Here is a 54437-nt window from a genome sequence, read left to right as displayed (position 1 = left end):
AACATTTCCTATTCACTCTTCGAGTACCGGGTATAAAGATACAGTAAAACTGTAATTCTCTGCGATAGTCAAGGCGCCTTAAAGGCTCTGAAGAGAAATGAATCAAATTCATTTAAAATTTAAAGATCTTAAGGGGCTGTTGCTCACAAAGGAGCCTCTTTTTTTAGTGAATTGGCCAAGCTTATTAATGATAAATACCTAACAATAACTAATTTGGAGTTGTGAGGCGAAACATACTGGATTTTATTCAGGTCGGGTTAACTCGGTGCCAACGGAAGTCACCTTGAGGAGCAACCTTCTGTTGTTCCTACTTTCTGAGGCAACCTTCGGTTACAATACACACCTACACATACATGTTAAACTCTCACACACGACCACACCTTAAACAAAGCATCATATTGTTTAAATTATAAGAACATACCAATGCAACATCATGCATGATCTCATTAATAACCATCGATAGTCAAGAAAATATCGACAGCCCCAGCATCGGACTAAATACCAAAAAAATTGAAAGAAAAATATTAAATATATCAAAGTTGTTTATTTTACTGCGACTGTCACATCGAAATTTCAGTTTAAAGGGTTCTGTTCAAAGCAGTTTAATATATTCAAGGACCATGCATCGCTGGTTTTTTGCCAATGAGCGCGAGGAGTGTGACGAGGAGGTGGCAAAAGCCCGGGAGAAGGACAAACTGGTGGAAGTAGAAGACAAGGAGCTGGTGGCACCACCACCCGTACGCACCACAGAGTGGCCTTTCTGTGTGCTGTATCCCCGACCACTGCAGGGCAATGAGGATGTGGCCATCACCGGCAATTGTGAATCTCTCGGCGACTGGGATCCCCAGAAGGTGTTTTTGATGGACAAGCAGAACTGCAGCTGCAGCAAGAAGATTTGCAACTGTCACCGCAGGTTTGAGGCAAGTGTAATCATTCCACGGAATATCGACATCCACTACCGCTTCTGTGTGGTCGTGAACAATCCGGAGACGGACGAGATTTACATTCGTTTCTGGGAGTCCCGTCTGGAGCCGCGTGTCATCCGCACCTGCCAGAACATGCTGAAGACCTGCGATAGGTTTGGCCATCGCGACGACTTTGACACCGAGTGTCGGGTGGATCGGGGATGGGCCACCAGCGAGACCTACATCCACTTCATGATCTTCAATGCGCCGTTCCACTGGCAGCAGCAGTCCGCGCGTCTGCTCTACGTCCACATCCAGCCGATGTTCGGAAAAGAACCGATCTGCCCGGATGCGCTCAAGGTTCCTACCCGAATGCTCAATCGTCTGACACTTAGCGGCCGCCTATCTGAGCCCCTTGCTGCCGAGGACAGCAGCCAGAAGCTCCGTCTGGCCTACACAGAGGTGGCCAACCTGCGCGACTCGAAGCAGCTCCGCTTCCAGCCGTACTTTGGAGTCTGCTGCGGCCCGGAGGATATGCAGCTCTACCACTGCTCCATTGGGAGTCCACAGGAGACACACTACCGTCTCGACCTGTACACCTTTGCCCACAAGTCGGGTAGCGACGAGCCTCCCTTCCACTATGGCTATGGCTTCGTGAAGGCGGATCAGCTGATGTACAGCGAGGGCCATGTACTCGTCGCCATCATGTGTGCCTCCACCCACCGACCCCTGATCGAGCTGTGCCTCCGCTACCTGATAATCCGTCCACTATGGAACTTCAAGTGCGACATGCGGAGAACATACGAGCGCTACTGGCGCCGCAGTCGCCTGCCGATGGACATTGGCCATCGTGGATCGGGCACAACCTACTACTTCGGGGAGAACCTGGTGCGGGAGAACACTCTCTATGGCTTTAAGCAGGCCGCTGCGGCCAATGCCGATATGGTGGAGTTCGATGTGCAGCTGACAAAGGACGGCCAAGTGGTTGTCTACCACGACTTTGTGATGAAGTTCCTCCTGAAGCAAAGTGCAAACTACGAGGAGCTGCTCAACAGCTCCGACTTGCTGGTCTTTCCCTTCGAGAGGATCAACCGCCTGGTGCTCCTGATGATGGGGGGACTAAGACTGACCAGCCGCATTGACGTGCCCTTAGAGGCGTTCACCTACGACCAGCTGAACCTGGTGCGGGTCCTGCGGTTTGCGGCCAACAAGGGGCACGAGGTGCCATGCGATCGTATGCTGCACGAGCAGCGGCCCTTCCCTCTGCTGCTGGAAATGTTCGAGGAGGAGGACCTGCTGCCGCAGTCTCTTGGTTTTAATATCGAAATAAAGTTCCCGCAGCTGGACAACTCTCGGCGCTGGGAGAAGGAGAGCTCCAAGCCCAGCTTTGACCGAAACGTGTACGTGGACACCATTCTGGAGCTAGTCCTGCAGCATGCCGGCAACAGGCGCATCTTATTCTCAAGCTTCGATGCGGACATCTGCACGATGGTGCGCCTCAAGCAGAACATCTATCCCGTGGTGCTGCTCACCGAGGATCCCGAGTTCGCTGTCCAGTATTTGGACAAGCGAGTCAGTGTCCTGGACCATGCTGTCCACCTGGCCCATTGCCTGGAGTTCTTCGGCCTGGCCATGCACACCAACACGGTGCTGCAGCAACCGGCCATTGTGACGCGGCTCCAACAGCTGCAGCTCGAGGCCATCGTCTGGGGCAGCATCAACGTGGATATTCTGGTGCGCAACAAAATGAAAAAGCATGGGGTAGTGGGCATCATCTACGATCGCCTCAATCAGCTGGATCAGATGGGGATGGAGCTTCCAGACGGCAATCTGTGCATCATAAATGAAGACGCTAACCGTCAGAAGCTGAAAGAGATTGAGGAGCAGGAGTGGCGCACTAAGTGCGGCTACAATCCCGAACAATAATTCCATTGGTGTTGTGTTCATATATTATTGACAAATAAAAGATACCACTTGCTGGTATTCTCAAGTTATTCGCTTGCTTTTTGCCTTTATGCGTGAAGGAATCAAAGTAATGGCCTTCAACGTGTGTCCAATATCGTGGCTTAGTAATTTACGCGCCCCACGCTCCCTGCGAATCCCATAAAGACAGAGGATATTACACGACTAAGCCGTGAATATCCCACCAGTTTAAGCCACAGAAAAAGTTACGACAATTGTCAATATAGAGAGCGAGTGTCCTTACCCCTTTGAAGGACTCGCCAACACCCCCCGTGCAATTGGCAAACTTTTTTGCGCAAACATTCCAGCGAAAGGATGTGCGTCAAAGGAGATAAGCTCATGTGAACTATTGCCAGGAAGATAAACACAAAGGCATAGAGGATGCTGAGAGAAGGGGTTAGGGTTAGGGTCCAGGAGTCCTTTAGTCCTTTAGTCGTTTAGTCCGGTCAAACGACACACAGCCTCGTAAATGATATCCCATGGCGAATGGGTCTTGTCTTCCCTTTATGGCCCGTTGCACACTTTAGCAACAGTCACTCGACGCGACGCTGGTCGCTGGATTGTCTTTGGGCTCAACCTGAACCTCAACCCCATTCCGAGACGGGTCCCCTGCACGGGTATTAATATCCTTTTGCATATCCTAAGACTCTCCTCTCTCTTTCTCTCTCTCTCTCTCTCTCTCTCTCTCTGTGGGATGTTTTCTAGGTTGTTGTGCAACTTCCATCCATCCCATTATACTATTTATCATAATTTTTCAATTTAGCACTGCTTCGTACACATGGGACAGATACACAGATACACCTCAGCATGTATGTCCAGGACATCCTTCTTCCTGGCTCTATCCTGAAACTATATACTCTCAATGTTTACTTGCGCAAACATCCTTTGACGAACTTTGCCCATTGTCCAGGAGTCCACTTTGATGGCGGCTTAGCCGTACTTTCGTTTTTGCATTCTCATCGATTTCCTCCAGTCTGTTTGCTTTGCCCACTCCACGGATATCCTGGCGGGTATCCCTATCTTCAGGGACACACTCACGTGGCCGTTAAGGATGACGTTATTAATGAGCATTTTGACACTTACGCCTTGACATTTGCACAGCTGGTCGTTTGTCTTAAGACTTTTGGCCATTGCAACTCGATTGGAAAAGGTCAACTACTGTCTGGATCCCCCCCCAGATATCGTAGATTGTTTTTTTCTTTCTTACTTTCTTATAGCCGTAGCCGATGCCCGATATTTGAATAAAAATATAATTGTGTTTGCATTGTGCAAAAGGTGAGGATTCAACGGGGGTGGAATTTGGTTGCAAGAAATGTGTGAAAGAAAGTTAACCTTTGGGTAAACTTGTAGAAAATCAAGATTTGCTTTTGCATTTTGAATAGAGAAGTGATTGAAATGTGCAATTTTGGTGGATTAAAAGATACCCTTTATTAGTGGCAGATACAGTGGGTTTTCAATAGTTAGCTGCAGTCAGTTCAATCTTCAGACTAACATACAATAAACTCTCTCCAGACTCCAATCAAATTAAAACATTAATTCATATAGCAAAAACAAACTTTCCATGAAGGCACAGAGCCGAAACGGAACCCTTTCTGAAACACACATAGTCAACACCATCAAATTCCCTGACCAACGTCCAGTTCCAGCATTAGCACGGAGCCAGCTGTCTTCAGGGTTATCAAATGACCAACCCCACTCCAGTCTCAACTCCCTTTCCAACCCATTGCATTCCCTTAGTGCAGGGATCCTGTAGTTGTCTGCGGGGATTGTTTGCCTTCAATTTGACTACAAACCATAATTTATCTTTTCAGACGTGTTGGTTCCTTCGGTCAGCGCGACAATGGGCGATGGGCCAGCGCTGGTCGTCAGCGTCGAGGATTATTGATTATGCAAAGTGCCTTTGCAGGACACAATGCCGAGAAAAACAAAGGGCTTAAGCAAAGAGAAGAAAGGATTCTCGCCAAGAAATCTCAAGCTGAGCGAAGGGGTTGCTCAAAAACTGGACATTGGTCAGTGGAAATTATGAAATATTCTGACGAGCCAGGAAAAGTATCCCCTTACAGGATACTCGTACAACGCGTGTGTTTTCGCTTATTAGAGAGATAATGGACTGTTCTTCGGGACACTGTCTCAATGCTAATGGTCAGCTTCGCTATTTTGGTATGGTTAATTAATATCCTGGCTCCTGCCGAGTGTGAGAAAGTTACTGCCTCCTCCGAATAGGGCGGCAAAGGTGAGACACCGAAAGGCTTTGGCTGCTGACGGATGCTGATGGATTAGGGCGATAATTAATGATGCATCGGACACTGTCCATTGGCAAATGTGGCTGTATCTGGTTTTGCCATTATCACAAATTGACCAAGTAAATGAGGATGACCTTCGGTTCTCACCCAAAGGATCTTTGTGAACCGTTGAACTGTTGTAACTAATTTGAAACCTGATCTCTACTCTTAAAAACATTTTCTGATTGATCTTTCGATGAATTCCGAAACTCTTCTCGACTAAATTCTGTACTTTTAGTAAATTGCAGAACTGATCAAAAAATCGTTCCTTCTTTCCCCTTTATTTCTGGATTACAAAATCATCCCTTTATCAACTTGAAAGAAAACACGACCAACTCTTTTTTTTTAGTTTGAAAATGAAAGCAGAAATCACCATTTGCAGGCAAGAAAAACAATATTTTTCAGTTCGTTTCAGAAATATCAATTCCTACAAAAAATCGGGAGGAATGGTATCATCTGCATCTGTTCCGCTTCAGAAGCTTTTTTCATCTCTTCACTCTCGGTTATGGTATGTACATACATATACATAAACTTTATATATATAGACACAGTGTTGTTGCAGACAGTCGGTTGATAAGAAGCATTTTGTTTCTTTGAATGAAGCTGATAAGCGCCATTTAAAGCAGAGCCACAGCAAGGGTCCAGAGACGAGGTCAATTGACCTGCTTTTAGGCAGAGAATTGTGTAAGTATGTGTATACGAATGTCCGTTCATCAGAACATCAGACTCGGAGAGTGCTTTCTAGAGAGTTCCCCTCCATAAACAGCGGCAGCAGTCCAGCAGTCACCGCTAATCTGTCAGTCGAGTGTCTGTTTGCTTGCTGTCAATTTTCAAGCCAAAAATGTAAACAAAAATGGGAATAGAAAAAATACTAAAAAGAAATATGCCACACGCTTATAATTAACGAATAAATAGCACTTATTATTCTTCTGTATAAATATACGTACATATATGTATGTACACATATACCAGCATTTTTGTATATAATAGATGTTGACAATAAAACTGACGTCTGTCTGTTGCTGTTCTTATCAACCAAAAGAGTAGGCAAAATTGTTATTTAAATAATGTCTTATGTGGAAAGAGAAAGAGTAAGAGTGGGAGAGAGAGAGAGAGAGCTTTGAGATTATAATTTGTTATAACTGAACTTTTGTCCTGTAACAGAGGGAAGAACATCAGCAGAGCATGAGACAGAGCATTCCCTGATCTCTGGCGACATCAATTTTTAGGGTGAACAATTTCAATTAGGTTCACGTTGAACCGCGTTTGAGATTAACACACTCCAACACTTCCATTTCCATTGCCAGAGACCTCTAGATCGATCCCCAAGCACAAAGTAGTAGTTTCCGATAATGCAATTGTTGTGCAATCTATGGGCATATATATTTTACATACTGTGGTTAATCAGTGCTTACTATCCCACGCTACTATCCACCAAGACAATGCTGTTCATTGGAGGAACAGTAGATGGATATTCATGCGGTTGTGTCTTACACCATTAGAAGCACATTAGGGTGCCCCCCACTCAGACTCGCACTCACAGGAGCAGCGGAGGCGACACACATGCAAGCTGCAAGATACTCGTACTTCAACCGATGACGATGACAACGGCTGCTGTTGAGGATCCAAACAAAGGCGCCTTTTGTTGCTATGGATGGATGGTTGGCTGGATGGTTGGATGGATGGGTTCATGTCGTATCTCTTTCTTTCTCCTGGCCCCTGGCCGCAACCGCAAATGACGCAAAATTGTCGCCAGCACACACCCTCTCACACACACACACACACACACAGAAATCTCTTGACAAGATAACAAGATGCATCTTTCAGATACGATGGGCCACAAAAATACCGTTTAATGAGGCTGCCCCGACACGACACGCAGCTTGACTATTTCTTAGATCTTGTCTCTAGAGAGGGAGTCGGTCACTCAAAGGATATTAGCCGGCTGCCTATTCTCATTGAAATCCATTCCATTCTCTTTCCCTTTTCGGTTTTCTGTGGCCATAACTCTTGGGACTTTATGTTCGTTCTTCCGTTCATTGTTTGACCACAAAACGGTCCGAAAATCCAGTCAATTTCGGGGATTGTAAGTGCTTGCTTCCGCCTTAGCTGTCGGACATAAAGTTCAAATCTTTAGGGCCTCAAATGTGCAGCGTAAACAGAAAGGATTGATTGGATTGGTTAGGCTCCAAAAATCACTGGAAGTAGGGTACAAATTGATGTCGCTGCGCTCCCACAAGTAAATCCTGAAAGGATAATGCAAATGAGGCACTTGAGACCCATCACAAAAAAGCCTCACTTCATATGAATATGTAATTTCTGCCCAGCCATGAATAGAATCCTGTAACAAAGACACTCAACACTCAAGTGGCCTTTGAGAGGCTTTTCTGTAGTATGGGAAAATATGTGTAAGTGTATGAAAAGAATCAAAATTAAGTGGAAAGTTTTCAGCTCTCAATCTGACTTGTGTCAAAGCTGCTGCTTACTCTGAGAAAAACCTAATTCAAACGCGCTATAAGCCTTTTTTTGTGTGCCATGGCAACATATTAAATGAGTCTTAAGCCCTAAACAATGTGGTTTACACTCAGATTGCCTCCCCATTTTTCGTTCGTTGGAAAGTTTAAGCGATTAGTGCAATTTAGCGAATATAATATGCGAAATTGCATGCTTCGACGCGTTCTCAATGGCACTCAGTGCACTGCACCGCACACACAGCGACACCACGACACCACGACACCACGACACCACGACACTACGATACATGCACATAGATAGTGCGAAAAGGGGAATCCCCGCTGAGCCACTTAATGTGGGAAAATTCTCGTCTCTCGTCACTTGTCAGCACACGCCCACGGCTAGAACTACCCTCGGAATCTACTCATAGGATAAAAGTGTTAAAGTACAATGGACTCTTGGCAATTGTTGCAGATCGAGAGGCAGAGAGATCCTTTCGAATGCGTAAAACTCAATGAACATTCAAGTGCCATATACGGACAATGGGAAGGTGGCATATAAACAGGAGCAAAAAGAAGCTGCTGACAAACACAGAGGAGATACAGATACAGAGATCGTGGAACTCATAATCCTTTCAATACGCCACTTAAGCCGATCAGGCGTGGCAACAAACGAAGAATGAAAAGAGGAAACAGAAACAGAAACATAAACCCTTGCCCCGAAAACAGGACCCTACGCGTGCAGCCTCTGCTGGCATCCCATTGTGGACCATTTAGTGAGTGCGGTTCGTCGGATGTTTAACCCATTTGTGTTAGGGTTTGCTCTGGTTCTCGGCGCAAAGATGCAACTGAAACTCCGACAAATTAGGGCACTCCGCATCCATTGGCCTTTGTTCGGAGCCTCAGGTCGGTGGATGGATGCTTTGTTTGCCCTTTTTACCTCTCTCTTCCCTTTCTTAATGCGGAAGATCATAATGTTTGCATCGAAGGGTTGATCTTGTTGATCTTGTTTTTTAAGATCCCCTCTTCGCTGTGATATGATTTATATATTTGTATAGGCAGTGGCTATCTTGATTTGGGATATCCGAATGCTGCTTAAGGACTGCTCCTTATTAAGGTTTGACTTTTGCACTCTCATCTTCGGTCTTTCACACACGTGCCGCTGATAACTGATGCTGATAATTGAGAGCGCTACATACATATGTACATATGTGAAGGCAATTAAATTGGACTTTTTTTTATGAAAAATGTTTTCCTTCTTATCAATTACAAATAAATAAAATCATAATTTCAACTTTCGCTGCTACGCAAATTGTCCATTAGGCTAATTGCGCAAACATCTACAGTATTTGTGTGTTTACTTTTCTGAAAGATCGAAATGCAAACCTTTTGTCGAACACCAGACTTTTGTTGATTGATGGCCCCATTGTTCGGGTTTGTCAGTCTTGCTTGGAGTTATGCAAAAACCAATTGTCTGGGGCGCACATCACATCTCAGCTGACTCGGATTACACCTGGTCTCTGGACCAAGGGTCCAAAGACTGACAGAGCAAACAGATTATTTTCATAAATTAGACTTTATTAATCATTAAGACGACAGCAGCGGCAGCAGCAGCAGCAGCAGCGGGCTCATGAGGTAGTTTTCAAGACGGGATTCGGGAAAAGACAGGGCGCAACTCTTGTTGAAGGACAACGGGTGCTGGCGAAAGGGGTGGGAAAGGATGTGCGGTCTGGGGCTTACAAACTGGACAGTGGTCAGCGCATTGGTCAGTCACGCACGTAATTCTGGCATTACTCCCATCGGGACAGCGACGTAGAGCAGCGACCAACGGGATAGGCAGAGTTCAGAGGTCACCACCGTACATTTTCTTGTTTCTTCTCACAGTCTCACATAGACTGGACTCCGAAAGCGAACAGCAGGAAACTTAAGACGTTTTCACGATGAATTTTAATGATTTTTATATTCAAATGAGTTTTGCGCTGTGCTCCAACTCGTTTTCCCGGTTTCCCCTGGACCCAGGGGAGTGTCTCAGTTGCAGGACAGTGTCCCGATTTCAAATCCTGCTGACGGCTGGATTGGTCCGGTCAAGCTCTGTGCGAATCTCTTCAAAAATGGCCAATGTCCTATGTTACTGTGACCCCTTCCTCCTGCCCAACTCTTTGTTGTGTGGCTTCCAACAAAGGGTCAATTTGAAAGGGCAACAGTTGATGTTTAGAGCGCATGTGTTGGGCACTGGCATGGGTGGCCATTTTGTGCCAAGGACCTCTACACATTAACCAACCGAATGGAATGAAACAACATTTTGTGGCAGAATTTAATAAATCAAATTTGTGGCAGTACCACACAAAAAGATAAATAATTTTCCACTTTTACGAGTATTTAAAAGTATTCTTCGCTTATGAAAATATATTTGTGAGTCCTTTTTGTGGATATTATGCTAAAGCATTTTTTGAATCAATCTTAAGACTTTTTATTGGATTAGTGAGTGCCAAAGACCAAATTGTTTGTAGATTTTTCACATCTTTGCAGTTTCCCAAAAAAGAAATGATGATATCCGGTGGAGAAATAAACATTTCCTCACCCATAAAGTGCTCATCTGAACTTTGTCGCCGCCTCGTGTGCCCTATAAAAAGTGTAATTCATAACTTAATTTAAACGGTATTTCGTTGGGCTTACAAGCGAAATTTTGTTTAGTTTTTTTATGGCTTTTTAACTGCCGGCCCAACGCTCTTTTTATGGCCACCACTTGACCAACAGCAACGAAATCGCATTTGTGCCACCTGCAGCTCTTTTTTTGGGGGTTCAGATCTTAAGATCTCGGTGAAGTTGTCACCGACTACTCCAGATACACACTTCTGATCTTAGCCGACTTCTTATCTAGGGACTCTACGCTCCTCCTATCTCTATTTACAGGTAGTGGTGCACTTCCGGAAGAAGTGTTGCTCGTTAAAAGAGAACCCCCCTTTTAATGAAGATAAATCGTAGTGGATATTTACGGCAGAGAGTCAAAGAACAATCTCAGAGATTGAGCAACTGTTTGGGTTTGGAATTTCACCTTTTGACATCATCGCTGTGTAAACTACAGGATCTGCATACAGCCAAAGCATCCTGAACGGTGACATTTAAATTAATAAACTCCAGGCGCGTAACTGCAGTCAATTATTCGGCCGAAAATATCCTGTTTCCAGCATCCAGCATCCAGTTTCGGCATCATCATCATCATTATTAACACTTTCCACGGATACTTGAACTTCGTTTGGCAGTTGCTCGGGGCAGGAACGGCACTGTGGGTCCTCGCCACTGGGTCCTGGCTGGTCCTCTTCTTGTGTTTTTGTAATGCTATATAATTATACCATCAAGTTGACTGATGACACGGAATGAATCTTTGTCGCTTCCCTTACACAACACGCACACGAATCTGCATAAATTCATAATTTTTCTTCGCCACCCCGGAGTACGGACTACAACCCTTGCCCGGTTATGGGACATCCGCGCACTAGAATTTGGTATTCCCTTTGGATTAGAGAACTCTTCTTGCTGAATCGAAGAAATGTTATCTATGCAGGAAAGTAAGAGAGTCCTAAATTAATGAAATAAATATATGAAAATATGAATATAATGCTTCAAATACAACGTTAAAGTCGAATGATTCCTCTATTTCTGCAGACTTCTGGCAGCAAAAACAATCGAACTGTGAGTGGCGACCATTGACTGGTCTCTGATCGGATCCATCCTGGCCATATGCTGGCTGCTAATGCGCTTTCAGCCTCGATCTGTCATGTGGGACAATCGGAGGTGTCAAAATTTTTGACACTTCAATTTCTTCGTCGCAGAAACACGGAGACAAATGAGCAGCGCGTGTGTTTCCTTATTGCATTACGGATACATGCGAATATCCTGCAGGATGAGGCCCTCACTCCACAACTGTGTGTAGGTGCAGCCGTCGTCTGTCAGACGCGTCTTGTCATGCATCAAACAAAAAATAAGGCAAAAAGAAATGAAGAAAGGAAAATGGAAATGGAAATGGGAATGAATGAAAGCCAGAAAGGGAACCAAGTCAAAGCAAACAGAATGAAATGGCAGCGGAGAAAATTAAATTGAAAATTTCAACACTGAGCAACAGAAGGAGAAAGGCAGGGGCAGGAGCTGTGGCAAGAGGATAGCAGCCACCAGGTTGCCACAGTTGACTCTTTTGATAAACAAACAGACAGCGGACAGACGGACGGTCGGACGGATTGCAAAAATGTTGATTACAGCCAAGCGAAGGAAAAGCCAGCCAAAGGAAAAGCCAGCAACAACCACAAACAGTGGAACCAACGGCACACGGCGACACATGAGACCGCTGCTTCCTTCCGCCTTTGAGTCGCAGCCGCAAAAGAACATGCGCCAAAAAAAACCACGAGCTGAAGGGAAGGTTAGCGGAGGTCGCAGCTTTGCATACCCTTACCGACTCTTCGTTCCTGTTTCAGATACATTCATGATTAGGCATCCAATCAACCTTTTTTTATGCAGATGAATACTTTTTTGAGAAGGAGTTATCGAAGCAGATATAGAAAGCTTTAGTCTAGTACAAATTACTTTTAAAGCGGCTAAGGATCTTCTTTTTTGTGCGTTGCAAACACCCTCTCACAGCTAAGAGATCCTCACCAACAAGAGCATAGCGAGGCAAAAAAGGAGCACAGGAAATGAGAGGAGCAGCAAAAAATGAAATATAAAATCCATTCGCGAGTCGCAACTTTTATGTGTACCAGCGGATCCATGTCAGTGCTTGGCTTTTGTGATATCTGGAACGAGTTGTCAAATAAAAGGCGGCAGGAAAAAAGCCACCAGGAGCTGGATCATTGACTTGGCTGACTGCCATCAAAATGGCGTCTCGCCGGGGCGGGACTTTTACAGCAAAGCTGCACGAAAATCGATGTGGAAAAGTCAGCTGCGGGTGCTGCTGTTGCTGCTGCCGCTGGTGTTCATGCCTCACCTGTCGCCAGGACATTTTCCAGCTAAAACAAACACAAAATTTTAATCAGAAAATGAGAGCAGAAGAGAGCAGAAACTACAAATCACATTTCCTGTGGTAACGTCAACTTCCTGTTTGGCATGGAAATCTCCTAGTCACTGTTTCACACGGTGCCAGAGCCAGACAGCGCTGCAACCACTTTGATGTTGCATGCAACGAACGCTGCGGTACGTCTATTTTCCGCTGTGTGTCAGTTAATTGTCAGTCAGTCAAGGCAGTCAGGCAGTCCTGCAGTCAAGTCAGTCAACAAGGTAGCCCCCGAGTCCGTCAACTTGGTCAGTCATGCACTCAATCAGTGGCAGGACACTCCGCTGTGGCAAGGATAACAAACTTCACCCTATCTGCCGCTGCACACCCCCTCAATGACGGGCTACAACCTCCACGGAAGTCGTACTTCCTAAGCGGAACTCCCTGCATTATCCTTCCATGGGAATGCACTCCCTATCGCCAGGACCAAACTTTGTGTTCAGCTGTGGTTGTAGTTCCTAGTGGTTTATGGTCGCAGCTCCTAATTGCTTCAGTTAGCTGCGTGCTGTGACTGGAACTCTTTAATAATTATTTCGGAAACATTTTGGGAACAGATTGGCACTGGCGTGATAAGAACTTGGTTTTCGTCGTTGTTCAGCGGAACAACATTGTCGGGGTACCGAAAGTGAAGCTGGGGGATAAACATAGGGTTCTGTTAAGCGCAATCCATTCAGGTTGGTTGATGAATTGCTGTGAAAGGTAGTTACCATCCCCCTCACTAGTAATAAGATAGGATGCAGATACTTTGCTAAAGATTCTCCTGTTACATTGTTGCTTTACAAATTATAGTTTTAAAGGATCTTCAGGAGATCAGTGCTGCTACTTTACATGTTCTTTCCTTATCTTTTCTTCACTTTTCAAGCAGAAACATTGAACTGGCGAATATTATATATTTAAAAATGTCTACTTATTGCACTTTTAATCTGTTTCCACTGGTTTTCCTATAAGTTTAGCACCTCATCAGCGGTTAATTCCACTTAACACCTCAGAAACCGCACTGCACCTGCTCCCACACCACTCGCAATCCCACCCACACCACGCTCGATTCGTATCCCCTGCGGCCACACCAACTAAGAAGCTGCTTAGCAGAAATAAGTCTACCATAAAGATGCCTGACATTATTCAAAATACAGAATACCGAAACTACAGAATTCCTCAAATGCCTACAAAGAAGATGGACTGGAATTGGGGGATGGGTTGGGGCTGGGGCTGGAATTCGAGGATGGGTCTGGAGTTGGAACAGCAGCATTGGACAGCGGGATAATACCAAGGATGAGTATGGACAAAAAAGGCCATAAACTTGAATGTCAAACGTGGCAGAAGCAGTCGAGAGGCAGCCACGACGAGTGGATCGAGTGGAGCGTGCAGCGCGGAGGCATAAACGACTTCATTTTATCTTAATGTGCTAATAAATTTCCCAAAGACGAAATCTCTGCCAAAAACCAAATAAATTTACTAATACCAAAATTAACACACGCACAGAGGCATAGGGGACACAAGAGGCATGCCACCAAAAATGAAATGAAGCGCCAAGCAGTTGACTGAGTGGCATGTGTGGAATCGAAGAAATGCAATTAAGGCAGCCAAATCATCTGGAGAGGAGAACCAGTCGGGAGTTCTTCGACTGGAGTCGACACGGAGAGGGAGACCGACCCGCATGATGTCTTAAGTGTTTAAGTAGCTAAACGCCTGACAACCGGAGAAGTTATGGCCCGGCCTGCAGCTTGATGTTGGCGCGTGCTCCATTGGGTGCTCTCCCACAATCCACATCTAAAGTATTCTGTCAACACAGGGGGAAAGGATGGATACCGAAAAGATCTGCACTTGGTTCTGGCTGCTGTGATCGACACTTGAGACTTGTGCTGACAATTCCACCCTCTCCTCACCCGCGGAAAAAGAAATTTCCCAAATTGGATGGATGATTCGTAACTCCTAAAAGGGTTCATGTGGCCTTGTGCTCATAAATTTGATAATGCTCAAGTGCGTGGCATGGCACCTGAGTTCGATCGATGGGGAAAAGCAATTCATTCGAATGGTTTTTCAAATTACATAAAGTTGATATCTCAAGTTTTATGATCATTTGATGGAAGAATGCAATTTATTTGACATTTATGACTGCAACAGCTGAAGAAATTAAAGATTCCCAAACTTTTAACAGATGGAAATATATTTAAAAATGAAGTTTTCTCTTTCTATTCCGGAAGATTAACGGTCAGTTTTATGCAATTTTTCCTATGCCTTTTCTTTGGGCCACCCGGATGGACGCGCCTTTCGTGCAGTTGCCACCCCTAAAAAGGGTCGCCACAGAGTGCCGCACATACGAGTACGACTGCGAGTATATGCAATCTCATATGCATTATTTTGCATGTCTGGCAATTTAAGCAATTCATGCGTAAAGGTCAAAAGATCAACGGTGACGGACTTGTGAGGGGAATGCCCGTCGCACTGAGGGAAGTTTTTCAATAGAATTTCTCGAGTTTTTCTTACGATAATGCTCTGATTTCCTTTTGCAGCATTTGCATTTGTCCATTGTCCAGTCCGCTGATTAGGCGTGAAGTTCGGATTTGAATAAGAAATTTCCGCATCGGCTGGGGGGGGTTTTCACAGCATTGCAGTTGCAGTACATTTCTGGCGGGAAAATGCAAAGAAAGTGTTTTCCTGGAGGAAGGAGTAGGCAATGGAATATGTTTCGATGCATAGAAAATGTGTAAATTTAGTATTAGTCCCATCTTTTACTGTTACTAAATCCTAAATTAAGTTAGTACATTTATGTTTTAATCAATCTTATTTGCTTTTCAGATAATAAGGTTCTTCCATATACTCGTACGGAGCTACATGCAGCAGCAATCCTCAGTCTGGTGTTAGCATGTATATTTTGCATAATTCTCTGATATTAGCTTATACTTATACATTTATTCTATTAAAATGTTGCCTACTCTAGAATCTTCTTGTATGCCAGAAGTTTTCCCCTTAAAAAAACAACACCCGATGAGGTCAACATCAACTAATTAAGGTCACTTTCATCCCAGCTTCCGAGACCATCAATTTTCCCTTGAAAAAACAGTCTTACAACACGTTCCGCCTTATTATGACCATGCGAACAAAGAACAATAAAAAATAGAGCAAAACCCCTGGGGAGGGTAGAAAAAAGTAACACTTAAAAAATTTGCAAACATGTTTTGCATACAGCAAAACCGATCATCAAATATTCACATTCACACAGCGGGGGAAAAGAGAGAAAATCGTTGGGTATTTGTTCACCCAGAGTCAGCAGCACCCAAAAGAAAAGAATCTTTGAATGCAACCACCAAAGGCACACGGCACACACGAAGAGATATCCAGCTGCTTGTGAGACCCACGTCACGATCTCGATCATGGGACAGATCTCTTTTGTGCACAGAATTGGAGCGAACAAATGCGAGTGCGAGTGCGAAAATCTACCCCATAATCCGTGCAGAAAAATTCCTAATCAAACTTAAGGAAACAAAAGAAAATCGAAAGGCAAGAATGTTGGGGGGAAATTTCCAAATGTTTATTTGCGTATCGAAATGTGCAAATTTTTCAATGTTTTTCCTTGCTTGAATATTCATAAATCTTTTTTAGGGCAAAAGTGCAATGAAATGTCTATGGCTAGAGGAGATGTACATATGTACATACTCGTACATATATTCATATTTACATAGAAACATATACATATATAGAGGAAGTCTCACCTACGAATGACAAATACTTGCGTTGGAGGCCTTAACAAATCCCACACAATATGATTCACTAAAACTACAACTTGATTTATCTTATTTGCGTTGACATTACCTGTCCGAAAGTCGCAGCACAATAATTGGTGTCATAAAAGTTAGTTAAATCATATTTTGGATGTCAGTCAGAATCGATGACATTCCCCAAATTAGAAGGAACTCCATTGCGTGCTGATTGCCTTGGCCATTGTTCTGATGACACGCCAAATGGTCTCTGTTTCCAGAGTCCATTCCCACCTGTCAGCCTAATGGATAATGGTTCTTTGGTTCTCTCTCGTGGCCCTGTTCATGGCCCTGTCCCCTGATGTGTGCAAACACACAATTACGTTCCGTATGACGAGGGCGTGTCAGGTGGCGCTTGTGCTCTATATAGGGATTGGGTATGGGTATGGCATGCCCATGCCCCCATCTGAGCAAACAATAATCACCAATTTACAGCTCGTCATCGAGTCGGGTAAATGGCGACAACGTAATGTCATTTGATGTTGATTTGTGATTGCTGCAATTGTATGTAAATTAATTATGGGGTTTCAGTGGTTTAGGGAATGCTTTTTTTTGTGCTGTTACCAAATGTAAAATATACTTTCCATGGAGATGGTTTTGTGCAAGTGAAAAACAAGTTTTGGCATGCAAATTGACAAGCCTATGACTGCGCCCAGACAACTCTCGAAAGCCTCTTCTATAAGTGGCAGAGACAACTCAATGATGTCTGTAAATGTGTTACGCTCGATCGGGGATTGAGGACTGTGGATCCCCAGTGGAGCAGACAGACAGAGAAGACACATCCCATCCCAGACACAGATACAGATACAGAGACAGATACAGAAGGAGATGCTGATCTGCAGTTGCAGATACAGTTGTAAATGTTGCAGCTGCCACAGCCACAACCACAGCGATCGAAGTGGCGCGATCATGTGCAGATTCTGTCTTCTCTTTGTGTCGTTTTTTGTTTTGGGAGCTTTGGGGCTGCAGATCTGGAAGCACTTGACATGAAGAAATAATTCCATTGAGTTGGCAAGTATGTCAAGAATCTCAAGCGAGACAAAATTAGACAAGAAGCGTGATTTACGGAACCCTTAAAGAGCAAATGCGATGACAATGTCTGGATGTGGATCTGTTTCTGTGTCTGCGTCGCACATGTGCAAATGGTGCTAAGAGGCGGACCTGGTCGACGCTTTCCTTTTCCCTCAGAGAACACAGAACATTGTGATTTATGGGTTTGGAATCGATTGGCCTGGAAACTCCAAGGCATACACATTCATACGTATAGTCAGAGCAGAACAGATCAAAGCAAATCAAAGAGACAGACAAGCTTTATGCTTTGGTAATTTTATATGGTTGAGCTTGAGCATCGCTCATCGATCATTGATCTTGTGATCATCGCATTGGGGTATTTCCAGACAATAAAAGACACACACAAATTTGTTTTTATGTTACCTATTTAACAGAGAGATCAGACCTTTGCGATCGTACACACGCCTCTTTTAGCTTCCGCGTCGTTTCGCGTTTTGTGGTTTTGCCCAATAAACAATTTTTGTTTACAAAAAGTAAAATGCTGAATGGGTATGACAAAGCCAATCAGTTCTATTCACACCTGGTCCCAAAACGAGAACTACTATCTGGAGTATACCGAAAGAGTTGTGCCAATAATTTGTCATTAAAATAGAGCCATATTATGGATGGGATGCCTTTCCCCCACATATTTAAATTAGTAAACCCGTATAGATTGATCTCCTAAATAAAAGAAACCGAAAATCGCATCCCAAAAATCCCCTCAAGCAATGCGTAATATATTCTAAGCAAATATTCCCAAAAAAAAAAAAACAAATCAAATTTGCATTAACGAACTAACTTTAGATCGCACGAGATCTCTGGAACCTGTTCTGTGGGTTCATTGTTTGTTTCGTCATTGAATGTTTTTTTGGAGACTTTGAGACTGGAGCCACACAAAAGCCGGTGTGGGGATTCTTTGCGGTTGCTTATATTTAGTCATCTCTCTATAACTGGTTTCCCTTTGGACATCGCATTTTGTTGTGATTGTGCTCTTGAATTCCATTAATATCGAGACGATAAGTGCTAGAACGAATGTTCGACCCGCGTCGAGAAGTCGAGTAGTCGAGTCGAGAATATAAAAGACGTACTCAAGTGCCGGCTTAATATCAGTTAACACGGAATCTTCATCGATAGAGGAAGCTACGAAATCAAAAGTGCGAAAATGCGTTGCGTGATATTGTTTGGATTGATTGCCTGTCTGGCCTGTCTGTCTATGGCCTGGGGCCTGGAGGAGTCGACCAACGATCAGGATCTGTCCCTGTCGCCTGTGGAGCAGGGCATCGAGCAGGCCGTCGAGGGCCAGGTTCGTGCTAAGCGTCAGTTCTTTGGCGGTGGCTTTGGACGCCCCTACTATGGCGGTGGATATGGTGGCGGCTTTGGACGCCCCTACTATGGCGGTGGATATGGTGGCGGCTTTGGACGCCCCTACTACGGCGGCTATGGACGTCCCTATGGCGGCTTTGGTGGCTTCGGCGGACCCTATGGCGGTGGATTCTACGGCTAAATGACTTTGCTTACCAATAAACGAAAACGGAAAGTGTGACAAAATCCATGTGTGTTGTTTCTAGAGTCAGGGATCTGGAGAGCAGCCACCAAAATTATCTCGAAACTTGACCTCGTCTATGGGAATATGTGTGACCCAAAAGCTGCGTACGTGAGAGGGCGAGGGCGAGGAGAATGCTGCTGGGGAATGGGAATATTTTAAAAATAAATAACAGAAAATCTCCATTTATTTATTAATGTGTGCTCCAGGTCGCAGCTTCCTTAGATACACAGACGTACTAATTTTGGCTTCTCCAGGGAACGCGGAGTTGGGGGGGAGGGCCTGCTGTTGGCTTATGTTCCCCGAGCTGTCACGATCTTTGTTTGTTTCCATCCTCTAGATGTGTGTGGGAGGGATTTTGGCTTTTCAGTTTTGCAGCAATCATCACGTACGATTGTCATAATTATCATTTAAATTTTTTATTAGCTGAACCCATGGGCCAATCTCTGGGTCTTTGTTCTGTCTGTTGCTTTGCTGCAACTGCTGTCTGCTTTAAGGAAAATAAATATTTAAATGTTGTCACTCGCACTGCCGACACAAAGATCCACAAAGATGGATATTTTTTGTTGGTTTTATTTCACTCCAGTAGTCTCAGCACATGTCATTAATCACGTTAACAATTATCCTTTTAGGCAGCCTCATCCTTGCTAATCAAATTTGCAACATCTGTGTTTAACTTGCCATCGAATTTTATTAGATCACCTCAATGATGTATTAATCCCCGCTAATCAACATGAAAAGCCCAGCAAATTAGCCACCAATACCCGTAGATGTCTATCGGTGGATGGGCTTATGTGTTTTTGTGGTTTCGGGGTTCTGTTTTCTGTTTGCTGGTTTCTGCTACGAGGCAAACAAAACGCCCAAATAAGTTACCCCCCGAACCGCATTGGGACGCCCACGCTTAAGGTCTGTGACTGGTGCTGTGTGGTGGGTGGGTGGTTGCCTGTCATTGTTTAATTGTCAATAGACATCGGCTTCTATCAATATCATAAAAGCTAATAATTCTCGGTTGGCTGGACGGCAAGAACTGGCTCCGGGACCATCCTCCCCCCTGGCTATGTAGGCATAATCCCCCACCGGATATGCTCAATCAAAGCTCAAAGTGTGCGTGCCAGGGGGAAGTCGAAGTACGAGTGGGTCTGTAGGTGTGGGAAGGCCTCAACCTCAACCTGTCTGTCGTTTGGGGGTGGCTCATCGCATTTCATTCATCATTTTTCGCCTTTTCAACGCTTGCAACCCTCCTTCGGGGCACAGGAGACCAGGACCAGGACTCTTGGACATGCTTCCTCTCTAACCTCTGTGGCATGGCATATCCACTCACTCCCCGATCCCTTCTGTGGGTAGCATGTTTTGATATTAAAATTGCGTAATTATAATTAACCACATGTGTGTGTGTATGTGTGTGTGTTTATGGGGGGGAGGACTATGATAGCGGATAGCAGGGAAGCGGTTTAGCATGTCCTTTGACTGCTTCCGTTCCACATGCCACACAAAAGCCAAGCCGTTTAAAGTTACTTCCAGCCGCCTCTTGTGTGCCACGTGTGGTGTAAGCGAGCTGTGGACTGTGCTCCGTGCCTCAGGGGCATAATCCATAACTTGGCGAACTGTCAGCCAATTGATATAACTTCCAGTTGACTCACAAGATAATTAAAAAAAAACGCAAATTTTTAATTTAAATATGGGCTTGAGCTTGAGATTGAGGAAGGGTTTCTTTGGGGACAGGAAAGCAGCTCACTGGGCCAACAATAAGGAATTAAAGAGAGGAGAATGTAGATAACAATTAGCAGCTGAATATGAAATAACAGAAACGTACTTTTTCCCACTCTTATCTTTCAACTCTTACTGGTTTTGTATGGATAAAGCTTCAGACATATATCATCTAATGCTTGTGGCCCACAAAAATCTCTAATTGTAATTAAGTATGGGAACAGTAGAAGATGGGAAACATCGAGCAACCAAAATACATAATGTGGCCAATAAAATGACTGTGAATCCCGAAAGCATTCACTGAGGGAGTGGTGGGAGCCGCAGCAGTAGAAGGAGTACGAGTACGAGTAGGAGTTGCACTTCAGAGAAATACCAGATACACAGATACATAGAGAGTTCCAACAGATGAGAATGGGAATGGGAATGGGAATGGGTTTTGGGGCGATTACAAACGTGTTGCCATTAGTTAACTTCAGCTTTGATTGATTTCAATTAATCTTGGACGCGTGTAATTAATCATTGAACACTTTAATATGGTTAACAACTCTTGACCAAGCAACGGTTAAAAAGGTTCAACGAGAGCCAGCGAACAGGCCAAGCCGAAGACAGACACAGAGTCAGACACAAGTCTTTTGGCTTTGGCAACACTGACAAAGTGACTGACCACAAAAGTTGGGAAGAAGAGGAAGGCTGGAGAGGATGGAGAGATGTCTGTGCGGTTGCCAGGGAAGCCGCCGTCTCTAAGAAAAATGGCCAAGTTTGGAAAATGCGTTGGAGTAATAGTCGGTAACGAACCAAGACACAGACACACATATTTCCATAGCCACAGTCTTGAGATTCAGCCGCTGTCGAAGGTTTAGACTCTGCCACATTGCCAGCCTTCGCTTTAGACTTGGCTGAACCTAAGATCCAGCTCCATCGCCTATGCCAACTCCTGTTTCCCCACCATAACTACATACAGCTCCAGCTTTAGCCCCCGACTAATTGTACTCAGATTTCGCGCCACTTTGGGTAGCTTTGTGGTCATGCCAACAACGTTCATGGGTCCGTGGAAAGCGGCTCGCGATTGATGGCTATCAATGCCGATGACTTATGGTCCAGCTCGCAGACTGAGGCACACATGAAGCATTGACTGCACCAATGGACCAGGCGAATCCATCCATCTATGTGGCACATTTGACTGCAACTCACTTTGATTATCTATCTTGCCCCGTTGGGGCAATTGCTGTGTTCTCTGCCACTCGTTCTCGCAGCGCTTTGATTTTCCCAGGCTGAACAAATAGCTGGGAGCTGATTTTGGTTTTGTGGTAAGCGATACATGGAAGGTGTCATTAGATCGCGGGGCTCAACTTCGCTTTGCATCAAATGGAGGGATCAGAATAGGGGCTCGACTTCGCTTTACATCAAATGGTGGGATCACTAGAGAAGCTGTGAAATGGTTAGGCAACACAAGACCCCATTCTGGGGGCACAAAGGAAACCATCCATTGAAAACCAATTGAACGAATTTCACACATGGGCGCTAATGAATTTAATGAAGTCATTTTTCTTTAACCGATTTACAAAACTACTTACAACCGAGTGGCAGTCAGCCTCTGGCTCTGCCTCTGGGGCACTGAGAACAAGCGAGTTCATAATTTTGCATCATTAATCATGGCCCTAACAAAGAGATCTCGGGCATCTACCGATCCAATACCATCCGATCCGATTGACAGCTTCCAAAAAAAAGGGGAAAGTAATTTAGGCAGCCCGATGCCCGCTTCGATCTGCTGGAGATTTGCTGCTGAGAAATTAAAAAACAATTGTTAATTATTAAATTTTAAATTTTACACTGTGCCACAAACATCATTTGATGTTCATTTCATCGGAGCTTACTGTGGGAGCTGCTACGTCGGGATCGCAGAGGGGCGCTGGGGGTCTTTGTGGCTCTGCCCGACACCTCACTGATGAGATCATTCATCAAAACCTTAACCTGGCTTCACCGAGTGAAATGAGTTGCCATTGTTGTGAGGGCTTTCATGGAGGAGAGACTCCTGCTTTTTGTCTTCTCCTCTTTTTTGGCATGGGTTTGGGTTTGGGTTTATTTTTGACTGCTCAATTATCACATTGATGGTGCCTGCATGTGCAGATGATTTTCGAAGACTGGCTTAAGGAAGTTTATTAGCTGGAGTTTGGAATGACTGTGGGATGCAGAGATGTCCAAATGCACAGAGGAACGAGTAAGGGAGATGCAAGTTGAGTTTGTTTCCTGTGCTTTAAAGTTAAAGAAGTTTTTGAAGGATTTGTTTATTGCATTTATCCATAAGATTTAAAAACTTTTTCTTCTATCCGTCCCTACTTTTCCATCATTGTCAAGCAATTTTTCCCTCTCATATAGATTCAATTACAATTTTTTTTTAAATCCCAACCATTTTAGCTTATGGAAAAACCATATTTCTGTATTGTTCTTCTCGAAGCTAAGCCCAAATTGCGTTTTTCTTTCTGATGACCAGCACACGGGACATCGGGGGAAATGCGATCATGACCGCAAAGCGTTGCGCTTCATTAAAATCGGATTAAAGAGCGGCCCGAAGAAGTCCTGCCAAAGGACACCCGGCGGAAGACGGCGCTGACCAGTGTCCCAGGGTTTCCCACGCTCCAGCCAGAACTGACTGTAAATCTTCGAACGTCTTCTGGCCTTTCAGTATGCAAAAGTACGCAAATCGCTCGAGATGGAAATGGTAATGGAAATGCGTACAAAATCGACCCAAAATCCACCCCAAAACGGTACACATCTCCTGTGTCCAGGTAATCGGGGTGGACAAGCGGAACCCTTTCTGGCGCTGGCCATAAAATTGTGTAAAATTTCATGAAAATCAAGCAGAAAATTTCATACGTACTGGACAATGTCCAGTCCGATCTTCCAAGGGGGTTGCTGCGATTCGAACTTGTCACTGGAGAAAGAACCCCTAAAAGACGAACCTACAAACACAAAGGTTACGGCGCGAGGGTCCGCCGGACACTCGAACTCGAGTTCAAAGTGCTACCTGGACACGCAGCCAACGCGCAGCATCAGCATCCCATCCTCAAGAATCTCAGAACCATCCAGATGCAGTCCCCAGTGATCTCTCGCATTGTTAACGCTGCCGCCTCTGACCTTTCGCTGTCTCACGCAATTAGGCAAAGTTTTTGAGGTCAAAAATGTATATTCCATTTGAATATTTTGCATTAATCTTTTTGCATGCGTCCCGTCCCATGCCCTTCCCTGGCATTCCCTTCGCTGTGGAAGACCTCCAGCGTTTGATTTGAATATGTGCTAATGATTTGTGACATGTTTCGGTTCAGTTCTGTTTCAATCCCCAAAGTAAAGGCTCTTCAGCCAGCTTTTATGGCGAATGTTTAATTCATGGAACCCATCGGAGAGACCAGACACATAAATAATGTTGGGCGTATTGGATTGAGGGGTTTGTAGTCGCTTATACTAAAAAATTAAAAGGGGGAGGCTCGCATGTAATTACACACACACACACGAAGACACAATCCATGCACATGACAGGGGCAGGCACATGTGAGCAGTGGGTGACCTTTTGACATGCGCTCTCGAAATACATTTCGAGTGGAGCACACAAACACATGGCCACTTTTCGCTCCCCTCCTATCCTCCTCTATATATTTACTGATGTATAGACTTTGTGCATTATATGGCCGAAACGAACCCTTAACTGTCTTTGGGGGCTTGCATGTCAAGGAGCATATTCCCTGGCTACAATGCAATTCCAAAATGGACAGACACAATAATTGCCTTAACATATAATTGATTCGGGGGAAAGATATATACATCCATAGGCATAGATTTATTTTTTTCACTTTTATTGAAAAATGTAAAATATATGCATATGCGAAAGTGAAAAAATGAAGTTCTTTGCTCTTTATATTTCCAAAAACTCTTCAAGATTCTGTTGTCAAAGTTCTTTAATCCATTACAATGTACGACGGAATATGTGAAATTAAAAAGTACAAAGTTAAGGCCCTACAGAAAACCAAATGAATCACTTTTACTTCCTCCGAATGAATCCATCAAACAGGAAAGAGCCCTCCGTCTCATCAAGCATATTGGGTTGACAAAGTTGTTAACTACGAGAACTTTTTGTGGCTCCTGCTGTGGTACGAGTATCTCGTGGTGATGGGATACATTTTCCATGCCATTTTCCAGCAGCAGCCACGGCCAAAGCTGCAGCTCCATTTTCACAATGAATCATCGAGCTAAAAACAACAGCACCGAAGAGCCAACTTTTTCTATGCAACCGGAGAGAGACCGCCAGAGGACCGAGCGAGAGTGGTTGGAGAAGCAGGAGCTGCCGGTCGCGTGTTCGTCAGTTTAACCAGCATGACATGGCCCGGTCCATTGCGGTCCTGGTCTCTGGCATTTTAGCACTTATTCATAAAGTCCTTGCCAGTCGCCCGGCCACGCAAAACAAAAGGCGCAGAAAACCCCCTCCAAGAAGAAGAATTACTAAAAATTTATCAATGTAAAAGTTTTGTTGGCGAGAGAGCAGGAAACAAGCAACAATGTAAATTATATGCCAGTTGGTTTTACCATTTTAGAGGGAATCTCGGGTCCAATGGTGGGAGAGTGGCTTTCCCTTTGTCTGGGAATAGGAGCAGTCCGCAGATACGTTTCGTTATGTGTTAGTTTACATCTGCATATATGTACATATGTACATACATATGTGCATATGCTTTGGAGCATGAAAAAGTCCTTGGAATCTAGTATATTATGCATTTGAGTGCATCCACGGGCGGCATGCTGTAAGTTTTCATGTTTCAGACAACTGAAAAAGCTGTTAAATGCGTGGCATTTTCGAGAGTGAACTGAAAATTGGAAAATGGAAAACAAATGAGTATTTCAAGTGGAGAAAGTAAGTAGAAATAAATCCTAACAGAGCTTTAACTCCTCAAAGGGACACCCTGATTTTCATTCAATTTATTTATGAACAATATATTTATTATGTAAAAAGAAATTTAAAAATTCTACTTGACATTTACATCGATTAAAATGAATTAAAATTATAAATTCCGAATTTTTATGAAAATATTCACACAAACCTTACGGACCCAGACGCCACAGTTCCATCTAAAACTTTTACAGATTCTCACCACATCTCCGCCCCCCACCCATGCTGCCCAACCCCCTCCGAGCAGTATTCCCCTTCGGGCCACCTACTTTCAATGAACTGTCCAAAGCAGCAGCATCAACCGAACAGGGCTAAAAAAAAATGGCCAACATTATGCGGAGAGCAGCTAAGAGGAGCAGGAGGACAGAAGAATGGTGTAAAGGAGGTGAGGCCGTGTGGCAGAGGCTGTGGCAGTGGCAGCGAGTGCAAAAAGGCTCTCAAATGGGGTTGTCAGTATTTAACCCAAAGGGGTTGGAGGTGCCGCCCGACTGCGCGAACTCCGAGCAGTCTCTGGTCTCTGGTCTCTGGCCGCTGCCGCACACAACAATGTAATGGGTGGCACTGCTGCTGTCGGTTCTGTTTGGGGCTGGTGGGAGACAGAGAGAGGATCTGAGTAACATACGAGGCACCAACAAGAGGTGCCGAGAACCACGAGATTAGGTTCACAGGCAACGGAGGAGCAGACGCCTGCAGGATGTTGCAGAGAGAGGAGCATGGACCCCACATATAACTCATGGAAAATGCGCGTACGGGAGCGGGACATGTCATCTATCCAATTGAATTAGACTCCGAGTGGGGGCCAGAGAGAGACATCTAGAGACATCGAGCGGTGTTAATAAAAAGCAAATACTCTTACAATTTTTTCTAACCATTTTTTGTATATTTTTATAAGAAAACAGCACAAATTCCGATACAGTTAATGATAAGGTAGGAAAAACAGCCACGCGATAGAGACAGGAAGGGCGACTGAAAGCAAGAGAGAGATGCAGCTACAAAGGCAGAGCGAGAAGGCTGCAGCGCAGAGTAGAGGCGTTGCCAGATTCCACTTGGAGTGAAAGTGCGCCTGTATGAGTGAGAGAGAGAGAGAGAGAGCAAAACTGAACGAAACTCTGAGACTTTTGAGTGGAATCCAATTGGAAGTGAGTCTCTCTATGGGAGCAGAGAAGTCGCCACCCCGGCCAGGGAGGCTCGTACCGACTCTGGGACCACGACCACCGCATATCGTTCATCATCCAATTGAACGTTTGCACTGTGCTCTGGCCTTCCTACCCTCCAGACACCAGAGGGCGCCAGCGGTCGCCCGTTACGCCCTTTCCCTGGATGGGGGATGTATCTTTCAGGATGGGGAGTGGGTTGCTGTTGGGGTGTGAGAAGGCTTCTGTGGCTGGGGCTGCAGATGGGCTCTGCTCTGTGGATGGGTTCGCTGTGGATGGTTTTCTGAGGTTCCGAGGAGTGCAAAGTGCTGTGGCCACAATTTGGCCCTTTGGACTGCCACTGCAACTTTTTTGAAAAACTTTTGCCGCCTGCGACACTTTTCCAATAGCCATTTCGCGCTCTCTTTCGCACGTATCTCTGCATCTCTTTCTTGTGAAAAATGAAGTGTCGACACCGTTGCGTGGCTGACGGCGATTTCTAGTGCACTTTTCCCTTGGCAATTTTCACTCTTTCTTCCATTCATTGCGTGCAAATAGCTGACCATAAAATGCTAATTTCAATTGAATGCTGAATCCGACGGGCTATGAGTATTCCTGCTTTTTCTGACTGTGAAGTCTCGTATTCTGCTTCAAACGAAACGATGACGTGTGGGCAGGAAATAATATGCAACAAATGGACATATCAAGTTACTTCAGAGGTGTCCTCGTTAAAATAGAATTCAATTATACTCGTACATAGTTATGATTTCATGTTTTGGCACTTCCCAAACGTGTACTACCCCCAGACACGTAAACACCTTCCAATGGAGGAGACTGGGGCCTCTGCCTGATCCAATTAGCCAAGAAACATTATAATTACATTACGGCAGTCAATGGGCTTCAGTTGTAAAGTTATATTAGGGGTCGCTCCATAGGTACATTGAGCGTTAATAATACGATATCTGTTGCTGGTTCTAAGTAGTTATAGGTGGATTGAGGGCGCCACTAAATTATGTTACAATCGAGTACGAGTAAACAGTAGAAAACGCGAATTGGTGCTGTCCATTACGATAATTGATATCTCTTTTTAATATCCATTTAATTGAAAGTTATCCAAAGATAACTAAATTGAACTTCTATGCATATTCAGTGTGCACAATTAGCATGTTAAATATGTCATAAAGAACGCGGGGGCTTTCTGGAAAGTATTCCACGGAAGCAGATGAACATTTAGAATTTATACAGTTGTCAGGTAATTAATTGAACAAAGATAAAAAACTGGTATTCCAATAAAAAGTTGGCTTGAATTAGTTATATTGGGGCTCTTAGCATTCTATTAATTTGTATGATATCATTAATTCGAATAAGATGTATCTTTCGATGAAGGGTTAAACACATTAACTTGCTTAAAATATTCATTGACATTTTCAAAGATCACGCAATAAAAGTTTGGCCAGTCTATATTTCAAGCTTGCCATAAAATAAAGCCATAAATGTTTTGAATAATTCTAATTGGAAAACACGTGCAAGGCAGTACTGCCTCTGTCCACTGTTTCAAGGACCTTCACTTGTTTATATAAACCCATCTATGTAAATCCTATTGTCCAACAGGCATAATCCTACAATCTTTGTGGCCGAAACTTATCTCAGTTGTCTTTCGCTTAGCAACCAATAGAAATGTACCTTTAAAGCAAACATATCGGCCATTATTCCTATGCAAAACTCTTCTAAACAGATAAGAAAGCCCACTTAAAGCACCTACCAAAATTTGTGAAAAATGTAGAACGCACTTAAAGCCAACCAACCAGAGAGGAAAGAACTGCTCGGAAGATTCCAAAGCGAATTTCGGGGAGGAGACTGCGTCTCATTTTAAAGTTAACAAAAAGTCGGATGTGTAGAAAAACGACACAGAGGAGCAGCAGATAAAGAACCTTAACGGTAAAGTACGAGTATCTAACAGATGCGTCCAACAACAACAGCAGCAGACTAATAAGCAGAGAGAAGCAGAAGCAAAAGCAGAGATACAGCCGCAGAACCAGCGGCAAACGAGTTCTTTCTTGTTGGAACCGAACCCGCTCTGCTCTGAGCGTTTTGCACTCAACGAAAGTCGAAAGAGAGCGCCCCACACCATACCAGAGTACGGGTACCACATGGTGGTGGTGCTGTAGAGTGGTGGTGGTAGTGAGGAGAGCATTGGTATGCTAGTGGTAGTGGTGGTGGCAAATCAGCCAAACGCGTTGAAGGTCTTGCCCCGCCACCAGAGAGCAGACCGGAGCACACACTGGGAGTGCGACCGAGAACGGAGATTTCCACTCAACTGGCGCCGTGCCATTGGAAAGGCGAGAGTGCAACAAGAGCGGCAATAGTATGCGGTATCTGTATGGTGGTGTGGAATGAGAGAGATTTGTGTGATGTGTCGTTAGGTCGAAACGGTCGAGTCGAGTCGGGTCGGGTCGTGTACCTTTTGCCACAAATGTTTTGCCAGTCAGGCTAAACTGACTGAGATTTTGCTGCTCCGCATGAGGCGCAATTCTATCGAAGATACTGAAAGATACTAGTGGAAAAAGTACTTGAGAGATGAATCTTTAAAGTTCAGCACTTTTCGAAATTCGTATTACTTCGTGTGTGTGCAACAGCGAGAGAAAAAAATTCCAAAAGAAAATCATAATAAATATTGGAAAAACCACCAAGTGTCAACTGAGTGAAGCGTGAAAAATGTTCCAAGAATATAATCACAGAAATTTGAAATAAATTTCCTACAAAATATTTGTATCTGAAACGAGTCGCAGCCGCAAGGAAATTAAACGAAAATTCAAATAAAAGATCAATTCAAAGAGAGATTTCAATCCGAGTCGATCGTCGTGCGAGAGAGTGCGTGCAAAGTGTATTCCAGCAATTATCCCACGTGTTCCGATCCGGCCGCCAAAATTATTACGCACAATTCCCTGAGCGTGTACGGTGGCGGCGTCATGTGCGCCTCCCCGTCCACGGCTCCCGGTTTCTTCAACCCGCGGCCCCAGTCCGGCGCCGAACTCTCGGCCTTCGATCTGGGACTCTCCCGGTCGATGGGACTGGGCGTGCCGCCACATACGCCCTGGCACGACCCCAATCTGGGCAGCCACCTCCATGCCACATCGGCGGGTCCGGGCGGTTCGCTGGCCGGCACCACAGGCACCAGCACCGGCGGCGGTGGCACCACACCAAGCAGTGTCGCCAGCCAACAGTCGGCGGTGATCAAGCAGGATCTGTCCGGCCTGTCCGCATCCACGGCGAACCACAACCAAAGCTCCCATCACGGCATCAAGGAGGATCTCTCCAGCCTGCCCAGCGCCAACGGAGGCTCCTCGTCGGGCCATCATTCGAGCGGCGTGCAGTCGGGCCATGGCCCGGACATGCTGCCCATCATCAAGGGCCAGCCCGCCAGCTGTGGAGGAGGAGGTGGAAGTGGGGGAGGAGGCGGCAGCACTACACCCAGCTCCCAGGCCAACAGCTCGCACTCGCAGAGCAGCAACAGTGGCTCCCAGATCGACTCCAAGCAGAACATCGAGTGCGTTGTCTGCGGCGACAAGAGCTCCGGCAAGCACTATGGACAATTTACCTGTGAAGGTGAGTACTGATCATCATCTGCGGATGTAACATTCAGATCCATTGTTTGGGGGTCAATTGATTTCGACTTGCATGTGTACTGAGTACGAAGCACAAGGAGTATCTTTCGGTTGAAGATGACCAAACAGAAATTGGCATCGCAGTTTTTCGTAATAGAAAGGTAACACAAAAGCGTGCCTGCCAGCCGCTGATTTTTGACAGTTTTCGGTGAATTATGGCAGTTTGATGAGTTGGCAGTAAAATCCTCCACTAAGCAGAAATCTTCTCTGCACTCCGATGGATGTGGGTGTGTGTGTGTGTGTGTGTATCTTCTATGGCATGCAAATCTTTTGGCGGGAGCGCAGCTGGAATGTATGTATCTTTTTCTCAGCCTGGGAAGTGGCCAAACGAGCCAAAGTGCAGCACAAAACCTTGCTTGGAGTTGATCGGCCCGAAATCATGTGGAGATACATTTACGAGCCAAAAGTTACGTTTATGGCATGGAAGATACTTTTGCATTTTGTGCTTAGAGTCAACATCCTAGAACTATCATTTGGGATTTTTCAGAATTTAAAAAATTTAGAAATATTACAACCATCCAGAAATATTTCCCAGCTCATCTTTTGCACAAATATCGTTTAAGGAACGATTTCCTAGATACTTTTGCATATCTGGTCAGCCGTTACCGTTAGACAGAAAGAGAGAGATAGAGAAAGAGAGAGAGAGAGAGCAGTGTAGCTCTTGAGATACAAAAGTGTAGGTTTACACTCGTATAGGGAGATGGCCTCTTAGGCGACCCGAGCACGCACTGAACCGCCAGAGTCTCAACGTTCCAGCTTATCGTCAGATAAAAAATTATTATCTAAATAAAATACGGTCCATGCTTTGTCCTAAGCCAAACACAATTGTTGTGCAAACATGCAAATTGTGCGGCGGTGGCGGTGGCGGCGGCGGCTGCTAAATGAAGCGCCCACCTTTTTATTGTCTCTCCCTCTTAGATAGAGATGGAGATAGAGATACTCGTACTACGAGGGAACTGCATTCAGAGAGAGGGAGAGAGAGGTGGCAGGGGGAGAGGTTCTCGTACTGCGGCTGTGGCATTTAGTGCAACTTCACGTTGAACTTGTCATAATCGTATCTCTTCAACTGTTCTGGAAGCAGAGCAGAAGACTTGCCTCTAGAGAGAGAGCGAGATACAGTGGGAAGAGACACACTTTAGATACAATTCCGCTTGCCACGGTTAGCGGTTAGTAGACAGAGGTGGTACTCCTCTCTGATTGCACCACTGTAGTATGTTTGGCGGGGTGTTTTGTGGCTTTTGTTGGCGCTGCTATTATTATTAATCACCGAGCATTTTGTACGCATGCGCAACCCACAAGAACAAGAACAATCTGTGACCGCCTCGTTGCATTCTGAAGGTGTTTTCTCTCCCTCCACTCCATTCCACTCCACTCCATTCCACTGTCCCTGTGGCCCATGTCTCGCTGCGGTATGTAGTGCATGGGTATCTGCCGCATCTCTTGCGCTCTCTGCCTGTTGGCTCTGATGATGTTGCCACGATAGCAATCTATTTTGTTCTATGCAATCGCCAGACAACCTCAGCCTTAGCTTAAGCTTCACTCAAAGGCAAACCTCTATGCCTACAAAATGAAAATAAAACTAAGGAGAAAAAAATATCATAATAAAGCGCATAGAAAGCGCATACATGTCTCAGGGCTCATATCATTGCCGGGGTTCTAAGAGGTTTCTTTGGAGGTGAACTCAAACCCATAATGTGCCTGGCTCTCGTCCTTCAAGGTGCAGATACATTTTGTTGATTTTTCGAAGAGAAAAGAAAAGATATGGGTAGTTCCTCCGCACCAACCCGTTTCGCGACTGTCTGTGTCCGTATCCATGTGCTCACTTGTGCGTCTGTCTCGCCGTCCATCTGTCTCGCTGTCTGTTGTCCGTGTGTCTTGCTGTCCAGTTTCCAGGTTTCAGGGCACGGGCACACGAGAGAGCTTGTCGGCTCAGTATGTGAAATTTATGCCAAGACACCCTCCCTGCACACAGAGAGCGCTCCGTACTCCCAAGATTAATTGTAGCTTATGCGTGTTGTCTGTTCCTGTTCCTGTTCGCTTGCCCTGCCTTGCCTTTCTGCCTGCTCCTTGCCAATCCTCTGCCTCTGCGTCTGGCTCAACTTCAACCCATTGTGGTGGCAACTTGTTTGATTCCACACTCTCTGCCACACAGCTGTTGCAGCCTCCTATTTCTCGGGTGAAATTAGGCAGAAGATACGCCAACGTTTTGCACTCATCAGCCAGCGCTCCAAAGTGCCTTCTAACCTTTTGCGAGCTCCAAAAGTCACGGTTCGGTGGGGCTCGTTCGGGGTCTCAAAAAAATGTGCGCTGATAAAAATGCCTTGATAATATTAATGATGATCAGTGCATGGCTCTAATGTGGCCAAAAGAATCCGCTATGGAGTACAGACATCAGACTCCTACCTCCTATTAATTTAGCCATTTGTCATGGCTATTAGGGGCCCAAAAGAGTAGATATCCCCGTGGATCCTGCATCATCAATCAGTGGCAGTGGGAAAAGAGCTGGCAAAATATTAAAAATACATAATTCTTGGCCAGCATTTCCCTCGAATCCATTGAATTTCAAATTGCAACGCGAAAAACTATCTCAGCACCCATGTCAAGAGGTGGAATTAACATAATTTATCTACCGCTCATGACAATGACAAATAAATTTTGCGAAATATAACAGCAACTCCGCAAAGTATCTTAGTATCTTGGCATGTATGCAATTAATTAAAACAAACGTCAACTAAAGCTGTAGCTCGAGCTGAAGCTACAGCTAAAATTAAGTGCAGCTCTGATACGGAGAATATAAAGAGTTGTAAGAAATTGCCATCACAACTAATTGTTAAGCGCCAGCCGAGGGCCATTAACTGCCACATATAATGTGTGTGTGAAGTGCATCCGCCAGATACAGAATGTCAACTCGGGTGGCGGTTGCTGCTGCTGCTCCATTTGCAACATTTTCTGCAACATTCAACTCATTTAAATAGATTCCCACGTTCGACAATTAAAGAGCAGCTCCCGAAATCCCAAATCCGTAATAAAATTCCAAGTTTAAGGAGTAACTTCCTTCGGTAATCCACAAAATTCTGAATGTCGCAGATCGCTTGGTCAGTCTGTCGTGTATCTTTCGCGTTCTTTTCCTTATTCATTCCTTCCTTTTGTGCGGAATTGCATTCAACATGTGTGGCTTTTTAATTAACTTCATTATGATGTGGGTAAATAAATTACTTGTGGGGAAGTTTTGAATTAAAAATTCCCATTTTCTCAGACCGATTCTGAAATTTCTGCATCCCCCAAAAAGTGGCTCTAGTTAGGAATTGGAACTTCTGCGAAAAAACATTTGTTCTGTGCATTGACTCATAAAATGTTAAACGATTTCCATTTTGTTTTTTTTTGACATAAATCACTTGAGAAAACTGTCCAAATTATAACTGATTATAACATAATATTTTTCCAAATTTAATATAAACCATTTCTTTCTTTGAAATCTCATTTCAAATTGGTTTCTTTTTACTCATGCAAGATACTTTCCACCTCTTGACAATCTGTTAAATGGCGCTCGACTCTAAAATGCATGTTTCCCTGTGAAAATTCATTCGACTTTAAGCAAAAAACATAAATCAATTTGCTGTCCGTGATACCGACCTCCTCCTCCTTCGTTCATTCTCTCTTCGAAAACCCGAATATTAAAAGATACAAAGTAAATACGAATCCAGAAAATTAACAACGCCCACTGGAGGATTGCAATTTATGACGTTCGCTCGTTTTTTTGGGAGGCAAGTAACGCCCGCAGCCAGCGGATTTCTTATTTATTAATTAGCAAGAAATGGAAAATAAATTCGAGGCTTGTATTAAAAATTTGCATTTAGTTGGGGCTCGAAGCCAGAGCGATGCAAAGGAGGCTGCTCCCCGAATTGAGTCAATTTCTTGCCCATAACATTTATCAAATAAATCGCATTTTGATAAACATTTATAACTTCCGTGCGATTTGCAGTCTGGTCTGGCTCTTGATTTACAACTCGGTAGCAGCTCTTTGCGCCCCTCGTGTGTGTGAGTGTGTGTGCCATGTGGCATGGGGTAACTTATGGCCTCAATGTTTATGTTGACAAATTTTTATGTTCCGCAAGGAAATAAATATTACATATGGGAGGGTTAACGCAACGCTCGAGGGTTAACGATTATGTCATAATAATCATATTTATAGAGAGAAAACAACAGAAAGAAGGAGATTAATGGAGGAGAAAGACACAATTCTTTACAATATTTCCAGCAGAAACAGAGCTCTGATATTTGCATTTTCGCACAAGCAGAATGTATCTGTGGATTAACCATTTAACCAATTTCGTAACACTTTTAAAGATACAGAAGCAAATAAACGGAGAAAAGGAGAATCTTTCACCATCCGGCTGGGAGTGGGGCATGAGGAATTACTCAACGTTGTGTCAACATTAATGAGCTCAGAGCTGAACCCTTCATTAAAAATAAGCCAACCAGCCAAGCCAAAGGAAAATCACCAAAAACAAAACTTAATTGTACAGATATTGTTAAAACAAAGAAACAACAAAATCAGCATCCAGCAAAAGCCAGCAAGGAGCAGCCGCAGCAGACATTGTAATCATTAAAACTTGGCTTGTAGTACAAATCGTTGTACTTAGAAGAAATGTTCAAGCCAATAAAGCAGCAGCCGACCCTAGACAGAGACTCAGACTGAGACTGGAACTGAGACTGAGACTGAGACCCAGATCCAGTGGAAGGTCTAACCCAGTGGAAATCCCTCTGTGGAAATGAGGCGCAAAAAATTCATCCTGACACGATGCGATTTCTAACAAAAAGGGGCGCCCGAAAAAGACTGAAAGACTGCAGTAGAGAAATCGTGAACTACCGACTTGATCCGCTTTATAATGTAACGGTTTAATTAATTATGTTAAGCTTTTGGCTCTCGAGAGATCTGCTGCTGCTGCTGCTGCTGCTTGGGCTCTGGGGCAGAGAGTCGTCTCGGTTGTGGCTGCCACTTCATGCGCAATTTTCGTTTTCAACTAACTTGGTCTAATCGATCAGGCCCAGCGAAATGTTGGTTGCAACTTTTGCTTGGCACGTTTTTATTTTGTGTGCATCTCCGTAGTGGCTGTGTGGCACTTGCAACATTTGCTAGAACCGATCTCTGGTACGACATGCCCCGCAGTGAGAGACTGGGGACTAGGTCTGTGCTGAACTGAGGCCTGGCCGAGACTCTTTAATGGTGCAACAGGCCAAGCAACACGGCTGTGCTGCAGCAATAACCTCTCTTATCGCCATGTGTCGCTCTCTGGTCCGAACACCACAGCTCTTCTTGTACATAGTACATGACCAGGGCAGACCCTGCTCCAACACCGACTCCAGCTGCAGCTTGTGGCTGTGGCTGCCCAACTTGCCGCATAACTTCACATAGCATCAGTTAAATCAAAGCTAAATCGCTTATCTGAGCTCGTCGGCGTTTTCCTTTTGGTCGTTTTTGTATATTTCTGCAACGTGTATATCGTTGTGACACATGAACACTCCAAGCAGTACTCCGTTGTGCCAACAATTGCGGAACGTTCTAGGCAGCAAGAGGACACTTTCGAAAGCGCTTCCCAGTTTTGCCAATTTGATTTACAGTTGACCTATATGGGGTAATAAAGCAGGGCCTAGAGCCTGGGTATCAATCCCAGAGGGGGGCCGCCACCTGTTCCGGCTCTTTTGTGTTCTTTTGCCGTCAGCTTGGCCCGTTCGTAATCAGTGCATTTTGTAGATACTTCGTACTCGTACCACAGAAGAGTGGCATGATGATGGTGGGGATTCGTGTCTGTCTGTCTGTCTGTCTGTCCGTCTATCTGTGTGTCTGGTGGGCGCTCTGGCTGTGTAATTATGTTTCGGTTGTACTCCAGATATTTTGTCTAGCCACCTCTGGACTCCCTCCAGTTCAAGCTCCAGCTGTAGTTGGAAGTCTCCGCGGAGTCTTGCAGTCTTTTGAGTGGCGGTGTGTGCTAATTACTTGGACTAGCTGCTTGCACCATGTAAGCTTCAACATTTAATTATTGCACCTTAATGATGGCTCTTTCTCTGTCTCTCGTATGTGTTTTAATAATTAGAAAATGAGCAAAGCCTTGACTTTTTCTCTGGCTCTGACACTGGCTTTGACTTTGCATTGCAGTTCTTTGAGCCCAGCGATCATTGACCGCAAATGCTGAGAAAATTGAATTGATTGCGGATATATGTATGCCAACAGATAAAGATACTCTCGCCAAAGATACAGATATACTCTCACCCAAGACACAGCCACTCTCTCCAGCGAATAATATAGAGATACGAGAGTTGGCAGAAGCCAACTAATTTAACGTTTTAAATTGCTCAGCCAAGCGGCAAGCAGACCATCTCGTGTCTACATATCTAAAGATAGTATTTTTGTTGCTGCTGCTGCTGCTGCAGTTTCAGGAAGTTCAATTAATAAAACGCTTAGCTTAGCTTAGTTCTTGGAAAACCCCTCGTAACTGTATTGAACGCTTTATGGCGCGTAGCGCACGCGATACGAGTACTCGTACTCGAGTATTCTTCTGCCACCCTCTGGCAATTAGGTGAAGCGGTAATTGAAACTACCGCAAAGTTAGCTCTAGACTAAGCCAAAGCTAGCCACTTAAGTTAGCAGAAGTCCTAAGCTTAAGCTTAAGCTGCAGTCGAAGCCATAGAGAGGGCAGTGCAAGGGCTTCCATCAGGGGCGAAGCTTCCCACAGGTTGTCAGCTCTCTCTCTCACACACTCTCCATGGGGCGATCCACCCTTTTTCGGTTATTGATATAACACGATATCGTATCCCTCCTACCCCGAATTGGTTTTTGGTTTACGGTATCTCCAAGCTACGTTGTACTCGTATCTTCATCAATAACGACGACGCGCGCATCTTTCGCATCGCATCGCATCGAAACGTACTCTGGGGATGGGGCAGCAGCTCTAGATAGAGTCGCGATAGGCGCATATGGGCAGTGTGCCTCTGTTGCACACAGTTCTTTCAGGCACAGGCCGGCCTGGCTGCAATGTCTGTCTGTCCATCTGTATCTCTCTCTCCAACAACAGCAGCGCAAAGGCGCAGTCAGAGTTTAGTGGTAGGAGCAAAAGATACCATTGGCTAAGAAGGGGTTAAGCAGTGGAAAGAAGAGGTGGCAGAAGAGAGCGAGAGGAGCGGGAAGATAGATGGTGGGGGGCAAGGGAAGACGACGAAGAGTAAAAAAAGGCAACGGTACGTTTTGGCAGAAATCGTGACTTGGTACAATATCGTTATTCGTAGATCATATGGTGTAAAAGCATCCAGTGTGTGTAAGTGTGTTGTATCTGTGTGAGTGTGTGCCCAGGTGTATCTATGTGTGTTCGCAGAGTATCCACTAGATGTGTCTGTGCCCGAGTCTTGGGTTGGTCTCTGGAGCAAACCCACAGGCGGGCACTGGAGAATAGTGAATGCTCTCTGAAGGATTATGAGATAATCTGGGATGTGATGGCATTTGACCAGCAATCCTCAACTGATTAGTGAGCTTCTCCTTTTGAGCTCTTTAAAATAAACCATCTTAATTTTCCCTTTCTACCTCTCTGTAGTCATTTCTCTATAGCGCATTAATCGATCGACTTTAACTTTCCATCAGTTTCAATTTGCTGGCCACGTTTTGTTTTCCCCCATTTCGGTGGGAGGCTGCAGAGCCACACGATCGCAATGGCAACGAGAAAAAAAAGCATTGAAAAATCTTTTATAGCCTGTGATCGTATGCTATATGTGAGGGATGCGGGGGACTGGTGGTGGGTTGCAGGGAGTATAGGATCGAGTCTGTATAAACGCTCAGCGCTTACATATTTTGTTTGATGATGATTTTACAGCTTAAAACGAATTTTATGAGCATATGCCATTGTTTTGAGTTATTGTGAGAAATTTTCTTGGTGCATGGCCCAAAGCCAAATGGCCCAGACAATGCTAGCAAGCCGCCCTCTCTGGCCGAAGCTCTTTATGCAGAAAACTCAGATGCAGATGCAGATGCTGCCTAGGAGAGCGAGAGCCCCCCAGTGATACACATGTTTAGATACGCGTCGGCGACATTAACTGGCAACAACACCCCAGCATCCCAGCCTCTCAGTTCCAGCCTTAGTGCCAGGTCCAGGGATTGGGTTTGGGTTTGGGTTTGGCTTTGGCTTTGAGTTTGAGTTTGGGCCTCTGTCCTGAAGCACTTAGTCGAAACGAGCCGTGGCCGATCTGTCCGTCTGGCCCCTTAACAGTAAATTCGTGGCATCCGCGGCTGCCAGTTTTCCTTCTTTCGGTGCGGATTCCACAGCTTGGGCCAAAGTACGAGTACGAATACGAGTACGAGTATCTCCGTGGCTGGCCAAGATACACTTTGTTAATTGAAATCCATTAAAGGTAATTTTATGGGAGGCGTTAAGCCATGAAACGTGTAACATGACCATTGACATGGGCATCACCGAAAGGAACCAGGCAACTGCGACTCGGCTGCGCACTGCGATTGTTGTCATGAAGTGAGGCTGGAACTCACTTTGCTTTACAAGTGGTAACAATTCTTTGTACTCCCGGGGTGCCATGGAATTTGTACAACTTGCTGGAAAAACAAAGACATGCCTCAGCCGAGCGGGGGGTTTATTCCACAATTTCTCTAAGAAAAGTCCAAGAATCTGTATCTACATGTATTAATATTCTTCATCACTTTTCTTTTTTTCAGGCTGCAAATCATTCTTCAAACGCTCTGTGCGACGCAATCTCACCTACTCGTGTCGCGGCAGTCGAAACTGTCCTATAGATCAACATCATCGCAATCAATGTCAATATTGCCGATTGAAAAAGTGTCTCAAAATGGGCATGAGACGCGAAGGTAAGACTCTCTCCCCTACCTCTCTTTTTAGCTAATATAAGTATAATAAGTATTCCTCAGCAAAACATATAGAACATCTAGAACAAAGAGATTCCTGGTTGTGGGTCAATTAAAAGTCAAACCTAGAGGCAAACAAAATAAATTAAATGATCGGCAGAGGCAGCAGAGCAGAGCAGAGCCATAGAAGAGACAGAACGGAAGTAGAACAGCTTTCAGATGGCGGACTCGATGACTAAATGTCACATGGGGGTGGGTGGGTGTCGTTTCGGTTCAGTTTGAGTTATTTGGGTGCCAAGAACTATGCCAAAGAATGTGGATCACATCGGATCAGGCCAAATATCAGGCGGCTCTCTAGCAGAGCAGCAGTCTTTGGGGTACAGCCGCCCCGTCGCAGCGCCGCCCGCTGCCTCACTCTCGTGTGGCAATCATCCACGCACCACAAATTGCTTTACCCAGAAACGGCCGTAATAGAAAAAAATAACAATTAGGCTGGCAGGCAGGCGAGTGCAACATTTTGACCCCAGAGATCAAATGCAAACTCGTTCGATCATTTGTTCATAATTAAACAAGAAAGGAAGGCGAGGAGGCAGTTTTCGGGGGCATAAACGAAGCTTCAGATACTCTTAAAAATACATATTTTATGGATTTTGTATGTGTCCCGTAGTAATACTTGTATTTTTGTCCATAATTCTATACTGAATCCATTCACGAGAAGATTCTGTGCAAAGTTTCAGCCTGTCTAAAGACTGTCTAAATCATTATGCACTGACAGAAACTATCCATAAAATCTATCAGTTAATCAATGCCGACTGCTGGCCAATATGTAACTAATTTGTAAGCAAAGCCATGCCAAATATTTGGCATACTTGGGTGAGACTTGTTTTCCTGGCAAACGCGCTCACAGATTGCCAAAGGCAGCGGCTCCACTGATTGACTGATTGACTGACTGACTGACTGCCTGACTGAGAGACTGACTGACTGACTGGCAGACTGGACTGACAATGGCCAGTTACACTTGTCAGCATTAACAATTAACGTCTGTCAGGGAGAGATAGAGCCCAAGACTGCAGTTAGTGGACGCTAAGCTGTTATTATTTGCACTAATATTGACAGGTTTTTCGCAAAATGCTAATAACCAACGGCAGCCGACGTCTCTACAGACTGTACGGACTGTACGAATCTCTGACGCTCATACATCGATTTGGGTTAAGAACGAAAACGTTAATTTATGGCGACTATGGGCAATTAAAATGCAGCTAAAGCCACAGTGCTGTAGACAGAGCTACGCCGCCTGGCCTGGTCCTCTCAATGCACTTGTAATTAAATGAATATAAACATTTACTTAGTCCCCGACTAAGCCCCGACTTGGAGGGGCTATGGCAATGGCTATAGCATTTCAAATTTACCTAACCCAATGTTTGCTCGAGCCGCGAGACAAGTTTTTGGCTAATGACACAGTCTGAACCCCCCCAGGTCCGAGCTCATATCTACAGAGCTACCTGTTGTTGAAGCCCCATTAATTCCGATTATTTCCTCACTTCTCGCGACACCGAGTCCGCTACCAGATCTCCTACTTGTCCCACTGCTAATAAAACTCAAAAGAGTTCAACACCTTTTTTCTCTGGAGAGGGATTCGCCTTGAGTCACACATTTCCTCAATGTAATGACAAGTTCTGCGTAAAACTAGTCCCCGCTCCTCTCACCTCGCAATCAGAGCTAACAAATCGTGGGAAAATCTTATTTCTGCATAGAATATTTCCTTCGCTTTTACCCTCTTTAGGCGAGGTGGAGCGATAGGGAGGTGGGGGGTCAGTACTTTAGACGTAAAGCGGGACAAAGGTGGTGCCTGGGATGACCCTGGGTCAAGAAATTGTACGGGTTTTGGCATACAAAAAGCCGAAACCTGAAACAAAATCAACATGAAATCTGTGTTCCAGGTCGCTCTAATTAAATTCCAGTGTCAATTGGTCAAGGGCCAAGGGGGGGGCTGGACTTTCAGCAGAAGGAAAGAAGCCAGAACTGGTCAGAGATATTTTTACCATACATTTTCGATCGAAAAAACGAGTTTTTATTAAGGGAAGCAACATTTTACGGAATTTATTATATTTTTTAAAGGGATTTGATGGGTAAATGGGATTGGACTCGTAGAGGAATGCAGATGGGATATTTAATGGGGAGGGTTGTTTTTTTGGCTGCATGCAGCATTCCAAAAGATTGAACTCTGCTGTGCACTTTGACCCCGAAATGAATTCAAAATGCAACACCTGCATTCGGGGCTTGGTTCGAACGCATTTCTTGGCCAGAGACAATGGCCAGAGATCGCGGGCTTAGTACGAAAGAGACTTTGCTGGTTAGGAAAGTGGGTCAAGCAAAGGTTTGTTTACACCTCAGCCAAACAGCCACAGCAAGCACTCCACACCTTTATACGACAGACAGCAAACACACATCCTAGACACACCTAGAGCTCCAAGAGAGAGAGACACAATCTGGGCAACAAAATCAAAGCCTTGGGGCCTTAAAACAAAGCAATGGCAAAAACATTATTATTGATCGAAGCTCTCATTGTACACGTACAGCTGGAAAGGGAACCTGAAACGCTGGCTTCAGCACAAACAAATCTCTACCTGGAAACCTAACGTAACGTCTTTTGTCGAGTGATTTCCGTGATCTGAAAAGCGAAAGCACTTTTTGGTCAGTCCGGCACACACATGATCTGGAAATCCCTTTTGCATCGTGGTCCCCTGGAAAGGTGTTTGTTTATTGCTTTACCGAAGCAATTAAGCTAAGGGTTGCTGACGCACTGACCAGGCGCAGAACCAGTTCCTTGACCACTGTCCGGCCAGGGGAGAGTGCGAGAGACACTTATTTACAGAATATATTTGCGTAATTGTGCAGAGCGAGAGGATTCCATAAGACTTTTGCCTACTTCTACTCCCATTCACTGGGTGATCTATGGGCAGAGAGCGATCCGAAAACCGGTTGGAGTGTCCAGTGTCCAGTATCTTATTTATGCGCCTGGGAAAATATTGTCTGACCGCAAGAATAATGCAAGAAGCTAAAGGCTGCAAGAAAAGAGATGCAGACCAATGGCTAAGCCTGTGGTTTTCGGTCCGCAGATCAGGCCACAGATTACAGCAGCCAAGAAAGCAACATCACACGAAGGGATTGTGGTCCTTGGCCCCGACTTGCCCTTTTTTCCGATTTCTTTGCTGGCGCTGATTACTTAATGAATGAATCCTCCAGTACGCCAGCACGTGCTCAAGTTTCCGCTTACATGTCACTCGAGAGAGCGTGTCCAAGTGGCTTAACTTAACTTTTGCATATCCCATGGTCATATGTGCAAATATCCCATATCCACAGTCCACAATCAAGCAGACCCATCCCCAAGTCCAGGTCCATGTACATGTCAATGTCTCTGTTGCTGTCTCTGTGGGGAAATTCCGTTTCCGGCCTCGAGTTCAAAAGGCCTTTCACTTTCCATTTAGCTGCTTTGTTGTTAAGCATTTACATTGTTAATTATAATGTTTAAACGTGAATATATCTCGATCCATACATATGTGTATGTACTTTTAATTCAAACAAAAAGGAAAGAAAAGAAAACCTGTGCACATTCCATTTGTGCGATTTGCATTAAACGTAAAACTTTGGAATCTGCACAACTCTCCCCTACATCTGCTTGCAAGATCTACTGCCCGGGATAAACATATGTGTGTGTGTGTGTGTGAGTGTGTGTTTGTATCTTAAAGATGCGTTGAAAGTATTTAGTTCAATTTGCATATCTAAGCAGTTGCGACAACCAACACCCAGCAATGGGGTTGAAAGCGTCTGAATGGGTTAGGGTTCGTTTTCTGTGGGGTAGTAATGCCCTGCCAGAGAGAGCAGCGAAAAGTATCTTATAACGTTGTCTTGGACTTGGGACAAAAGGCAAACAACACAGCACAACGACGCAGATCTGTGTGCGCGAGAGATGCGTCAGAGATTGAGAGATTGAGGTGGCCTGATATTGCCCATTGTGCGCTGTGGCAGCTTTGCCAACAGATCTGAATGCGTCTCATTGTGCGGCGTGTGATGTGGCGGTCAAAATAAGCCCAACAAAAGGGATAGTCCTTACCACCGGGGTATGCCAGTCTACACATAGTGACTCTCTTTCCATCATATCATAGTCTTTTCCAATTGAAATTCTGCCAAAATATCAACTAATTTCCCACATATTCTTCTGTCTCTTTGCAGCTGTTCAACGGGGACGCGTACCACCCACACAGCCTGGTCTCGCTGGCATGCATGGCCAGTACCAGATCGCCAATGGGGATCCCATGGGCATTGCCGGCTTCAATGGTCACTCGTACCTCAGTTCCTACATCTCGCTGCTGCTGCGAGCGGAGCCATATCCCACGTCCCGCTACGGCCAGTGTATGCAGCCCAACAACATTATGGGAATCGACAACATCTGCGAGCTGGCTGCGAGGCTGCTCTTCTCCGCCGTCGAGTGGGCCAAGAACATACCCTTCTTCCCCGAGCTGCAGGTCACCGACCAGGTGGCATTGCTCCGCCTCGTCTGGTCGGAGCTGTTTGTGCTGAATGCCAGCCAGTGCTCGATGCCTCTGCATGTGGCACCACTGCTGGCGGCGGCGGGTCTGCACGCCTCTCCCATGGCAGCGGATCGGGTGGTGGCCTTCATGGACCACATACGCATCTTTCAGGAGCAGGTGGAGAAGCTGAAGGCGCTGCATGTGGACTCCGCCGAGTACTCCTGCCTCAAGGCGATCGTTCTCTTCACCACCGGTAAGTTGCTGGACATCCTCTACAAGGATGTGCCCGCACTGCTAACGAAAGTTTCAGCACTGCTCGGAAAGTCGTCCGGCTCCACCAACGACGATATCCTCAATGTGGTGCGTGACCATCTCGATGAGCTGAATCGCCAGGAGATGGAGTCGCAGGCTCCCACCCAGGCGCCCATCCATTTGGCGGCTTTCATGAAGAGTGTGGCCGGCGTTGAGGCTGCAGTGCAGCAGGCGGAGCAGCACCAACAGCAGCAGCAGCAGCAGCAGGTGCAGCATCAGCAGCAACACCAGCAGTTGCAAGCTGAGAGCAAACCCTCTCCCATCTGCTCCTCTGCGGCTGTGGTGCCCTCCGCCGGCAGTGCCTTCAGCAGCTGCGCCAAGTCCACTGCCAGTGGCTCCGAGATGGATCTCCTGGCCAGTCTCTATGCCCAGGCGCAGGGTGCGTCCTCGAGTGGGGACTCTTCCGGCCACAATAACAGCAGCGGTCTGGGCGCCTCGCTTCCTACTCAATCGCAAAGCGGTTCGTCCTCCCTCAACATAACCGCCTCGCCGCTGAGTACTTCGCTGGCCCCCGTCCCTGCCCCAGTTGCAGCCACCGTCTCCGTATCCGCACCTTCCTCTCTTTCAATCCCCTCTTCGGTGGCTGTCACCACCTCGTCAGCCTCTTCGCTGGGTGGAGCCTATCAGACGTCGTCCGCTGCTGCGGCGGCTGCTGCCATGTTCCACTATCAGACGCCGCCGCGTGCTCCCTTCGGATCGGCCTTCGATATGTTCCATCACAGCACGCCCTTCGGGGTAGGGGTGGGGGGTATGGCCCACGGCCATGGCAGCGGATCCTTTGGCAGTCCCACCTATAGATATTCCCCCTATAGCCTGGCGGGCAGTAGATGGCAGTTGTAGGCCGTTAGTTGTCGCTAGAATCTCATCCCGCCTCAGTCGCATAGCTCTACCTGTAAATGTATCTGTATCTATGTCTATAGCTAGTATAGCACATACGTGTATCTAAAGTTACTTTAGTCGCTATCTAAGTATTTATTGCCTTACACTAAGTCTAAATTATTATAGCCGTAATCCCTAGCCTATAATCGTTATTGCCAAAAACTACGCATACTCGTACAAAGAATCGATGAAAGTTTGGAGTACAAATGAAGAAAGAAAATCCTCAGAATATATATAAAGCTGTTGCTGTTAAACCAAAAAATCTAATCCTGGCTTGTGTTTTTACTCGTTTATTTCGTTACTAATTGTTTAAACCGCTTGTTGACTAATTGTTTAAGTATTTACTAATTAACATTACCTCCCGGCTAACATTTTACTAACATTACTACTGATGTCTTGAGAACCTTCTTAACTTCAAGTGTAATCCAAAGTAAAGATAAAGATCCCAATAGATTTCGCAGTAAGCCTAATATTTCTACAATATTATTGATAAAAGTTCATAGAAGTGATGTACGAAAATTAGTTTTGGTATCAAATGTAAAATAATTATTTCATATCTTCAATCTTAACTGATGATAAAAACTATTTTTGAAACAAGATTGAAGTTTGCCATAATTAAAACTAATGAGAGTTCAAGAAAACATTTACAATTTGCTAATTAATCACTATGATCAACTTATTTCGGTTTCAATAACTAATATCTTGGTATTCGTGTATATAATTTAAATCTGAATTTGAAATTAAAATAATTTGATCATTGTTAGATAATTTTCTAAAATTATTGTGTATCAATTTTACAGTCATTTTCAAAGATATTTAATATTTCTGAATCTATTTGGCAAACAAAACAAAAAGAAGCAAATCAATCTCTTGTTTCCCAATTTTGTGGACGTATTTGAAACATTTTAAAGTTAAAAGTAAGAAACACTTTTTCATTCAGCAATAATTTCAATGATAAATCAATGATTTCCAACTCGTTAAAGCTTCACAAATATGTCATGAATTTTTTGTCAAAAGTCTCATGAAGGACTATTATTCCTTCTATATTGATAAAAACTCTTAAGAGGTAAAACAAAAATTAACCAACATTATAACCCATCCGTTTTCTCGAAAACCTAAAGTGATGAGCTCTCTCTGATTAAGTTTTCGGGACAAACAAATATCCCAAGGTAAAGGCTTACAGTTTTGTTTTTCATTTATTACATTTTTATTTCAGCACTTTGGAAAGCTTTACATTTGGTTTAAGTTTACAACGCTAAAAACTCAATAATTTGAACAAAATTTACAGTTTTCCCTTCTCCACACATTCATTTATTTATTACTAATTCTTACACATTTTTATTTCGTTTTTTAACAAAAAGCTTCACACAAAATTTTATCTCATCCGCACGTGGCTACAGAACTCTGGACTTTGGGATTGCACAAACAAATGCACATCTAACACGCACTCAAACACACAAACATATACACACATAAATCACAGCCACTAATACGTGAATATTTAAAAAATATATTTCCTAAGTTTATAAGTATATATTTAGGTTCCACGTGATAAATAAATCATTGATGTTTTGTACGCAAATAGAAAGAACAGACACTTTTTTTGAGGCTACTTAAGTTAAGTTTAAGTTAAGTTTAGCCCTAAGTTAAGGTTTATCGATTAGGGCAACGTTCCTACCTCTAACCCAAGTGCCAACAAGTTTTTAAATTTGCAACATTTACTCGATTTGCTGTTGCATCAAAACTTATAGACGCTTCGGCACCAATATATGATAAAGCAAAGAAATAATCAGCCACCACCTGAATGTAATTAAATTCAAAGAAAACTATCTGAAATAGTTTCCAAAGTATTCTCCTTAAGATTAAAGTGAAACTTGGTTCAAGTCTGTACCTCTCCCATGTGTAGCCTCCTTTATGCCACCACTCCTTTCTCGTGTCATGTCAACCAGCTGTCGAGGGGCACGTCGCAATTGTTTTTTCCTCTAAGCTGATCCAAACAGATCTTCCCTCTAGGCCCCGCTCTTTCACTGTTTCGCGGCGACGTTTATTGACGTCGCGATACCACATTATGAACATTAATACAACACTCGTTTATGTCGCTTACTTACAAGCCAAACTCTAACTCTGCTCCAACTCCAGCTCCAACTACAATCCCGAACCCACTCCGACCCGCTCCGACCAGTGGACCATGTCCAGGCCTTGGCCAAAACTTGCAATGAAAATGATTTTTACAATTTCCACAAAACGCTGTGTGTGTCGCTAGGCCAAAGCTCTGCATCTGCCTCTACATCTGCCACTGCCTCTCCTCCACCGTCATCTCCTCTATGAGGGGGCGTGTGTGGCATGGAGTTTGCTCGTTCGTGGACTCGTGGACCCATGGACCGACCCGACCCGAACCGACCAGCGGTGCCCATGGTCCGGGACCGAGTTGCAAGCCACAATTGCATTTGAATTGGCTGCATGAGTCCATAAACTGCAGCCGATCAATCGCTGCGTCGTCGTCCGCATCGTTTTCGACTCTTTCTTTGCAGATTGTGGGAGACGAGACACGATCGCGGTAGTAAAATACCGGGTATAGACTTACTAGATCTTCTGCTGCTGCTGCACATTGACGACATGTCTTCTGTGGCTCTGATCCTATGGCTGTGTGGCTGTGTGTCTGCGGCATGGTTACCCATGGTGCATCTTCCATGGACAGGCCTCTGGCTCCGTCTTCCCCCATTCTGATTGCTGTCGTTTGTTGTAGTTGTTAAGAGTTGTAGCTTTCATGTCTTGGCCACACTTTTTGACCAACATTTTGTGTGCTTGCGCTTTTGGTTGTGGCTTTGGCTTTGGCTTTGGCTTTGGCTCTGGCTCTGTGTCTGGGGCTGCTCAAATCGTTTTGTGGCGCTCATTGATCGCTTGCGCTACTTTTTCCCTGAAAATTGCCAGAGACGTGCCTGGCGGCATGGGCTCCCCATTCTTGTAATTAACAGTTTGAGTCTAGGCAGACGGTCTCGTTGATTAGAATCATTAAGGGCGCGTTTCGATATTAGCTTTGGTCTGGGAGTCAAAGTTTGCACAAGATTTAGATTCAGTTGATAGAGTGCCTCGCTCTCTTGTCTTTTTACAGTTGACCCCACATGACCCCCGATCCTTATTAAAACTAAATAAAGCTATAACTGTTTTGTGACCAGGTCCAGGCACGAACTGTGCTCAGAACTGGTGCCGCCATAAAGAACACAAAATCTAATAAAATATAATGCAGCGATTCATAATTTTGTTAAACAGCGTCGTCTCCCTTTCCCGCCGTACCATCCTTGTGGTTGTGTGGCTGTATGCTTTTCCGATATGTCGAGTCGCCTGGTGGCTTGGTCCAACTACTTTACGGTCATTATGCATTTAAAACACGCGGTCACGATCTCTACCTCCCTTCCTTCCCGTAAATATCAACGTCTACGTCTGCGTCTGCGCTGCTGAGTTAGTAACTGCGACGAGTCGCAACCCGAAAACCAAAGCCCAAAACCAAAAACCAAATACAAATCGAAGCCAAAAACTCGTAGGGTACATAACTACAAGGCAGCCAAACGGTTTAACAAAGAGCCAGAGTCGAAGGTAGAGAGCCAAAGCCATAGTCAGAGTCAAGAGAAACAAGACAGAAAGCACAACTTCAGAGGTGCCGAAGCATCTAATACCCTTACAATAAATCGTTAGATTTTGGATATATGAGGCAGTCTTTTATATCTTTGTGTCTTCTCAGAGCACACACAGACTTAATGGCAATTCATTGAATACTTCTACCGACTTCATTGCAAACATTTCTTTACATTCATAATACCCTGCCAGAGAGCATGAAAATCAAAGTCAACGACAAGGCGAAACCCCTCGAGAAAGCTTCGCTGCACTCTGTGCCTGCATTTCTTTTCGGCCCCAAAGACCTGGAAGTGGAATGTCTTTCACTTTAAGCATGCAACTCCTCCGCTGTCCCAGTCCCAGTCCCAGCCTTCTTCTCCTGGGACTTCTCCCTCCTCCGTCCCACATCCAGTCAGCATCATCATCTTTGCTGAATTTCAATGAAACTAAAATTTTGTGCGCCTCCGCCGAGACTCCCTCTTATGTTGTTTTGTGTTTATGATTTTCTATTTGGGAGCAGACTCTGGAAGAGAGTCCAATCCCGATCCGTCCCAGGCTAATGGAAAGTCAATTGACAATTATGGCCATGGCCAATGAAGTGATTCGTTCGAGGCTCTCTGATCTGGAAGACTGACCATGTCTAATTTGTATCGCCATCGTATCGTTGAGACTTGAGCTTCACGATTACGAGTACCTCTGTTTGTTTGTTTCTTTGTTTCGTTCGTTGGTTGGTTTGACTTCATGCTTGCTCGTGGTTTATGAAATGGAATGGTTAATAATGGCTAATTGAATTTCTGTTGTGTTTTGCCTTTGGCGACAAATCATTTAACTTGATTTACGCGCATTGTGTGGGGGCTAAAAGTGACTCTGCTCCTTTGATTCTCCAAGAGTGAGTGGCTGACTGTGAACCTCCTTCACTGTGATTCTCGTAGACCTAAATTTTCTGCAGCTTCGGGCATGAAATTTATATGATAGCTTGAATCTAAAAAGGTAACCATTCGTTTATCTGTATAACTGCATCGGCAGCGATTTGCTTAAGCTGTAGATTTCCTGCCCCGTATTGGCTTTCAATTGACACTTGTCTTTTATGTGCAGCTTTTGGGTTTATGTGCAAGCAATGCGACGCCACAGCCATTAACGACATGCAGTCAAATGTGAGACTCGAAACCGCGACAGCCGGCCCCTGCAATCATCGGATATATGAGCCTGACATCAAATCATGATGATATCGGCTGGCAAATGGCCAAATCATTAGCCCCTGAGCCGCCGGTGCGGCTGCTCAGCTGCAAACGAATATATCAGCTGGTTGGTGTCTTTAGCTTGTTTTGTCAGTTTCAGTCTTTCTGTTTTGCGTAATGGAGTCCTCGTGTGTGCAGTGACTAATTAAGCAAACAAAATTTCATATGCAATTTCGAAACGCCATTCTTAACAGCAAAACAGCCGCTGCGACAACCATTTAAAATGCTTTAAAGCTATGCAAATTTACAAGTGCTGATGTCTAATTTGAATTTCAAACAGACAAACACTGAATATTGTATATATAGATTTAACGAAAATAATAGAAAATGCTAAATTCAATGCCGGTCTGTCCGTTTTTGTACCCTTTTGCTGAGGGTACCACGATTTAGGATTGGCTTTCCGCTTAGATGAGAACACCATTTTGTAAAATATATGTTCTACAGGAACAATCAGGCTTTGAATGTAGCTAAAGCTGATGCCCAACACCAAAATTCCTTAACATCAATTGCTTTGATAGAGTATCTCAAGCTTCGGTTTTCGAAACTACCCTTCCATCTTGATTTGGCTAATGTTTTTCCAACAGCATCGGCCTCTTGATAGTCATACTTTTGGTGCCTCGCAATTAACACTCGAACGACGGCACACGCTGCGTATGCGCAATACATCTAGCGGTTGACTGTGTAATTAAATGCCATGGGCTAACAGACAAGAGAGGAAAACCCGCAATGGGTTGGCCCGGGGCGTTGTCTTTTGGTTTAATTTTTTCCGAAAATTTAATTAAAGCAACTGTTGTTGACCGTTTTTCAATTCAATACATAAATCTTGTAAGAAATGATGTAATCCCCGCTAGTTTCGTCATCAAACTGTTGCTGTTGTGGTTGTTGTTATTGTTTTGTGGTGTTCTGTGGTGTTTTCAACTGGAGACAATGGGCGTGTACCCCGGTTTGTGTTTCGGTGAATTGAAAAACTTCGAGCTATCGAAAGCCACAATTATGTATTGTATTTGCATAGCAAACCAAATGGAGTGATCTTTATTTTTATTGGAACCTTTTCTGCTTTGATTCTTTGTTGTAGATGCCTGCGGCCTGAGCGATGTGACTCACATTGAATCCCTGCAAGAGAAATCACAATGCGCTCTCGAGGAGTACTGTCGGACGCAGTATCCCAATCAGCCAACGAGATTCGGAAAACTTCTGCTCAGATTACCCTCGCTGCGAACTGTTTCCTCACAAGTAAGTAGAAGTTTTACATTATAGCTTCAAAATATACAAAAAAGAATCTACCCAAAACATATCCAGAATCCTCTTTGTTATTCTTGTATTTCTTAAACATTTTTTATTAATTCCTTGTACTTTTTCATTGTCTATTTTCATTGTGTAGGTCATTGAGCAATTGTTTTTTGTGCGTCTAGTCGGAAAAACGCCCATCGAAACGCTGATACGCGACATGCTCTTGAGCGGCAACAGTTTCTCGTGGCCCTATCTGCCTTCGATGTGACACACGATGTGGCGCCAATTGACAACAACTTGATCATCGGCCGCAGCTGTGGCGGCTGCAACGCTCAACATCAATCCAGGCATTGGCGGTGGCGGTGGCAGTGGCAGTGGCGGAGGAGTTTCTGGCTGTGGCAGCCACAATATTGTTGATCAGCAATGCAATGTTGCTGCTGCTGCTGCGACATACGTCGGGGGCAACAACAGCAATTGCAACAACAGCGGCGGCGGCGGCAACAGCAACAGCAACATTTGCAATCAGCAAATCAACAACTACCACAGCAGCAACAATAGCAATGGAAGCAGTGCCAGCAATCATATGAGTGCCACAAGTTTCTTCAGTGCCACAGGCAGCAGCAACAGCATCAGCAGCAACAACGATTATATGGCCTCGCCGAATGTTGCATATGTGACACCAGCGTCTGCAACTGCAACATCTGCAACAGCAACAGCCACAGCAACATCCACAACGATGCTGTCTAATTACTGCGATGCCGCTACCATGATGATGGCCGCGGCGGCAGTCAATGCAAATCAATGCCTGCAACAACATCACCAGCGCATGTTGCTGGCAACCAGCGGTGGCAGCAACAGCAGCAGCAACAATGATCACTTATCTGCAGCTGGTTCACTGTCATCTGCCTCATCGACGCCAACAGCAATAGCAGCAGCAGCAACAGCAACAGCAACAGCAGCCACGACTGCCACATCCACCCCGCAGCAACATTTGCAACATATGCAACATCAGCCGCAACAGCAGCAGCAACAATCGCCACCAAATTTAATAGATATCAGCGAAGTTCCTCTCATTGTGGATGTCAAGTAGTGTAATTATTTATGCATCTAGAAATGGGGCTATAAAACAATGTTGTAGATACCCAAAAATCCAAAATCCCAACCCAAAAAAAAACCAAGAAAAAATGTAAAAACAAAAAAAAAAGATATGGACGATTCGTGTAGCTTAATTGTTTAATTTTTGTTGTATTTTTGTACATAAATCTCCCGAAACCCCTCAAAATAAATTAAAGATACTTACCCATATCCGGAGAACTTTTAAAGTTAAGAGCCCCTACCCAAAACAGGGGTTCTGTTTACAATAAAAATGTGTATAATATTTCAATGGCACTGAGTTCTACTTAAAGAAAAGTTAAACAAGAGGAACATCTCCTTAAATCTCCCCCTCTCAACAAAAAAAGACAAAAACACCTGTATGTTAGTTAAAATATTTATATAAAACTATCAGATACAGATATATTAAAAGAAAGATATAGATGTTCTACTCCCAGTGGTTTGCAGAAATATACCAAAAATTTTCTTAGCTATTAACTTACTTTGATGTGTGGCAATTTTATATAAAGCGTGCTTTAGCAATTTTATTTTTACTTTAAGTAAAATTTAAAATGTACTTGTTTCTCCCCTCGGCTCTTTAAGGGCGGGCGGAGTGGCACAATTTCGTTTAAATTTAAATCCAAAATTTAGCAAATTTTTTGTTTAAGACAATTCAGTGCAAGTTTCAGTTTTTTAAAACACAATATTTTCGCGTAAGCCTAAGCATTATTTTATTTATGTGTATAAAAAAAGTATGAAAAGTTTTCTATATTTTGTAATAAATAAAAATTTGCGTTTATACTGAACATTTTAAGTCCATTTCGTTTTCTATTTATTTTGGAACCTTATTTTTATCTGCAGACAAATTTTGTATATAGGAAGAAAACAAAAAAGTATTGTCATCGATGCTCGAAGCCAATTTGCGTATTTAATAAATAAAATGCAATGGGGGAAATCGAACAACAACAAAAAAGGAAAAAAACGTGTGTAAATAATATGAAAAAAATCAAATTAAGTATTAAATAAATACAATTGCTTATTGAATGCATCACGTAAACGCGTGTAAATACAATTTTAAGTGCGATTCCGAGGTATTTAATGTATGTAAATCTACTGATAAGGAAATAAGTGGATGCTATGGATGCTCGGCAATTGAAATGAAGGTGTCAGCGATTGTGTTTGTGTGTGTCCTTATCACGAATTAAAGACACATCGCAGTAGAACAGGAAAAAAAAAACATCCACATCGGAATCATCCTCACCATCAGCATCTCTCGAATTGTTTATTGGGTTCAATCGAATGTACTTGAGTATTTAATTAGCATAAAAACTGTTTGTTTTACGTTTTTTGTATGGATTAATTTCGATATACGAATGAAGTGTACGTTAAAAAAAGTAATATTTAATAAAAAATACAAAGATAATTCAATGAAAAAGTTTCTCCAGCAAAACCTGAAAAATAAATGTAAGAATATTTTCATATTTTTTCCACTGGTTCTATGAATATGTCCGCTTTCTATTGAAAAGCATAAGCCGAAACACAATCACTTCGTAAACACAATCCCCCGCCCTCCCAATGACCATTGACCGAAGGAAACTTTCATAAGTTCCAAGACAACTTCCTCAAAAGCCCAAAACATATGTATATCTGAACATTAAGTGGTACGTGATGCAACAAAATATCATGTGTTGCAGAAATAAATGCTCAAGTCATGAGCAAAGGCACTGCACCCACCTCAATCCACAGAGAGATCCAAAGCACATCCATACCATACACATACCGAAAGATACATTCATCCATGGTGGGGGCAATTACCCGAACTGCTCTGAAATTGCCAATAATGAGACATGCAACTTGTGCGCTTAGCCTTTGTAATGGATTGCCGTGGATTGGTATCAATTGCAGGTCAATTCCTCTGGAGCTCTGTGCTGCTCCGATGCCGTGGTGCTGGGGAATTTCACGCGCCGACAAGATAATCGTCGGGATTCCCTAGTTTGCTCTGGGCAACAACCAAAACCGAAACCGAAACCCCAACTTAAGGATCGTGCAATGCAGACAGCGAGACTCCAGACCCAAGACACAGACAGACAGCAGGACCGGTCCGAATGAAAATTGCTGCTGCTGCCTGTGCCAGAGTCGAGAGTCGCTGCAAATGACAAATTAGATATCGAAAATAACAATTTGATCGACAACCGATCGCCACTGCTCCACAGAAAGAGCTACAGCTACAGCTTCAAGCCCAGCTACAGC

General features: G+C 44.4%; 4 protein-coding genes across 5 annotated transcripts; all 4 read left to right on the top strand.

Annotated features, from left to right (window-relative positions):
* Positions 1-545: 545 nt before the first annotated feature.
* On the top strand, positions 546-2899 carry LOC117586399 (glycerophosphocholine phosphodiesterase GPCPD1). Its single transcript, XM_034276431.1, has one exon. The coding sequence runs from the start codon at positions 621-623 to the stop codon at positions 2829-2831; it is 2211 nt and encodes a 736-aa protein (XP_034132322.1). The 5' UTR covers positions 546-620; the 3' UTR covers positions 2832-2899.
* A 15649-nt stretch (positions 2900-18548) lies between these two features.
* On the top strand, positions 18549-18999 carry LOC117586045 (uncharacterized protein F12A10.7). Its single transcript, XM_034275889.1, has one exon. It carries the CDS (start codon positions 18614-18616, stop codon positions 18953-18955), a length of 342 nt encoding a protein of 113 aa, XP_034131780.1. The 5' UTR covers positions 18549-18613; the 3' UTR covers positions 18956-18999.
* A 10214-nt stretch (positions 19000-29213) lies between these two features.
* Positions 29214-51400, top strand: LOC117586024 (steroid receptor seven-up, isoforms B/C). Of its 2 annotated transcripts, XM_034275859.1 has the most exons (5): positions 29236-30373; positions 39146-39295; positions 43526-44077; positions 50941-51098; positions 51247-51400. In XM_034275859.1, exons 1-5 carry the CDS (start codon positions 29737-29739, stop codon positions 51361-51363), a joined length of 1614 nt encoding a protein of 537 aa, XP_034131750.1. In that variant the 5' UTR covers positions 29236-29736; the 3' UTR covers positions 51364-51400. The 2 variants fall into 2 exon arrangements, with proteins under 2 accessions (XP_034131751.1, XP_034131750.1); XM_034275860.1 differs by lacking the exons at positions 50941-51098; positions 51247-51400 and adding an exon at positions 44385-45291 and having other exon boundaries at positions 29214-30373; positions 43526-44330.
* LOC117586423 (probable serine/threonine-protein kinase DDB_G0277071) lies at positions 51364-52549 on the top strand (the record flags this gene model as incomplete). The annotated part of the gene is made up of 2 exons (XM_034276460.1): position 51364; positions 51398-52549. Coding segments are annotated over 2 exons (789 nt in total), but the record flags the coding sequence as incomplete, so codon positions are not given.
* Positions 52550-54437: the final 1888 nt, after the last annotated feature.

Source organism: Drosophila guanche, unplaced genomic scaffold, assembly GCF_900245975.1.
Source record: "Drosophila guanche unplaced genomic scaffold, DGUA_6, whole genome shotgun sequence".
Lineage (NCBI taxonomy): Eukaryota > Metazoa > Arthropoda > Insecta > Diptera > Drosophilidae > Drosophila > Drosophila guanche.
This window is presented reverse-complemented; position numbering and strand designations above follow the sequence as displayed.

Excerpts from the sequence above, each read along its gene's own strand:
- LOC117586399 (XM_034276431.1), top strand. The coding sequence starts at position 621 with ATGCATCGCTGGTTTTTTGCCAATGAGCGCGAGGAGTGTGACGAGGAG.
- LOC117586045 (XM_034275889.1), top strand. The coding sequence starts at position 18,614 with ATGCGTTGCGTGATATTGTTTGGATTGATTGCCTGTCTGGCCTGTCTG.
- LOC117586024 (XM_034275860.1), top strand. The coding sequence starts at position 29,737 with ATGTGCGCCTCCCCGTCCACGGCTCCCGGTTTCTTCAACCCGCGGCCC. Across the intron at positions 30,374-39,145 it reads TGGACAATTTACCTGTGAAG|GCTGCAAATCATTCTTCAAA; the intron begins GTGAGTACTGAT and ends TCTTTTTTTCAG. Across the intron at positions 44,331-44,384 it reads GAGCAGCACCAACAGCAGCA|CAAACCCTCTCCCATCTGCT; the intron begins GCAGCAGCAGCA and ends GCAAGCTGAGAG.